At 41.6% G+C, this 72,089-nt stretch overlaps 1 protein-coding gene and 1 long non-coding RNA gene across 2 annotated transcripts; one reads left to right on the top strand and one right to left on the bottom strand.

The window, feature by feature from the left end:
* Positions 1 to 6,252: 6,252 nt before the first annotated feature.
* Positions 6,253 to 16,380, bottom strand: MAD2L1 (mitotic arrest deficient 2 like 1). The gene is made up of 5 exons (XM_021008357.2): positions 16,185 to 16,380; positions 14,374 to 14,520; positions 10,163 to 10,283; positions 8,568 to 8,671; positions 6,253 to 7,201 (listed from the first exon to the last, which is right to left on the bottom strand). Exons 1-5 carry the CDS (start codon positions 16,255 to 16,257, stop codon positions 7,029 to 7,031), a joined length of 618 nt encoding a protein of 205 aa, XP_020864016.1. The 5' UTR covers positions 16,258 to 16,380; the 3' UTR covers positions 6,253 to 7,028.
* Positions 16,381 to 16,639: 259 nt separating this feature from the next.
* On the top strand, positions 16,640 to 50,206 carry LOC144455139 (uncharacterized). The gene is made up of 3 exons (XR_013483817.1): positions 16,640 to 17,661; positions 25,781 to 25,880; positions 48,650 to 50,206. It is a non-coding gene; the product is annotated as an uncharacterized LOC144455139 (long non-coding RNA).
* Positions 50,207 to 72,089: the final 21,883 nt, after the last annotated feature.

The following is a 72,089-nucleotide window of genomic DNA, read 5'->3' on the forward strand; positions in this document are numbered from 1 at the left end:
TTTAAATAGAAGAGAGGTATTTAAGAAATTCTTGAGGAAAAAAAAAAGAAACACCAAGAAGTAAACAAATAATTCTATTTGCAACCCAATCAACAGAAACATAAAAAAAGGTAAATGAGAACAGTAAGAAAATACTAAGTAATGATAGCAATAGTCCCATGTTTATCAGCTATTTTTAAAAAGATATTTATATTTTGGGGAAAAGAATGAACAAAGAAGGATCATTAACCAACAGATTTATTTATTTATAAATTTATAAAGTGTCAGGCTGGTGCTGGAGAAAGGGAAGGGAAACAAAGTAAAACAAAACAAAACACTATAATCCTGGTTCTCAAGAAACTCACAGGACCTAGTAGGGGGAAATCACGTGTAAAGAATGACATATACACGAGCTCCATACAGTGCCAATGGAAAGTAAACCCCAAGGGAAGGCAATAGCAGAGGATGTTAATGGGCAAGGCCTCAAGAAGAAGGTGGGATTTGAGTGAGATTCGAAGGAAGCCTGGGAGGGGGTGAAGCTATGGTAAGTAAGAGTTTTCTAGGCATGAGGAATGCCAGTGAGAAGGCATGGAGCTGAAGGATAGAGTGTTGGGGGCAAAACCACAAGAAGGCTGGTGGTGCTGGGTTGTACGGTACTTGAAGAAGAGAAAGGTATAAGAAGACTGGAGGTTATGAGGACCTTAAACACTAAACACAGGGTTTCATATTTTATCCTGTAGGTAATTGGGAGCCACTAAATTTTACGGATTGGGGATAAGGCATGGGGGCAAAAAGGACCTAAAAGGCCAAAGATTTAAAGGGACCTTAAAGAATCAGTAAAAGTTGACTTAAGACTCTACAAAATTAAAGCCCCTGAATACAAAGAAATTCATCAATCTCTTGTGGAAGGGATTACCTGAGAGGGAAGCTGTGCAAGTAGAGAGGAGATAAATGACTGAGGGGATGGACCCCTACCAAGGTCACAGGTGAACAAGGAGGACTTAATACTTCACTTTCTCAACAACAATCAGAGCTTTGGAAGATTGCATCTCTCTTGACAGCCTCCTACTCCACTGAAAGGAGTATATGAGTTCCCCAAGACAGGCAGAACTCAGAGTGGAAGTGGTAGGGGACAGAGAACCAGAGACTGAATAATTCAGTTTTAGGAATAGAGAATGAACATAGTATTGAGTAAGGCCTCATGACTTGGGATACAAAATGACTCTCATCATACAACACTGCTTCCATCCCACATTACTTCCTTAATGAATTAATATTTTTAAGAGCAAGACACAGCAAGAAAAAGAATCGGGGATCGGGTAATACCCAAAATTTTTTTTTTAAATGGAACAGGAAGATTTCCCTGCATGAGGGCCACAAAAAGGAATCAAGAAGCAGCTAGGGAGAATATAGCGCATGAGTCACAAAATAAAATTCAGAAGAGTTTGAAAGGAATGAGAAGTTCAAGCAAAGGGTGCCCTGGAAGAAAAGCATTGACATAAGGAAGTTACTTACACTAACAGGTGGAGAGGCAGATAGGACGGGGAGATTCTGAACCACTCACATAAAAAGTAAAGAGAACCAGAAAAACCATAGACACAATGATTACAACAATATAAATGAGGGAAAACAATTAAAAACAAACAAACAAACAAACCCTGAACTCTGTGTAATTAAAATGACCAACCTTGGCTCCAAAGAATTAAGAAAATACACCTCCCTCCCTTCTTTGCAGAGGTGGTAGACTTTGGGTAAGGAAATACTGCATATAATGTCAAACACATACAATGTATTGTTAATTTTCTTCTCCCTCTAAACCCATTGTCCTTTTATTTCTTTTAAAATGTCTTTATTATGAACTTAAACATCAATAAATGTTAATATTTTAATATTAAAAACCCAAAAGAATTGTACATGAAACTGTGAGTTTTTATCACATGTGTATCTTATCACACGCATATTATCTTTGTCTCCTGAACTTTCTTATGCTCTCTTCTGTGAATTTTTAAATTCCTTTATTTTCAAAAAATCATTATCACTGCCCACTCTTCACCTCTCCACAACTCTCCCTACCACCCTCCAAACAGAAGCTCTCCTTTGTAGCAAATAGAGTCAAGCAAAACAAATTCACATACTGGCAACACTGTACTGAAGTAGGAAGCATGTTACATTATGTCTGTCCAAGTTATTACTGGTTACTGTATTGATGGGTCTTATTAAGTCTTTCAGGGTTGGTTTCCTTTACATCATTGTAATCATTGTAAAAGTCTCTCTCCTGGTTCTGCCCACTTCATCTGTATCAATTCCTACAAGGCTTCTCAGGTTTTCTGGAATCTATCCTCAGTCACCTCTTGTTGCAAAATAATATTCCACAGCATTCGTATACAATAATTTGTTCAGTCATTCCACTAGCTTATGGGCAAACAGCTATTTTGTTTCTAATTCTTTGCTATAATAAAAAGTGCTGATATAAGTATTTTTGTACTTACAGGCCCTTTTCCTCTGCCTTTCACCTCTTTTGGGTATGTGTATGTATGCATATATGCATGGAACCTCAAAGATGCTTTAATCTGCATTTCTCTGAATATACATCTCCCTATATATATATGGAACCTTAGAGTTATTTTAATTTCCATGTGTCTTATTAGTGATTTGGAAGTTTTTTCTTTACATTGTTGATGGCTTGCCTTTCTTCTTTTGAAAACTACCTGTTCATACACTTTAGCTATTTATCTATTGGGGAATGGCTCTTGGTCTTAAGCATTCATACCAGTTCCTTGGATATTAGACATTTAACAGTAAAATATGCTGCAAAATTTTTCCCAGTTTTTTTTTCTGTATTTCCTTCTAATACTAATTTGTTTGTGCAAAAGCTTTTCAATTGTATGTAATCATGTGTCTTTTTTTCCTACAATCTTTTCTCGGCAATCATCTCTATCTCGTTTAATCCAAAACAGCATTCCTAGTATTCACTCTTATCTAGTTGGATTCTCAGAGCAAGTTTCAGTTCTGATGATCACTTTCTTTCTTTCCTCCAGTGCCTAGGCAATGGAGATTGACTTGTTTGTGGCAAATTTTCAGTTTGTAATTTAGCTACAGTTTGAGACTTTAATTCCTTTTCATTTACAATGTCCTCTGGCCATTTATTTATTGAAGAACTATATGTAAATATATGTTGCTGGGCATATATTTAAGAATTCTACCCCAGCCAAAAATTGTAACAGTTAAGGAATCTCATTCTGTAAGGGTTTTTTTTTTTAATTGTGTGACCTTTCATATTCGGGTTGCATATACATGTTAAACCATGACTGATTCCATTTTGGACAATTAACTTACTGAAGTTCAGTCTGTCTTGGCTTCTCTGCAATTCCCAACCAGGGTTCCTAGATCTGCCCTCTTAGTCAAATGCCTTTCTAACAAGACAGTCCTTTAAATGTAGAAGGCAACAATACTAAAGCTTAAATCAAAGTACTACTTGGCTGCCCTGACGATTTTGTTGTGAAGAAAGCACTTTGTAAACCTTAAAGCTCTACAGTTTGTCCACATCAGGACCAACCCCTCAGTCCCCTCAGTGCACTCCCAAGCCCCCACAAGCCACGTCCTCCTCCTTTTGCCATCAAGACTCTTTGGTGAACCAGTTCAGCTCTACGCTGTCCTCCTCCCAAGTCCCTAGGTTCCTCATTTTCACATCACCAATGGCATCCTGCCAACCCTCAGGCTCTTCATCCGCTCCCTCTACTGCTACATACAGCCTGCTAAGGTGGTGGAAATTACACAGATCTTCAACCTCTCCCAATCAGCTGCTTCTCTACTGCCTATACACATGTCCATGTCACCCCCATCCTCAAAAAAACCTTCCAAAGCCTTGATCACCCCATCTGTCTTCGTGGCTAAACTCCTTGAGGTCATTCACAATGGGTGCTTCCACATCCTCTCCTCACTCTCTTCTAAACTCTCTACCTGGTTTCCAACCTCACATTTAACCGATACTACTCTCTCTGAAATCACTAGTGATCTCTTAATTGACAAATCTAGTGTTCTTTTCTCAATTCTTATCCATCCTGACTTTTCTGCAGCCTCTGACACTGTCAATCACCCTCTCATCTCTAGGTTTTCTGGACACCACTGGCTCTCCAACTGTTCTTTCTCAGCTTCCTTGGCTGGATCTTCATCTAGGTCACGGTCCTGGGCCGCCTTCTCTTCTCCCTTTATACTACTTCACTTGGTGCAGGGCCATCTCCATATCTTGCCATTGGACCAAGATGGTTCCCGAGGAGAGTGAGGCTGGTGACTTTGCACAGACCTCCCTCACTTAAATCCAATTCATTTGCATGTCATGGCATCCCCTCCTGGAAGTCAGGCTCCTCTTTGAGAACAAAGTCTGCCATGGATTTAATCGACATCTCTTACCCTGATGATTCTCAGATCTACGTATCCAGCCTAACCTCCAGACTTGCACCAATGAGACAAACTGAGCTGGAGACATCCCAAACTCATAATGCCCAAAATTAGACTCATTTCCCCCCCCCCAACACTCCTCATTTCTGAACGTTCAATCAATGCATATTCATTAAGTACCTCTTTTGTGTCAGGCACATACTACTGCCGAGGGCACCACCATCCTTTCAGTCCCCCAGGCTTGTAACCTAGTGGTCATCCTTGCCTTCTCACTGTCTCTCACCCCTCACATCCAAGCTGTTGCCAAAGCCAGGTGATTGCACCTTTGCTGCACCTCTTGAATGTGCCCCCTTCTCTCCTCTGACACTGTCACCGGTCTGGTGCAGGCGATTATCATCCCAAGCCTGGACTACTGCAGTAGCTGCTGGCATGTCTGCCTGCCTCATCTCTCCCCACTCTAATTCATCCTCCATTCAGCCCCCAAAATGATCCTCCTATAGCACAGGACGGACACCTCCTCACCCCAGGGGCTCCCTATCACTCTCGGATTAAATACAGAATTCTCTGGTACTCAAAGCCCTTCATCACTGAACACCCCCTCCTTCCTTACTCCTTCCCAAATACTTTGATCCAGCAGCTCTGGCCTCCAGACTGTTTCATGAACGAGACACCATCTCTTGGCTCCGGGCATCTTTTCTGTCTGTCCTGTGCCTGGAACGCTCTCCTCTCTGCCCCTTGGCTACCCTGGCTTCCTTCAAGTCCCAGCTAAAAGCCTACCTTCCTCATAAAGCCTTTCCCAATCCCTCTTCCTTCTCCTTCCTCTGATTCTGTTGGTCATTTCCCATTTATCCTGTATATAGGTTAATTATACAGTCGCTTGCACATTGTCTCCGCCATCAGTCTGTGCTCTTGTTGAGGGCAGGGGCTATCTTTGGCCCTTCTTCATATCCCTGGGGCTTAGCACAGTGCCCGGACCACAGGAGCTTAATAAGTGCTTACCGGCTAATTTTATTAAATGCTGAATTATGGTAAGGAGGAAAGGGGATGATCCAGGACTTGAGGAATAAAGGGAAGGCTTTTTAGGAACGTGTCTAGAACTAGACTGAAGTGTAGGTGGGGTTTGTACAGGTAAAAGAGAAGGCATTCTGTGGAACAGGAGTAAAAATGAGAATGGCCTATCTATAATGCCAAGAGATTGCTCTGACTAGAGGGAAGAGTGAGAAACGTTAGCCATAAAGTTAAGCTGCAGCCAAGAGCACAGCAAATAATGTAACTTGACAAGTGTAAGAATTAATCACTCATTTACCCCCTTTTATGCAAAAAAAAATTCATATCAAAGTAGATATTTACTTTCTAGTAAACTCATTGCTCATAGGATTGCAGATTTAAACTTGAAAGGGCCATTAAACCAATTTAATTCTCTCATTTAACAGATGAGAAACTGAGGCCCTGAGAAGTTATGTTACTTGTCCACGGTCACACAAGTACTAAACGTGACAGCATTTGAATCCAGGCCCTCTGACTTCAGAGCTGCCACCTACTGGTTAAAAGATAAGGAAGGAATACTAATCAAAGGAGACAAAGAAAAAGTATCCAAATTGACCTTAATGGGGCCAACCACAAACCTGAAGAGTTTAAAGCCAGAAAGCACCTTTGCAATTATCTAATTCAGCCCTTTCCCGGGCCCTTAAAATGGGGAAAATGAGATGCAGGGGATTTATGTGAGGTGACCAAGTAGTAAGTGGCAGAAACATCATCTTCTGACTCCAAATCTAATGTTCTGTCCACTACTTCAGTCTTGGGATACCTGGTCAAGTTTAAGAGCTTACGTGTTTAGGATATAAAATGTAGCTATCAGTAATAACTGACACAAACTTAAGCCACAAAATTAACTTTATTTCACCATTTACAGTCATTTAAGGCTTGATTATCACAAAACATATAAAAAGACTTTTAAAAATCAGTTTTGTTCTCTGGAGTAGAAGAGTAGAAAAATCTAGAGCATTGTCAGCACAACTTATACAAATATTGGTAATAAAAGTATTTCAAATTCTGGAAGCTTTTCAAAGAAGTGCGTGATATTCTGGGACAAAATGAATTAGTCATTGTCAGAACTGATGGATGCATATTATCATTATCTTTTTAGCTACTCCCAGGAACAAAATAAAAATCTAAAAACAAAGAATTCTAATACTTAGACCTCTTTTGGTACATTCATCCCCTCCTTACTAAAAATTTTACTCAAGTTATGAATAAAACATTTGATTTTAAGTAAGTGTCACCTTTAGACAAAAGATTGAAAAGAGTGCCTACTACTTACAGAGGCTGAACAGTATGTATTAGCACCCACTACTGAACATCTTCTTCTGTCTACTGAGCAATGTTGCACAGTGTTTCTGTTCTGATCTATGTCAGCCAAAACCACAATAAAATTAGGGGAAAGCACTAAAATCCTCTCTAATCCATGATGTCGGCCCTCAGGTAGGTCAAGTATGTACAGACAGTGGAATAATTGTGCCCAGTACAACAGAGTATTAGTTTTCCCACTTAAAGTTTAACCAATGAAATAAAATGCATCAACTCTATTTAAATTATCTTATGGGAAATCTGATTTGAGAATCACAAGAACATTATTTTCCTCCCTTTGCCCCTCATTCGTTGACAGGAATTTTGTAGGCCACCATGCTATTTACTTTGTGGATAGTAGTAGTAAAGGAACGAAGGCGGACCTCTTCAGAATTGGCAATAAACTGTGGCCCAGACTCTTCCCATTTTTCAGGGACTACAAGTTCTTTGTCTGTGTAAATGAGTAGATCGAATGCACCTGAATCGGGGAAAATAATGGAATTTGTGATAAGTTATTTCCAGTAGACACCAGGCTTTCATTCTTTTGCCATTAAGGAAGCATTGGGTTTGTAAGACATGTTTCAGCAAGATTTAGACAGAGCAATGTACATTCTCTTCCAACACTGATATTAGATATGGTCTTAAAAACTGCTGGTCACCAAAATACTATTGAGTACTTTCATGAGAAATTCAAACTTCCTATCATCACAGTTCACAGAGCAAGCAAAGTTTGAAAACAGGCAAATGCTTCTTTCAACTCTTCAGTGAAACAGCTAAGTGGGGATTCATTCTAGTTTGTTAACACACAACTTGGGTCAAGAGGGATCTCCAACCTGCTTCTTAAACCTAATACTGATAATGTTAGAGAGGCAACACTACCCTTGATTGCAAACCTGTAACAAGTAGCTAGATAGACTCTGCAGAGAACACAACCCCAGCTAGGTCTTATGGGGCTTATCAGCACAAACAGATTAAAACAGAAAACACAAATTATTGTTTTAATAATAAAGCAAGATTTAGAAAAACTTCTAAAAAGAGGTATTTTCTGCATTTCAGTACAAATGAAGAAACTGTTCCAGTTGTAAACAGAGTAAACTTTAAACTGGTCAGCAGAGAACAATGATATATAATGAAATTTCTTCAAAACAAAAAACACAACCCCAAATCAATAGACCACGAGATAGACAAGTTAGGTTACTAGGACCACAGCATTTAAAGCTATAAGACACTTGAAAAAAAATCTATTCTAATTGGATAACTTTAAGAAACTGAGGCCTTGAGAGGTTGAGTGATTTGACCAAGGCTATCACAGGTCAAGGAAGGATCTGAACCCAGACCTAGGAGTTTTGGTCCCAAATCTTAAATTCGTTATACTTTAGTATATCTCCAAATTTGTTTGTATTTGGTCCCTCTACTCACATTCTTCCATCCTGGTTCTGTGACAAAAGCATGGTAGCACCTTTAGTTCAATAAATGTGTCAACTAAAATGCTTTCACTGATATGGAGGAAAAAGTGATTTGAACATTTGTGGAACTCAGTACCTGTTTAATTAACAAAGTCCTTTTCTTGTTTGCGAATTGGGAGGCCTTGGTTTCAATACCTGGTCTCATCACTAACTAGTTCTAAGACTCAACCAAGTCCTCTCATAAGTGGGAATCCATCCGCTACGCTAACAGGCTTCACAGTCACTGGTCAAATAATTACATGACCACAAGGCTGTAAAATTCCCCAAATCACATTCAAGGGATTATTCCAGTCTGGCAGAAGGTTCCAAAGGGTAGGAACCAATCCCAGAATTATTCAAATGTGGTCGGAGCCAACAAAGTTCATATTAAATACTTACAAGCTGCTTCCAACAATGGCAGAAATGTCACGGTGGCTGTAATTTGTCGGATCACTGAACGAATTTCATCTTGGATAGATTTCACAGATTTCTCTCTTGGTGCACTACAAAGGAAGCAAAATATATTAGTTCATGATGTTGACTGAATGAAACCTAGAAAAGACCTTCTAAGATCATTATAAAATCATTTAAACATCTGGTAGGAATAAAAGGGTACGCTGGAATAGAAGAACGAAGAGGCTAAGTCTTAATAGTTACTCCTGACAAAAACCCAGCCCATTTCCAAAAAAAGCCATGAGATCACACCCCTACTCGTTCAAGCTGTACAGTTAAGAGACTCATAACTTGCCATGTCGGAGCAATTTCTTAAATAATATTTTGTATAACCCAACCAATGACTATTATGTACAAGTTAATGTGCTGGGTTCTAGGGATACAAGAATGAAAAATGAAGGAGGTAATAACTTGACTTTGATTTTATTAAAACAATGGAGTAATGGATAGAGGTCCAGGCCTGGAGGCAGGAAGACTTATCTTCCTCAGTTCAAATCAAGCCTCACATACTTCCAAGCTGTGTAACCCTGGGCAAGTCATTTCACCCTGTTTGCCTCAGTTTCCTCATCTGTAAAATGAGCTGGAGAAGGAAGTACCAAACCACTCCAGTATCTCTGCCAAGAAAACCCCAAATGGAGTCATGAAGAGCTGGACACAACTGAAAAAAATGACTAAACAAAAAGTAAAGTCATTACCTCCTGAAATGTAAGGGGGTTAGTAGTCTTCATGACCACCTCCCCAAATCCAGTACCTTTATTCACTTCTATTTTCCACACTTGGTCACACACTTCCATTTCTGCTTGTGGCATGAGCCTGATTTCTGTTTTTAGATTTGCACTTATGATATCATCAGGTTAGAAAACTAGCAGCTGTCCTTGGAATTCTGTCTCAGACAGTAAGTGGCCTGAGGTACTCAGTGGTAAGTGCTGGGCCCAGAGTCACAGAGGGTAGGCCCCCTATCCATTACACTACTTCATCTCTATTTGCAAAAAATATGTTCAGATTTTATTTCCTCAAAATGATGCGTACAATTGCCTACATAACAATAATTATTAAAATTAAGAAATTAACCTTAATACTTTTCAGAAAGTACAACTAAATTAAAAAGTCATTAAAGGAGTATCTGTCATTTAGCTGCAAGACTAGCATAACGCAGCCCAACAGGCTTAAGGATGCGTGGCTCGAATCCCTGCTACTTGGGGAGACTGAGGCTGCTGGATTGCTGGAGTCTGGGAGTTCTGTGCTGCAGGAGGGCTGAAGCCCACTGAGGTTGCACAGTAAGTATGGCACAGGTATGGGAAGCTCCTGGCAGCTGGGGGCCAACAGGCCCAGGGCTTACCTGCACGGAGCAGTACTGGGATCTACTGTACTTCTAGCTTGGGCAAAAGAAGGAGAGCCAGCCTCAAAAAAAGAGCCCAGCACAAAAGTGATTAATAAGTGCTCTGTTACTGCCCATGTAGGTTCTCCATTACAGAACTGGCATTGAAAATGTTTACTGGGAAAAACTGAATTGAAGTAAAAATAACTAAGTGGACACTCACCTGTCTTCTTTTGCAGTCTTGTCACACTCAATGTCAAACTGCCATCGTTCGAGGACTTCGCCGCTCTCGATATCGGAAATCACCACCACCAACTTCTGAACTGAGCAGCCGCACAGCCAGTCTGCAACATGAGAAACCCAGTGTCTGCTGCCAACAGAAGTGACGGCAATCAAACTGTCACCGGGGGAGTGGGAGGGCATGGGGAGAAAATGACCCAAGGGAGGGCAAAGGTTAATACTGAAATGCACAACTGGAAAAAAGGGCTGGGGCCAAGATCTACAGGGTAACAACAAAAACTGAAAAGGGAGCTGAAAACAGGCACCTCAAAAGTGGTAACTCCCACAGGAATACAGATTAAAGAAGGACTAAGTACAGAAGCCCTGAATCAGAGAATAAAAGTCTAAAATAAGCAGAAAGGGAAGGTAAGCAAGGAAGAGCATTTTATATACCTAAAAAGGACAACGGAAAAGGGAGGAGCGGTTATTAATCCGTATGCCACCATTAACCATTTGTCATCCAAAGTCACAAAGGAGTAAACAGCACCGGCAGGATTCCAAACCAGGTCTTCAGGTTTTAAATCCAAAGTCTTCCTTTGCACTCTTCTTGACTCTATGGTCTGGCTGCCAACCTTATCCCTCCATGGAAATTCCTCTCTCCAAAGTGCTAATGATCTCCTATTTGCCAAATCCACTGGCCTGTTCTCAATCCTCAGCCTTCTTGACCTCATTCTCTCTGGTCGGTGACACTGGTGATCACCCTCTTCTCTCTAAGATTTTGGGATCCTGCTTCTTCCCTGCCTGACTGCTCTCATGGATCTTCTGTCAGGTTACACTTGATAACTGTGCACCTCCCCCCCCCACCCCCGGGGCCCAGTCCCACCCCCCTCTCTTCTCACTCTACTTCTTACAACTATTTGACCTGGTGATCTCATCAAATCCCAGGGCTTCAATGATCATACTATGCAGATGATTCTCAAATCTCTTTATCCAGCCCCAAATTTCTCTCATGACCTCCAGTCTCACATCTCTAAACCCCTATTGAACATCCAGATTCAGATGTCTCCAGACATCTTAAACTCAACCTGTTCAAAACTGAACTCATTCTCTTCCACCCAAAGCATCACCTCCCTCTTCCTATGTACCTGATACTCTGAAGGGCATCCCCTCATCACAGTCACTGAGGCTCAAAACCAAGGTGTCACCCCAATTTCTTATTCTCTCATCCCCATATCCATTCAGTTACCATGTCCTGTGGATTCTACCTTCATATTTCTTGTGCACATGCCCCTTTCTCCTCTAACCCTGCCCCTGCCCGGGTGCAGGCCCTCATCACCTCATGCCTGGATTACGGTGACAGTCTTCCTGCCTTGAGTCTTTCCCTGGTTTAGCTTGACCTCCAGAGCTCTCAAAATTGAATAAACTCTAGCGGCTCCCTATTAATAACAGGATCAAATGAAAAATCCTCTGTATGCTGGTTAAAACCCTTTATGACCTGGCTGGCCCCTTCCTACCTCTGCAATGTTCTTCCATTAGACTACTCTGTGACACAGTGCCCCTGGCCTCCCGCTGGTCACCACCAAGACCCTCCATTCTCTCTGGCAGGCCCAATGCCTGGGACAGTCTCCCTCCTCACCTCTGCTTCCTGGCTTCTTTGAAGTCCCAGCTAAAATGCCCACCTTCTACAAGAAACCTGTCCCAACCCCCTCTTTAAAGACAGTGCCTGCCTCTGTTACTGATCTGCAGCTCATCCTGAACAGATCCTGTTTGTGCACTGCTGTCCCCACCACTGTGAGCTCCTTGACAGCAGGCACCTATGCCTTTCCATGTGTCCCTAGGGCTTGGCAGAGTGCCTGGCACAGAAAGCAGACACTCAGTCAATGCTTGTTGACTTGACTCTTCCAACTACTTCCTTTTAAAAAAGGGGAGTGGAAAAGTGCAGGGGTATGGGCTAACCTTCTTCAGGCTTACTGAAAAAACTCCTATTTCTGAAACACTAACAGGCAAGTTTAAAGAAAAGCATTGTAGCCAAGTCTCTTCCATCGATCTGGCCACCTATCTGCAGCCCCCTAACCAAAGACTCAACGCTCCCCTCCAAAACTGGGGTCCTAGACGGATATGCACTCTGGGCCCTGCTCTCCTGACATGGCCTCTCCGAAACACTCCCCACATCTCCAGTGCTGGAAGCAAGATCTAATCTCCTCTGCCGCTGTTTCAGAAGGGAGCGTATCCATCCACTCTAGGACCACCCCCTTAATCCCTAATGGTCCTAACAGCTGGCATTCATAAAGTGCTTTCATAAGTTCACCAATTAGATCTCTGTGAATGGATTGCTTTATCTTCACTTTACAGATGAAGAAACTTAGGCTGACAGAAACTAAATGACATGCCCAGGGTCACTTGTCTGAGGCACTATTCAGCATAGGTCTTCTTGTCTCCTGGTCCAAGCTATTTATTGTGCTGCCTAATCGCCCCAATGCTCGTTACAGTTCTGTCAGCTTTAAACATGTTCCCTCCGGCCCACTTCCTTATGACTGTCGAAGGCACCCCCATCCTCCCAGTGCCTCGGGCTCACAACCCAGGGGTCATCCTGGATCCTCATGCTCTCTCAAACCCCTCCCATCCAAGCTGAGGCCAAGGCCTGCCTATTCTCCCTATAGCACCTCTCAGATGCATCCCCTTTTCTCCTCTCACTGCACACCTGGATCATTGCAATAGCTGCTGGAGAAGCGGGGCGGGGAGAGTCTGCCTGCCTCAAGTCAATTTCCACTCCAATCCATAAATCCATATCCATAGGTCTTTCTAAAGCATAGCTCTAACCAAGACATCCCACTACCCCTGCTCAGTACACGCCAGCAGCTCCCTAGCACTTTCAGGATCAAAAATAAAATCTTGTTTCTGCTCCTGTCCTCCTTCTTTCAGTCTTGTTATACCTGATCCCTCCCTCCCCCTAGCATGTACTCTACTATCCAGTGATAATGGTCTCCTCCCTATTCCCCAAGACACTCCCATATCTCCTGATTCCAGGACTGTCAGTGGCCATCTGCCATGCACAGAATTCTTTCCCTCCTCCTCACCACTCTCTGGCTTCCTTTGAGTCCAGATTAAAAATCCCACTTTCTACAGAAAGCCTTTCCCAATCCCCCTTAATTCCAGTAACTTTTCTCTGTTGCTTATTTCCAATTTATCCTGCCTACTGAAAAGAAATCAGCTCTTTTTGATTACTTTATTTTTAGTTTGATTATAGGATTAGAGCTCTTCTTTAGGAAGAGCTAGCCTTAAGCTAAGCCAGCCCAACATAGATAGTCTCTTAAGTCTAGGTTACTTACAGATGTAGTGAACAGACAGACTGAGAAGAGGTTATAATTTAGTAGCAGATAATTTAGAAGAAAATATACTAAGATTATAAAGTTTTTCAAAGGTTGACCAAGGGGAGGCCAAGCTCCCCTTTCTGGTAGCTGGAGAAAGTTTAGCCAGAGGTCAAGTGAAGTCCCCTTTTCTTTTTCTTAGCTAGAGTCTAAGTTGAGTAGTGAACTGTGCTAAGGAAGAGAGTGTGTTTGTGTGACTGCTAACCACTGACCACAAGTTCCTCTTTCCTCATACACTTTCTGGTTACAAAAGGTACCACCTGGAGGAAAAGACATCTGGCATAGGATTAAGAAAGTCTGGGAGAAGCTAACTGGTCAGGTGACTTGCCTTGTCTGAATGAATTATGTTCAAAACAAGTTTCTGTAATTTTTCAAATTCCTCTTTTTTGTTATAAAAACTACCTCTGTTAATCACTCCTTGTCTCTGACTCTGAGGAGTCAGGTAACCTGGTTTAATACACAAATGCTAGCTTTGCAGATTAAATCGTAGATGGCTCGGTAACTTTGTCCTCAGTTTCCTTTTATTTCAGTAATCAATTTTAACACTACAGCTTGTTTCTACATAGCTGCTGAGCTACACACTACGGGCCCTTTGAGAACAGGGATTGTCTTATTTTATCTGGCTCCCCAGTGCTTAGCACAGTGTAGCCCTGGAGCATAGCAGACACTTAATAAATATTTCTCGACTGACTAGACACATGATTTCTTTTTGACATCAAAATCTATTTCAAACGGTAAAGCCTTGCAGTAAAGAATCTTGATTTTTGGACTAAGAGCCTAGATTCTCCTTCATTTGGTTCAGCAAGGACTGGAAAACAGGCAAAATCATTCATTTCAATTCAAATACCTTTTAGTTGGTCCACCACATTATTCAAATATTTTATGAGATCCGGATCCGTTGTCACAAGCAAAGTCAGTCCATATTTTTGCACTCGAGTAAAGGTTTCAGACGGGTATATACCACGCTGATATAAGATACTGTTGATGCCAAATGCTGAAAGTAAAAAGAATATTAATGTATTTGTTTCTAAAGGTCACAAAATGCTTCAACTTAAGTCCCATTTAGTAGGAAAGAAGTGAAACCCACAGCTAAAAATAAAGTTTTATACTAAATGCAATTATATACCCACCTGTCCTACTTTAATTTTTCCCTGTAGAAAACATTTGTTTTTATGGTCAGTACACATCTATGGCAAAAATAATCCTCTTGAGACATGGCTATGAAAATGCAAATTTTCTCATGGTTATATTTCAGTATAATGCTGAAATAGTCAATGTATGAAAACAGAAGCAGCAAATACTTATTATTACCATTCATATATAAAACCTGGCTTTTACTGATTTGAAGTTCACTAAAGACAAACGATATCAACCTTCTATGAGAAGACTTTCCAAGCTTCGCCAGGCTGGGCTTTAAAGCTCATCCCTACGCTGGTACCAGAGGCTTCCCAGCCTGGTCAAAAGGGGATAGGTTCTGCATCTTGTGGAAAAATCAGTTCTATGAGAGGAGGTAACTGGATGGGGCTTTGGCAGAGGGTGAAAGTATCAAGTTTCTGGCAGGGATGCTCAGTAGCACTGATGAAATCAAAGCTCTCCACTGTGTTTTCAGCATTACTCACAGTACAAGCCACCACTTATCAGGCCTAGCTCCCCTTTCCTCCGAGTGCTAGCTAAATGAATAGAGAGACAGATGGACAGATAGACAGACAGATAGATAGATGGCTGGATAGACAGTTGGATATAGATAGATGGATGGATGGATGGATGGATAGATGGATAGATGATAGACAGACATTTAGACAGAGAGACAGACAGATGGATACAGATAGATGGACAGATGGATAGATAAATGGAGAGAGATAGATAAACATAGGTGGCTGGCTGGATATATAGTTGGATGGGTAGACAGATCGACAGATGGACAGATAGAGGTATGGATAGACAGATAGATGGATGGATAGATAGACATATAGACAGACAGATAGATGGATAGACAATCAGACAGAGATAGACATATAGATGGATCGATAGACAGATGGATAAATAGACAGACTGAGAGACAGAGAGTCAGACAGGTAGATGGATGGATAGATAGACAGACAGACAGATAGATGGATGGATAGGTAGATGGATGAATGGATGAATGGATGGATAGATAGGTAAAGACCAGCCTAGCCACAGCTGCGAAAGCCTCTTCCCCCAACATCTCAGACGAGCCATTCTCCACAATCAGACAGCACGGCAACCGTCAGTGTCCGTCTGCCCACGAGCATCAGGAGGGCGGCTCCGCTCTCGGCTCCTAAGTCACTCTCTGCGCCTCAGTTTCCCGTGTGTAACGGGCCGGGGGGCTGAACAGAGCGCTGGGCCTGGAGCGAGGAGGACCCGAGTTAAAGCCGGCCTCCGACACTTACTGGCTGTGTGAGCCTGCCTGCCTCAGTTTCCTCGTCTGTAAAACGAGCTCTCCAGCTCCGCCCGGAGAGCCCCACGTGAGGTCACCAAGGGTCGAACCCGACCGAAATGACCGGACAGCGACGGGAGCGGGGGCCTGCAGGCCTCGGGCCCGGGCTCCCGGCTGGGCAGGCGAGACCCTGCGGCCACTTAACAGAGGGGGACACTGAGGCAGCGCGGGCTCGGCGCGGGGGGAAGGTCGGCACTCACAGAAGAACTCGGCCACGATGTCGGCGCTGCCGCGCAGGGTGATGCCCTGGTCCCGGGTGAGCTGCCGCTCCATGGTCACGGTCACAGTCACGGACGCGGCTCAGCGGCGCGAGTACGAGCTCCCTCACAACAGCCCCGCCGCCACGTTCAAAAACAGCCGCGCCGGGAGCGTCACCGCGCGCGCCTCGGCCGGGGCGGGGCTCAGGCTCGACGCACGCGCACTCTTGTCCGCCGCCGGCAGGCCGCTCCGCGCAAGCGCAGCTGGGGCCGGGCGCTCGCCTCCCTCCACGGCCCCCACCCTCGCGCAGGCGCGACGAGGCACGGTGCCGCTTCCCGCCCCTCTTTCAACCTCCTGCGTCCTGTTGTGGGCGGAAGGACGCCTCCGTCCCTCGGCGCAGGCGCGGCCTCTCCCCACGTGCTGCACCCCGCCCTGCGTAATACGTCGCGCAGGCGCAGTCCCTCTGGCAGCGTGGGCTGGAGTGGACTCACAGAAAGTAAGTGTCGGCCAGTTACCCGCCCGAGGCGCAGATGAGGAACCTGAGGCCGCGAGACTGTGAGCGCCTCGGCCTGCATGAAAGTCTGGGGCGCGTGTCCTTTGGCAACCACAAAGGCAAAGGATTGTTGTTCGAAGGGTGGGACCCCCCCCCCCCACGCAGGACAAGACTCACCCGGGATGAGAAGCGGGAGTGGGCTACGACCCTCACTGCCTCCGGGCATTTGTTCAGTCCCGTCCGACTCTCCGTGACTCCGTTTGGGGCTTTCTTGGCAAAGACGCTGGAGCGGGTCGCCATTTCCTTCTCCAGCCCATTTGACAGATGAGGAAACTGAGGCAAGCAGGGTCGAGTGACTTGCCCGCGGTCACACAGCTAGTCCGCGTCTGAGGCTGGCTTTGAGCTCCGGAGGATGCGTCTTCTCTTGTGGCGCCACCTAGCGGCTCACGCAGGGGCTCCGCTGGCGTTGTCCGCCTTGATGGGGAGAGGCCTTGCCCCGCTTTGTGCAGTCTTGACGGTGACGGGGACCAGTAGGCTTAGACCGTTTCCGCGGGCCTCTGTGACCCCATTGCTTAGGCGGCTCCTTAGCTCCAGTTGCGTGACTGGCCCTCGACCTTTTCCAAGCGGAGTAAACATCTCACAGGAATTCGAGCAAGAGGGACCTTGGAGATCGTCCTCCCCAAGCTCATGATTTTCTACAGGAGGAAACAGCCGCAGAAAGTTTAAATGATTTGCCCAGAGACGCTCTTGGAGTAAGTAGACGGCTGAGGCAGAATTTGAATTCAGGACCGCTGAGCCCAAATCATTTCTCCTTCGAACATACCAGCTGATTATTAAAGCCGATCGAACACTATTGTTGTTCATCCTACATTCTTGAGAGACAGGAGGGTGACGCCTTGACTTGCCAGTGAATTGAGTTTAAGGGAGGCAGAGCTTTTTGCACAGTCCTTGGCCCGGCTCTCCCATTTGAATATAGAATGTTGAAGGTAAAGGAGGTAGCGTGTGTCTGAATTGGGACCAGCGCTCAGGCTTTGCTGATCTCTATGTGTACCAGACATTGCCATTTTAATTTTTACTTCCCACAAAACTTGCTCAATATAAGAAAAAAACATTTCTCTTGTAGACTGTCTCATGTTTTGTGTGCTCACACACCCACACAAATACAAATATATGGAGATGTTGTGATTAATGGAATCCACATTCATTTAAAAGCATTGGACAGCTAGTGTTGGAGTTCGTTAGGAAGATTTGAGTTAGAATCCTGACTAGAATGTTGACCAGCTGTGTGACTGGGGACAGGTCACTCAGCCTCAGTTTCCTCATTTGTAAAATGGGGGAGTATTAATAGCACCTATTTCCCTGCGTTGTTGTGGGGATGTGAAGCTCTCTGCAAACCTTTAGAGCTTTGTAAGTGCTGGCTATTTATAAGTACTTCGTCATGTAAAATGTCTCCGAAAGGGACCTCAGCAGCTAGTCGCAAAATTATAGAGCCTGAAAGTTGGAGGGCCCATCAGAAGTCATCTGATTCCATTCCTACCTAGATGGGAATGTCCTCCACGAGTCCAAAGAATAGCCACCCAGCTTTTGCTTGAAGTCTTCTTTACATGGAAAATCCACCATTTCCTGAAGCATTTCACCTTCGGACAGCTGTCGTTTCCAATAAGTTTTGTTAAGTCATTTTTCAGTCATGACTGACTCTTCATGACCCCATTTGGCATCTTGTTAGCAAAGATACTGGAGTGGTTTGCTATTTCGTTTTCCAGCTGTGAGAAACGGAGGCAAACAGGGTTAATTGACTTGTCCAGGGTCACACAGCTAGTGAGTGTCTGAGGCTGGATTAGAACTTAGAAAGATGAGTCTTCCTGACTTCCAGGCCTCTTCCCACTGTGCCACTCAGTTTTATATGAAGCCAAAACCTGCCTCTCTATTAACTTTTTACCTGTCAGTCCTAGACAGCTTGATGGCATAGTGGGCCTAGATTTAGGAAGATCTGAATTCAAGTCCAACCTCAGATGCTTACTCTCTGTGTGACCGTGGGTAAATGACTTTACCCTGTTTGCCTCAGTTTCTTCAGCTGTAAAATGGGGATGATAATGGTACCTACCTCCCAGGATTGTTATGAGGGTCAAATGAGCTAATATTTGTAAAGCTCTTAGCACAGCGCCTGACACGTGAGAGGTGTGATGTCAACACAAGCTACTCTTAGCAGTGCTTTTGCCTCTTCGAAACAAATATAATAATATAGATAATAATATAACACTTTAAAACATAAAAATATAGATAATAATAGCACTTGAAGATTTGCAAAACACTTTACGTTTGTGAGTTCATTTGTCTTACCAACAACCCTGGGAGGTAGATGCTATTATTTTAATACTCCTTTCACAGATGAGGAAACTGAGGCTGAGGGAGATTGAGTGACTTCCCCCAGGTAACACAGTGAGGAGATATCTGAGGTTGGAATTAAACTCAAGTCTTCCTGACTCCAGGTCTATGGCACTATCCAGTGACGTGCAGTCGCCTCTCTATAGTAGCTCTTATAAGGAATGTACTTTTAAATGCTTGTGTGTCGTCCCTCCCTTCCCCTGCACCTCCCCACCCCGCCATCTTTTCTGAGCTCAGGGACTAGTGGAGGAGACAATATACAAGCAGCTGTCTGCAGATAAGATATATGTGTGGTAAATGGGAGGCAATCTCAGAGGAAATGAAGTCACTTTAAGGAGGCCCAGGAAAGGCTTCCTGTAAAGGCACGAAGATGAGGAGGGCCAGCCCTCCAGGCATGGGGGGACAGCCAGAGAGAATGCCCCTGAGCCCAGAGCTGGCATGTCTTGTTCATGGAATAGCCAGGAGGCCAATATCACCAGATCCGAGAGTACCAGGAAGAAACCGGAGGGGGCAGCTTCCCCCGCGCTTTGTCTCCATTCAGAATCTGAGACCTTTCTGACACCATTCAGATATGGCAGCAACAATCTTCACTATCCTTTCTTTTCTTTGAGACCTGGGCAAGGTGTCCCCGGCCCAAATGGACAAAGTGTCCTAAAGTCTCTAGAAGTACGTGTCTTCAATTCTCCAAATCTCTATGGGAGCAACTGGGTGGAATTTCTCAAATCACCCTAGTTTACCAGACTCACATAGGATGGAGCAGGAGGAGGAAATGCCCCAGGAAGCCAGTGAGCATAAAAAAGGCGATTTGGTAGGGATTAAGTAAAATGAAGTAACTTTAAAAAAAAGCAACATATGCTGTAAATATAAAAGTGCTTTCAACATACCAAATTAATTGCCAGAGCCAGAAAATTGACTTTTAGAGCAGTGGACCTGGAGTCAGGAGAACCTGAATTCCAGTTCCACTTCAGACATTTATTATCTGTGTGACCCTTGGTAAGTCACTTAACTTTTCTTTGCCTCAGTTTCCTTATCTGTAAAATGGAGATAATAATAACATACCTCCCAGATTTACTTTGAGGATTGAATGAGATAGAGTACATAGTGCTTTGTGAACCTTGAAGTGCTTTATAAATCCCCATAATTAATATTTTATTATATCATATATTGTACAATTTTTGTATTTATTGTTTTAATGAATAATATTAATATGTGTTTTTGAGGCCATAGGGGTTAAGTGACTTGCCTAGGGTCACACAACTAGTGAGTGTCTGAGGCTAGATTTGAACTCAGGTCCTCTTGACTCCATGGCCAGCGTTATATGCACTATGCCATCTCGTTGCCCTGAATAATACTGTTAATGACGATAATAGCAACTACTCCAGCACCTGTATTTTACAAATGTCCAGAGAGGTTAGGTAATTTGTTCCAGCTTGCTCAGCAGATGATTGTAAAAGCTAGGACTGGACCTTCCTTCTGACTACTCGTGTTCAGTCATTTCAGTTGTGTCCTACTCTCTACAACCCCATTTGAGGGTTTCTTCGCAAAGGTACTAGAGTGGTTTGCCATTTTCTTCTCCAGCCTATTTTACAGATGAGGGAACTGAGGCAAACAGGGTTAAATGACTTGCCTAGGGTCACACAAGTAGTCAGTGTCTGAAGTCAGATGTGAACTTGGGAAGATGAGTCTGACTCTAGACCTGGCTCTCTATCCCATTGCAGCACTACCTAGCCTCGTGCATATTTCAGTGCTGTTTGAAAATACTGAAGGACTCTTTCATTCTTGAAGTTTTCTCTTGAAAAAGAACTGATTTTAAATAGAATTTTACTTCTGTGGACAAGGTGGACCCTAATAAGGGGGTTTAACAGAAATTTTTCTGGAAATTAAACCAATTGGCCAGAAGATGGCAATGTTTAGCTATGAAACAGGCATCTTTAAAAATCCTAAGAATTTGGTAACTAGGTTCTCAGAAGTAGGAAGGACTTTGGAGGTTATCACTCCTTTCTTCTCCTTCACAATCCTCCCCTCCCTCTCTGTATTACAGAAAAGGAAGTAGTCAGGAGCTCCTAACAACCCAGTGTTCATTCTATTATTTCCAGTTTTAAAAACATGTTCATCTTAGACGGTTCTGCTAACTTCTAATAGTGATGAAAAACAGACCTGGGAAGTTATGAATTCATATAGATGAACATTTTTGAGTAGAATGATTTTTAATGTTCCTCTCCCCCCTCTCCCACTGGCATCCTCAAACACCTTGCTTCGTCTAATAAATAGAGCTGTGTTCTTCAATGTCGTGGGTTGCTTTCATCGAAAATGGCATTGTCTGGCCCTCCATCTTGTGATCTACTTAACTCTGTGCAGTGAGATGGGATTTGAATTGAGTCTTGAAGAGCAGATACTGTCTGTCACTTGGCTTGGGTCATAGATTTTGAGTTAGGGGGTCCTTAATAGCCATCCAATCCAACTACCTCATCTTACATATGAGGAATTGAGGCCCAGAGAGGAAGAGGGATTTGTCCAGAGGCACGTAGATAGTGTCAAGGATGGAATTCAAACACTCTGGCATTCAAAACACCATGTGGTATTCTCTATGAAATCCCTAGTCATTTGGTCATCCTCACCTAAAAAAAGGAACGTGGAAGAAAAACACATGGTGCCCAATAGGAGTTTGGATGGGCAGCTGCCTGAGTTAATCGATCAGAATACGTGTGTGTAGGTCCCTCCTTGCACGACTTGGAAAGGCGAGACTTTTCCTTACTGGGAGGGACACAGCTCATCAGCTCCACTCAGTTTCACCCTAGTGGTGATTTTATGGACCGACATTGACTTGAGGGGAGTGTCATGGAGTTGAAAGAAGTTTCCTTACCCTGCCTCAGATCAAACAGGAGACTGAACTTGGAAGTGGGAGCTCACAGACACAATCTAATGAAATAGACAAACTGGGTTTAAGGACCTCTCAGTCTGGTTTGAATAACAAAAGAGCTCACACCCCTCAGATTAAAATCCTAAAGGAGCTGATAAGATCCTTCCTTGGCTTGGCTTCCCAATTTGTCCCTTTTCTCCCTTCATGGCCTTCTTACATTTCAGGCCCTTCAGACGCTTCAGCTGCAGTCACCTCCTATGAACGTGATGCTTCCTTGAACAGGCTTCTACTCTGGCTGCCGCCCCACCTCGTGGTCTGTGGTTTCCAGGGCTGTCTTCAAGAACCAGCTCAAATCTCACTAGGCCAGGAGACCTTTCCTCATCTCGGCAACTGCTAGTGCCCTCTCCTCTAAGGCTACCTTCTGTCTAATCTGTATATGTCTTATATGGGCCTAGTTATTTACGTCTTGTCTTCCCCATTAGAATGTGGGCTTCTTCAAGGCAGGGACCATTCTTGTCCTTCTTTGTCTCTTTAGAACTTAGCACAGTGCCTAGCTCATAGTAAGTGCTCAATGTTGGCAGATTGGCTGGATCTTGTTTAAAATCTTGCCTCTGCCACTTATCACCTGTGTGGCCCTGGACAATTCGTTTAACCTCTTTGGGCCTTAATCTCCTCATATTTCATACTAGATGGCTTTTGGGGTCTCTTTCTGCTCTAGGCCTCCTTCACCCAAGGCTCCATCATGAACATTCATCTTCTCTTTCGTGATCTTATCACTTCCCACAGATCCAGTTATCTTTCACGGCTAATAATTCCCAGATCTACATGTCCAGCCCTCATATTTCTTCTGGGATGCAGTCCAGCATTTCCAGCTGCCTGCATCCATCTCCACCTGGATGGATTGTGGGCATCTCAAATGCAACGTGTCCGAAAGAAAATCCATTATCTTTCCTCCACAAACAACTCCTTTTCCAAACTCCCCTATTTCTATGAAGAGCACCGCCAGGTTGTTAGACCATGAGCCATCCCAGATTCTTTATTCTCATTCACCTCTCCCCGCCCCATCCCCTCAGTTGCCAAGTCTTGATTCCATTTCCTTGACATCTCTCCCATCCATTTTGTGCTCTCTCATTCATACCATAATTACCCTGGTCCAGGCCCTTATCTCCTCTTGTGTTGAGTTGGCCCCCCCAATTGTTATTCCTGATTCTAGTCTCCCTCCTCTTTGATCTGTCCTCTATAAAGCCACCCAATTCAAATTCCAAGAGTGCAGGTCTGATCACATCACTTGCTTTCATAAGAAGCCTCATTGCCTCCTTGGTGCCTTTAGGACAAACTATGAACTCCTCTCTTTAGGATTTAAAGGCCTCATGGTCTGGCTGCAGTCTCTTTTTCCAGCCTGATAACACATCCTTCCCCTTCACACGTTTATCTCTCTTGCTTGAATAACAAATAGGACATCAGAGTTCAGGTTGAGGGCCAGGATTTCAATGGATGACCATCTTGTGTATAGTGATTGTACATCTATGCTTCCTCTTGATCTGCAAGGAAACATAATACGGCAGATGGAGTATTGCCTTGGGGACTCAGGAGACCTGGGTTTGAATTCTACCTCTGACACTTTGACGTGTGTGTGTGTGTGTGTGTGTGTGTGTGTGTGTGTGTATATAAGTGTGTGTGCGCTCAAAAACCTCTGAGTGAGTCATTTAACCAGAGACTCAATTTCCCTTTCTGTAAAATGATGTGATGATGTTTGGACTACGGTTGTGTAAAAAGTATTAGAAGTTTCTATAATTTCATCAGTTTAGGGGCAATCCCAGTGAGGGAATCCCCCTGACTCAGCTAGTAACAAGTCTAAGACGGGAGGCCTAGAGAGTTGTCTGAGACTCATAAAGATTAAATGTCTTTCCCAGAGTCACAGGGCTAGTAAATAGAAGGTAAGAGGCACCAGAACCTTCATCTAGTTCATCCCCGGGTCTCCTCCACCCCCTATAGCATCCACTCATTGAAGAAGCATTTATTAAATATTTACTATGTCCTGGGCATTGCCAGATGCTGGGAACCAAGACAAAAACCAAAATGTGTCCCTACCTCCAGAACTTCTCTTCTCCCAGAAAGCTGTTGGAAAACAAGGGCTCTTCTTTAGTGGTATAGGCAATTTTAATAATTCACTCAAGAATAATATTTCAATGAGAGTTAGTATATTTACATTTTTATCTACTTAAGAACATCAACAAGCTATGAGTATCCTTATGGCCACTTTAAACTGTGTGGCATCAAAACTGAGTGTAGTGGAGAGGGAGCCAGGCTCAGACTCAAGTCTGACACATATGGGCTCCCCCTTCTCCCCCTCCTTCCCCTCTTCCTCCTCCCTCTTCCCCCTCCTCTTCCTCCTCCTCATTTCCCCCTTCCCCTCCCATCTCATGAGAGTTAAGCCGTAGATGGCTTCCTGTTGATCATTTCTGGTTCATGATGGAATTGGCTTCCTCCAAGGACTAGTGCCCATCAGTGCTTATAAAAATGGTTAAGAGTAGGGATAAAAGAAATTTTGCAGTAGATAAGTCTTTAAAGATCATACTTCCTTGTCCATTGATGTTTGGCCTTCTTTCTCCTCTGGTTTCATAAAACATGTATGGAAGCACTGTTTGCTAATTTAATTTGAGAGTCAGATGATCTGAATTTTGATCCCGAATCTGCCACAACTTACCCCTGAGTAATCAGGGTAAGTCTTTTAACCACTTTTGTTCTCTGCTTTCCCAACTGCAAATTAAAAAGCGTAAACTCAATTATTTCTAATGTCCTTTTCAGCTATAGGAAAAAAGACTAATTCATTTTATAGCTCCGTATTGGCAAGGAGACTGATGGGAAGGGTGTTTTTACCCCTAGCAGGAACAAGTGAAGGATCATGGGAGGCAAAAAATGAGTGGGACAGAGGATGCTTGAGAACCTAAAGAGAAGAGGGGATGTGGACATGCAGCTTACTGATTGCAAGTGAAGGGTGCTGTTGACCTTGCTGCTAGCTAGCATTTTTACTAGTTAGCATGAATAGCACTTTAAGGTTAGAACCCCAAGCCATTAGAATCTTCTCTGAATCACTGACCAGCTTAAGGAATGATTTTCTTAATCACAATTAATGCCTGTGCTTGCCTCACCACTCTAGGGCCCTGGTAAATAATCTACTTTCCATTTCATCTCTGCCTGGAGAAGTGGCCTACTTACCTTTGGGAGTCTCCTGCTCCCTTTAAACCTTGTTTATTTGTTATCTGTACTTTTATAATGGAGTTCATCTTCAGATAAAGAAAAGATGATTTTGATGGATATTCTGAAGGAATGTTGTCATAAAAATGTGGACCTTGCGGTGAGGTGGGAGGGTGGGGAGGCCAAGAAGGGAGGACTGAAGAGAACTTGGGAGGCCAATTACCTTAGGGTAAGTCTTTGTTAAGCTTTCTCTTGATTTGTTAGGAAATTTTAAGAGAAAGCATGGTAAAGTGGAACACTTGTTGCCTCAGTGGTCAAAGCACATAAGTGCAAGTGCTACTTCTTATGCTTACCTACCTATGTGATCTTGAACAAGCTGATTTTGTTTCTTCATCTCTAAAGTAGTTGGCCTTTGATGTCCCTTCCAGCTCCTTATGGGATTCTCCAATTTAGTGCAATTCATGAGCAAGTCTAGCCATCACCGGTGATGTCACTGGTTCTCTTTACAAATGAAGGCAGAACAATAACAGGCAGTGGGAAGGAGGTAACGAACTAGCGTATAGGGTTTTTCTTTGCTTTTCAAAATGATTTTTTTGGGGGAACTGTATCTTTTCTGGCAGAGTACCAATGGCACACTAGTCTCGTTTTCTTCTTTCCACCAGCTCTGAGGCCTCTTTGGCATGTTAATGACAAGAAAGAGACGACATTGGTCAGAGAGCCAGAGGTGATACAACTTAAGACCCCCCCACACACACTTAAAAGGTGAGTAATTGTGCATCATACCTCAGTTTCCTTCTTGCATTCTGACCTCTTTCCTCTGCCTGGTGTCTGATGAGATGGGAGCTTTTGCTTTATGTTTTCCAGAATCAGTTCACAACAACTACTTGTCCGCCATTTCCAAACTGCTCCAGAACTATGGCCCTGCTTGCCAACTCTAGTTCCATTTTATGTGTTATCCTTTTCAGTTAGAGCATAAGCTTGTTGAGGGCAATCACTGTCTCGCTTGCGTGTTTCCATATTTTCAGTACTAAGAATAGCATGTAGCATTAAAAAAACGCTTAATAAATGCTTCATTCATTCACTAACTGTTTTCATGCTGTAAACTAAAGCTCCTCATTCCGCCCCCCACACAGGCTTGGAGCTGGTAGGTTCAGTGATACATTTCCAATAAGCAAACCTGGTTGGCCCACCAAGAGAGAGCTTCTAATTTTATTCTAGGGACTGGAATCTTTTTTCTATCAGATCCAGATTTAGGATTTCAATGGAATAGGGAACTCTAGGGAGAAAATTCCATTGACCAGTGTTGGGGGGTAACTGGTGGTCTGCAACTCAGGGCAAATACACTGCCCATGGACACACAGCCAATATGTGCCAGAGGGAGGGCTTGACTGGAAGACCAAGGAAGACCCAGGTCCTCCTGGCTCAAGGACCAGCTATCAGTCCACTACTCTGCATTGCTTTTCCATCTCTAGGGTGACTATTAAGCTTTATAATCTTACCTTACATACCTTATTTGAAAAATAGATGCACATATTTGTGTTGAGCAAAAGTTGTTACTGAAAGTCCATGAGCTTTCAAATACTCATTAAATCTGCCTCATGCCTTCCTCTCCACTCCACTTTTATCTCATTGAAAGTTGTGGCTGTAATAGTAGGTGAGATTCACCCACTCCAGTGCCTTATTCTATACTTGTTAAGAGATCCCTAGGACTTCTGATTTCAAAGGGGAATGAGTTGGAACCCCAAATGACTTCATGAAGAAGTATACCTAATACTGTGGCCCCATTTTTATAAAATGGTGCTATCAGAAATCTAAGCATTCTGTTCAATCTGTTGTACATACAAATCTACTTTATTGTGAAAGAGATAAAATTAAAACTGTGCAACCCATTGCCTGGATTATAATTATTTTAAGATTATCTTGTGGACATAGGATTTTTTGTAGAAATTGCTTATTTATGATTTATGGTTCTTAATTCTAAGGGCTTAAGAATTAAGTGTAAACAATTCCTTTTTTAAAAAACCAGTCTTTAATGTGGAAATATATTTCCATGATTGCATATGAGTAACCTGTATCAGATTGCTTACCATCTTGGGGAGGAGGGAGAGAAGGAAAGGAGGCAGAAAAATTTGGAACTCAAAATCTCATAACAATTAATGTTGAAAACTATCTCTATGTGTAATTGAGAAAAAAATAAAATAACTACTTATTAAAAAAACAGTTTCTGTAGTTCTTAAGAGCTTCTTAATCTTTACTTATCAAACCCTGTATATAATGATAATGTTAGAGGAATTCAAACTATAGCTTTTAGTTAATCAATTGTGACCTACAAAGGTCAGCAGAAATGCCCAATTGAACTGGTAATGGTCCAGTTACATAAGAATGGTCCACTTTTAACTGGAATATATCGTATGTTAAAATAAAGGTTGCTTTGTCCGAAGTTAATGTGGCAACTTCTAGAGGGAAATATTTCCCTCTGGCTCTTTCTCACATGAAAATACTTATCTTATGTAATGAATTCCATTGGCTAATAGTGAATAATATATTTTTAGTCATCTTTCTAGAATTCTCATTTTTAGGGATTCACAAAAAGATTATCAAATAGGTAGTTTTGAATCTTATGCATATATTCATGTTAGACATGTTTAATGTATTACATGTATTCCCCAAGAAAGTCCTCAGTTTCTAGGCTATGCATATGTAGATATGGACATATGTGAATACATGAACATACATTGCCAAGCCCAGAAGGGATGGTTCCCCTGTCTGTGCATCCTGACTACTCAGTGGATTTCAAATTAGCATAAAATCTAAAACAGCACAGGGCCCTTCCAGAATGCGCCAGAAATGGAATGAGCCAAGCTCCTATTAAGTTTTAGTAAACCATGGTTGCTACTAAAAACAGAAACAGGTAAATGAAATGTGTGAAACACTTTTGTAGCTGTATATTAACTGTAAGCAATCTAGTTTACATTCACCATATTTCATTATTTGCGTGATTTTAGTGAGTTGTTTCTGGATGCATTACTTGAGGGGATCTCATTTTCCTCTCTACTATTTGAATAGAGATGGTGAAGTCAGCTGTTTGCAATCCATACAAAAATAAGAACACTCCAGCAATTTGGGCAGATGGAAAAAAAAATCTTCAAAATTATAGGATGCAAAAAACCACCAATAAAAGCCATAATGTGGGGATTTTCTGCAGATACTTGACATTATTTACAACACTGTATAGCACTCTTTCCCAACAGCTGAGTAGAGAGAGACTCTGGATAGTGTCTTGAGGGAGGACAGAGACTTGACCTGTGACTTCACTGCTGAAGAGCTCCCAAAGGAAGAGATCCCCCATACCAATTCGGGTTAAAACTTCTCTGAAACTCACAGAGTTGACTAGACCTTTGAGAGGTTGTTTATATTGTTTGTCTTGTTTTGAAGAGGACTCAAAGATGGCACAATGGTGATGTCCTGACTGTGCCTGACTTGGATTTAAGTGAGGCAGAGCTGCACTCATTTAGCCTCGATCCCTCTTCCAGAGCCGTTGAAGTCCAGTGGCAAGACAAAAGTCAAGATGACTGGCAATGACCCAGGATGCCGTTGATGACCTTGGCCTTTCTAAATTAAGGTCCTTTCTCAGGCCTCAGTTTGCCTCAGGCAGTGTCCATTCAGTGACCAAGAGCTAGGTAAGGACTGAGGTAGAAAATGATCTATACTGAGAGGTTAAATGACTGCCCAAGTTGACACAGCCAGTTTGTGTCAAAAGTGGGACTTGAACCTGTGTCTTCCTGACTCCAAGGATGGCCCTACACACCCAACCATGTTTCTTCTGAACAAAAGGAGACCTACTGTGTTTATATTAGGTTGTATAGTGGATAGAGTGTTGGAACTGGGGTCAGAAATTTAATCTTGAATTTGAAATCTGTTTCAGGTGACTAAAGTGATGTTTTATTTAGGAAGTTTAATCTAAAATTGGTGGGCAAGTTGGAATAGAGGGTGTGGAAGACTGAAGGTCTGAAGTCAAGACATTGTGAGGCTCAGTTAGGGGAGAATCTTCATCTGTGAAGGTGGGAGTATGTGTGGGGTGGGCAGGGAAGAGGACGATAAAAGGACATTCCTACCCTGACTGGGAATGGGTCTGGAGAATCGGTGAAAATGCTCAAACAGATAGGCTGAAGAAGGGAGCTAACTGCCCTAGGCCCTAGGCTTCTCCACCTGTTGGGAGTTTGGGCAGCAAATTTCACAAAACTGAGACAAGCAACAACCTGGCTGTACTAAGAGAAGTAGAAGATAAGCTAACCAGCATTAATGACAAGGCTTTAAAGGAATGGGGGAGGGCTCAGGGGAGGAAGAAAAGTGAGTTCTCTGCAGTAGGCTCTAAGAGCCACGTGCTGAACTCATTTAAATATTCGTCACTTGTTAATTTTATCTATTTTTTTTTAATCTGTTGTTTCCTTTCCCTAACATTTCCCATCCCCTACCTATCATGTTTTCCCTAGTGCAATAAATAATGGTAGTGACTAGATCTGTGATCTCCTGGGTGGAAGGAACTTGTGGGTGAGGAAATTTCATTTGCCAAAGCTGGCTGTCACCTCCCTTATGACTCATGTTCATAGTTGAATATGGAAGTGCAATTTCCATGAGAATACAGGTCCTTTGTGACATTTTATACAGATGACCTGAGACTTAGATGTTGGTGATGAAGGTCTAGTATCAGGGGCAGAGGACCTGCAGCCTCGAGGCCACACGTGGCTGCCTAGGGCCTTGGGTTCAGCCTGTTGACTGAGTCCACATGTTTTTGAACAAATCCCTTTGGGGATTTGTTCTGTGAAGCTTGGATTCATAAAAAGAGATTTAAGAGGGGGGCAGGTTACCCTGTCTTTTCCCTCATTTTATATCCCCGGGCTTAGCCCAGCGCCTGGCCCTGCTCGTCTGCGCCATTTGCTTGTGAACCCCTTGAGAGCAGCTTTATGTAGCCCCAGCACTTCACACAGTGTCTGGCAAATAGTAGGTGTTTAATAAAATTGATAAAGTTTGAATAAATTTAAATCAATAATTATAAATTAATAAAATAGTGATTCTGACAAAAGACACATACACCCAATAGTGACAATAGTAAGTACTTCATGATGTGTATTGATGAGGCAGCAAACAGATGATAAAATTGGATTGGGGGATAAATTATGGCTGAGGAGTTCAGAGAAAGCTTCCTGGAGGAAGTAACATTTGAATCAGGAAGTGCACCAGGTAAAGAGTAGGAAGGAGCTTATTCCAGGCCAAAACCATGAGAATGTATTTGGAGAATTGGAGAGTTTTTGCTTCTCTGGTCTATGCTTGGCTAATCTAATGTCACTGAGGCGATTGGTAAGAAGCAACAGGTTTTGGCTGGTGCTAAAAGGCACCATTTTATTCTGCAATCCGAAGAAACTATTCCTACTTTTGATGCATGATGTCTCAGGGCAACCCCAGCGTTCTTTGGAATTTTCTTGCCATTGAGATAAATAATTGTTTTACAACATACACTTAAATGAATTTTTAATTGAGTTACTTTTTGTACTCCTTAAAATGAAGGTTTGATGATAAAATCTGATCTGTGATTAACTATCCTCTCTGGAAACTGCCAACACACTTTTACTTTAGCATCACACTCATTTAGATCAAATGTTCTTCTGTGGAAGCACCTTAGATGCTTATCTGGTCCAACCCCCTTTGGCAGAGGAAGAAACTGGGCTCAGTGAGGTTAAGGGATTTGGCGAAGGTCACATTGGTAAGAAAGTCAACATTCTGACTCCAGTGCCCTTGCACCTTTAATCATTCCTCACTGCTGGAACAGATCAGTAAATCTCAGCCACAGGGGAGGCTGAGACTGGCAGATCTCTTGAGCTCTGTATTTAAGTAAGCCAATTCGGCTGCTTCAGGAAGGGCAAACTGGCCCAAAGCTCTTGTGTACAATCAGACTGTGGACTAGCTCCTATACTTCTTGCCAGGGCCAGACAGGAAGTTGTTCAGTCATTTCAGTTGTATCTGACTTTCCATGACCCCATCTGGGGTTTTCTTGGCAAAGATACTGAAGTGGTTTGCCGTGTCTTTCTCCAGTTCATTTTACAGATGAGGAAACTGAGGCAAGCAGGGTTAAATGACTTGCCAGGGTCACATAGCCAGTAAGTATCTGAGGCCCAGTTTGAACTCACTCTATCCTTCTCGATGATTTCTAGATGTGGAGACCTAGTCTTAAAACAAAAACAAAATCAGTGTTTATCTTCCATGACTTTGTGGAACCTAGATTTTCTAGAGCAATCAGAACAACCTGGTATTTCTCTGAAAAGGACCTTTAAGAGGGTGGAAAGATGGACATTGAAGGAAAAAAGCACATTAAGTTTATAGCATTCATACCTTCTATCATTTGGCTCTGCTAACATGTCCTTCAAAAATTCATAATCAAGCACTTTCAGAATAACTTAAGATGTTCTAGACTTATTTAAAAAAAATAAGATTTAGCATTGTCCGTATTCAGATGGGACAGTCACAGGGATGTGCTGTTGTTATGTTGTTTGTCCTTCATTCTCGAAGAGGACCGTGAATCAGCAAGGAAATGCTGTGACTTGCAAGTGACTTGGATTTAAGTGAGGCAGGGCTGTGCACAGTCACCATCCTCATTTTCTCCTCCAGCGCCATTTGGGTCCCGGGCCTGTTGTAGATCAGGACCACTTGAGATGGCCCAGGATGCAGTGGGAGGCCTTGGTCTTTTTGAGCTAAGGTCTTTCTCAGGTCTCAGTTTGTCTGAGGCAATGCCCATTCAGTGATTAAGGCTAGGCAAAAATGAGGCAAAGAATGGCCTCTCTTTTACTAAGTTAAAAGAAAAAAAAAAAGAAAACCAATCTGGGAGGGGAAGATCCTCAGGATTGCTGGGACAGACAGCAACCTGTGAGTAACAGTAGCAGCTGCTCCGCTGGGAACTCAGCTGACCAGTTCCAGTTGGGCAACACAACTTCTTCCTTCCTTCCAGGGGTGTGCTAGCAAATGTTTAACAACTGACTTTCTAAAGAAAAAAGTGGCTACAAAGCACATTCTTTTTTTTTTTTTTAACATTTTCTCCAACTTTTTCTTAAGTCTAGGTTATCAACAATGCAGAAAATTAAGTCCTGTTCTGTATCATTTGCTAATTAGTAAGATATTAAATGCTCACAACTGAAAATTTAACAATAGACTCTCCTGCAGTCTGTTCCATCTGGCTCCAACATGCCTCTGGTCATCAAAGGTTATGAACATTTATTTAACAGGGAAAAATTCAAAGGATTCTGGGGTCTAATATCTTTACAAAGTGTCCCAATCAAGAGCCTCCCCTGTTGCATTTGGCTACCACAACCCAACTTCCATGCGGACCAAGTGAAGCACGTGATTTTCAGAACTTTCCAGGACTTTGCATCTCTGCTAGCTCTTTTTCCCGAGGCATAAGCAAAGCATCCAGTGACTTACAGTCTCAAGATCTGACTCAGTATAATGATAAATCCTCAGCTACAGCCTTTCTTCTCCAATGCTTCTGCTCAGAGGCTGCTTCCTTTTCCTCCAATAAAAGAGGACAACCCCAAAATCGCTTTCTCAGAGATGTTCAAGAAAGGGTAAAAAATAAGCAGAGAAAAGTAACTCTTCTTTTGGAAAATAGAATCCGGATGCTCTGCTAAAATCACCTTTTTTCTCTGGGTTAAAAACGTCACCATTTGTTACCTTGTTTGTGATCCCTGACTGCCCAGGGAGGTTGAAGTTCCTATGATTTATGGTCTATATAAAAGCATAAAGTTTTGCTTAAGCCTCTGAGTGAACATTTTTTTTTCCCTAAGCATGACAGATGAGGTGAAGACAAAAGATGGGGACACAATAACAGGGGTAGGTCAGGAATCTGTGTCTGTGTGGACGGAGGGGGCAGTTCTCTTGGGCGGTGCGATTTCCATGAGAATCTGGGGTCTTTGTCACGTTTTTGGATGGATGACCTGAGTCTGAGATATTGGTGAATAGCATTAACAAAGGTCTGGTTAGCCCCAGCCATGAGGTGAAGTCTGTGTTCAGAAAACACTGCCACCTCAAAGGCTGGAGTTACATTGAAATGGATACAACCTCGAGATGGCCAGGAAGCTTTCTTTGTGTGAAACAAGTGGCTTTCTTTCCCCCATCTCCCTTCCCCGTCAGAGGGAGGCATGCATATTAACACACCTAAAGGAGAGAAAGCAGCTCCATGGCTGTGGGGACTTGCTTAATCTCTCTGTCTCCTCTTTCTTGTCTCTAAAATAGGAGTATTGGCTCAGTTGCGTATTATGGGGTGATGTTTGGCCGTTGCCAAGCATGGAAATGCTCACTACCTTGTTACAGAGTAGAATGTGGGTTGGCCCATGCACTACATCTGGGTCTTTTAATATCACCCCCTTTGCCACCATTAGAAGCAGAATTTATCACCGTTTTGCTTTGTTTGCTTTAGTTAAATTTTTGTAAAAACCAGTGAGAGTCCAGGATAAGTCCTCCCCCTCTTTTTTTCTGCCCCATTTTTCTATAAGCCATGCTGTCCAGAGCAGAGGACCATATCTAATCTCCCAATTAGGTCAGGCCCTGGAATAATCAATCTCCCTAACAGCAGATGCCTTGTTTTAAGCCAATGAATGCTTGGTCTCCAAAGCAGTTTTGTACTGAAGGCAAAGCGCAGTGGGCAAATGGGGTGAGAACACTTCCAAGCCAGAGAAAATGCTTCTGGAGACTGTCTTTTTGCCTGGACTGGATGGACTAAAACTGATGAAAGAAGTATCCACACCAAAGTGAAAGTTGTAATCAGTTTGTCTAGCCTGTCATAACATCTGTACCAACCCACGTACAGATTGTAAGTCCTAAACCTTGTTGGAACATGACTTAAAGTGTGATTTTAAGATGGATGAGGAATAGTGTATAATTTTCCTTTTCAATAAATGTTGTGCATCTTTAGCTTGTGTAATGTGCTTTTTGAAATTTGTTAACATTGAATTTTAGTGGTAATGGTACCATAACAATATTATGCTGAGTTTAAAAAAATTGTTTTTGCTCTTTTAACGTCATCATGGGATCCATAGATCCCTCTTTTGACTCAGTGGAAATACTTTGATTGATGCTATTTAGTAAGGAAATGATTGAGTACCATAGCCTGCAAGACAACCATTTATATTCTAATAATAAGAGCCTAAACCTAGAAATTGAGTTTATTTAATTACAGCAATAAGTAGATATTTACTTTCCCTATGAATCAGAGATTTCAAAAGTGAGTCACATTAAACCATAAAACTCTCCTTAGGAATTTATTCCCTGGCTCCCTACAGTGTCCTTTGAGCATATAAAATAAATAAAGAATCCAGGAGGCCACAGAAGAATGGGTTTATTTCCTTTCTGGATTCCCAAAACAATGAAAAACAGTCCATTGGAACCTTTGCAAGGTAGCCAAGAAAAACAAGAGAAGAAAAGACTTGCTAGGTCATTTGAATGCCATTCCTTTATTTTCTGGGTCATGCTAGACCTAGGAGAAAAATGTCCTAATAGCTTTCTGTGTAAAAGTCAGGTCTGCCAGGATTTTTGTGTTGCAAATTACTTCAATCTCATCAAATCTATTGAAGGTTCATTCTGGGTCCTGTCTTCTCTCTGCAGTGATGGTATCATCCATTCCATTTGATTAGACCTTGCAGAAAACATTAAAAACAGACAGCTTGTCATGTGAGAAGCTTGGCACTAATCATTTGCCAACTTTTCACCAAACCCTGAAATCCAATTACATTAAGTTTATGGGGTTATCTTATTTTTCTAGGTAATTTTCTAAAATTCAACCTGGTGAGCAAAGGGAAACAATGTGATATCCAGTCTAGAAATCTTTCTGGCAGTTTTTTAAGGCCACAGACTCTTCTTTTTTATTGATTGATTTTTAGACAGTTGGGGTTAAGTGACTTGCCCAGGGTCACACAGCTAGTAAGTGTCAAGTGTTTGGTCTGAATTTGAACTCAGGTCCTCCTGACTTCAGGGCCAGTGCTGTATCCGCTGCTCCACCTAGCTGCCTGGACAGACTCTTCTTAATAATAAAATCCAAAACTATGTTAAGGAATTGACTAAAATGACCGTAGTCTTTGACTCAGAGATCCCACTGCTAGGCACCTATCCCACATAGGTCAATGATAAAAAGAAAGGACTCATATCCATCCCAATATTAATAATCGCCTCCTTTTTGTAGTAATAGAGAACTGGAAACTAAATAGAGAGCTATCAAGTAGGGGCTGGTTAAACAAATTATGGCACATGAATATAATGGAATATTATTCACTGTAAAAAGCAATGAGTGAGTACAGAGTAGCACAAGAAAACTTATATGAACGGATGGAAAATGGAGTAAACAGAACCAGGGAAACAACATGTGTGGTGACTACAATGATGTACAAGTGATGAACAACAAAAGTTCCCAAACGGAATGCTGTGAAATTCCAATGACCAAGCTTAACCCCAAAGAAGAGAGATGAGCAGGTACTGCCTTCCCTTCTGTGCAGAGTTGAGAGATTGTGGGTGGGGAATACTATAAATGTTGCTAGAATTTTTTGATGTTTGGGTTGATTTTACCGAGCTATGCCACCTCCCCTCCCTTTCTTTCTTTCTTTATTTAGTTGGTAGGGGTTAGCTCTCTGGCGGTGGGTTGAAGGAAAGCTACATTGGTAAATGAAGGTGATATAGGGACTCAAGGAATCAACACAATTTCAAAAGGAAAAAGATAGAATAAAAAGACACAAATGACATAAAAAATGAGAGACAGCTGGAGGCAGCTCAGTGGCACAGCCACTCAGCCTGGAGCCTGGAAGACCCCAGTTCAAGTGCTGCCTCAGATACATATTCAATGTGTGACTGTAGGCAAGTTAACCTTTGTCTGACTTAGTTTCTCAACTGCAAAATAGGGATAGTAATAGCACCTACCTCCCAGGGCTGCTGTAAAGATCAAATAAAATACTATTTGTAAAGTTCTTAGCTCAGTACCTGGTACAAAGTATGTGCTTAATGAATACTTCCTTTCTTCTACTTGGGTTTATCCTGACTGATTTGTGATAGTATTTTCGTTAAAACTAGTGGAGTGCCTTAAGACTGTTAAGGTCATTGTCAAATTGAGGGGTGGAAGTAGAAGCCCCCCCAGCTTGAGGTCCAGATAGATCTACTTCTTGGGTATGCTTTGGGTCTTCAATTTAATTCACTTTAATAAAAGGACGTCCTTTTCATTTTAATAAGAGAATATCCTTTATTTTGGGGGAGAATTAATCAATCAACAAAGATCTGTTGTCTGCTATGTGTCAGGCACAAGGCTAGGTACAGAAGATACAGAGATACAAAATGAAATAGTCCCTTCCCTTAAGATTTCCTTTAAAGAGATGGAGACTCCCTAGGTTCTCTTCCTTTCTTATCATACAAAAATAATTGAAATTCCCATGTCTATTGTACTTTAGGATTAAAAAGAACTTTGAGTTTCCTGTAAAAATTCTGGGAATAGAGAGTAGACATATTATTATTCCTATTTTACAGATGGAGAAACTGAGGCTAAGAGAGATTAAATGATTTTGGAAGGATCATGCAATGAAGAGATAGCAGAGTGTGAACTTGGATCTGGATAATCTGAGGCCAAATTCAGTTTTCTGCCCTAGGAAGAAGTAGAGTTCAGATTTTCCATAGTGTTCCTTAATCAGTTATCTCTCATTCTGAAGTCTTTTAGCATAGAAACTCAGCTGCCACTTTGAGTCCGCCTGGACGAAGCCATTTTGAACCCTTACAGATTTGGGCAGGGTTCATTGTCTCAGCAAAATGGCGCCGGGTTCAGCATGCTGTTCTTGCCTGGGCAGTCACTCAAGACCTCAGGTCCAAAAGAAACACCCACAGATCTCATCACCATGTTTTTTGGAAGTCCTTTCGTAGCTGTAAATGGTGAAGTGCATATTTCACTAAGAGCATTCCAGGAATGCTGAAGTTTAGTCAGTTCAGTGAGAGCCTCTGAGGTATTCAGAAAAAGATGAAGTATTAATGGGTAATTGGTTATCAAAATTACCCAGCCAAGCAAGCAGAAGTGTTTTCCTGTACTGTGTAGAGGTGATGGGTTCTCCACTTCCTCAGGCCATGATAACCAAGCTCCTCAGAACTACTTGAACTATTGCTAAGTTTCTGGAAATACAACAACAAAATAATGGGCCTAGAATATGGTTGCCTTTGTCTCTTAATCTCATCATCTGTCCTTTCTGTTCTAAATATAACCCAGGTGCCTCAAGGACATCGGAGAAATCGATGGTGGGATTGGATGTTCTGAAGGCAGAAAAGAACTTCTTGGGTTACAATCCCTAGAATGAATATGGGGATTGGTGTGGGGAATGGGGAGAGCAAGATGACAATAATGTGAGTGATAAGAATTCTGGGGCTTTTGATGTTGATTTAGGAGAGGGATGGAGGGAATTCTGGAGAAAGAGTCAACATGGACATTAAAACTTAGATGTTAAAATGGTGGCAGAAGAACCAAGGCTTATTTACACCCCACCTCCCCCACCCCCTGACAGTTGTGGCTAAGCTATATCCAATAAACTGAGAAAAAAAATGGTGAAGTGCTTCAATCTCCTCCTGCCTTCTGCCTCCATATCTACCTGAAATGGTACACATTTATTCCAGAGTTCTTCTATCCTTTAAGCCTGTTTATAATTCCTGATTTCATTCATGTCTTTGAAAGCATCTTACCTTTGACATAAAACTATGATCTGTCATAACTGGCTTGTGATGCCTGTCTATATGATCATTGTGCATAGTGGGAATTGCAATGGAGCAAGCTGGTAGACACAGCTTGATATGCGGAAGACTAATTGAGATCCGACTCTGCCTTTCCTCCCTGCCCTGACCTGTTTTTCTGGCCCCGCGTGAAAACACTTCTAGCTGTTTTGGGTGTTCAGCCTCTCATTTGTGTCCCTATTTGTTGCTTTTGGAACGTCTGGCCAATCATCAAAAAAGTTTCTAAGTAACCCAGGGTAAATTTGTCTGTGTGTGTGTGTGTGTCTGTGTGTGTCTGTGTGTGTCTGTGTGTGTCTGTGTGTCTGTGCGTAGCTAGCTATTTATAGCTATTTATGTCTTGGATACTAAACCCTTCTATGATTTTTTCCCCACTCAATTGCTTTTCTTCTTATCCTAGGTGTATTAATTTTGTTTGTGCAGAAGCATTTCAAATGTAATCAAAGGGATGTCTTTGATTTGGGGGCGTGGTAGGTAAAATTTTGGCGCAGCAGGAGATAATTAGTGATAGTGATTTAAAAGGGAAAAAAAATGAAAAACACACAGAAGGGAGAAGCAGGAAGTTCATAAAGGTTTTCAGAAGGATAAGAAGGAAAGTGTTGGTATTACTAAATTACATTTACTTCAAAAAATTCCTAGGGAAGCAAAGTTGAGTTTCTTATCTTTTCAGTTTTTTTGTTTGTTGAACTTTTTGTACTTGTTCGTTTTTGCTTGAGGACAGCTAGGTGATTCAGTAGATAGAGCTCTGGGCCTAGAGTCAAGAAGACCTGAGTTCAAATCTGACCTCAGATACTTACTAGCTGTGTGACCCTGGGCAAGTCACTTCACCGTGTTTGCCTTAGTTTCCTCATCTATAAAATGAGCTGGGGAAGGAAATGGCAAACTCTTCCAGGATCTCTGCCAAGAAAATCCTCAGTGGGTCCATGAAGAGTCAGATAGGGCAAAAATGACTGAAGAACAACAACAATTTTTGCTAAGTTTTTAAAGAAAAATTAAAAATAGAAACTAGTAGACCTTTTCAGAGATTGAATGGCCTCTTATAGGTTGTGGACTCCCTCTCCCTAAATGTCTTGGATCACGACTTTGGTGACCTTTGGCCATATAGGTTGTAGTGTACATTCTTTTTATAGGTGCAGGTTCAACTAAATAGCTTCCCAGGCCCCTTCCAACATTGCAGTTCTCTCAGTCTGGTACCTTCCTTGATATCATTGAAACATATTGTTCAGTTCTCTTGTGGGATTCTTTGTGAAAGACTTCAAAATAGAGGTCATCCTGGACAGAATGGAGGAGAGTATTTAGATAAATGCAACTCATCACAAAAGTTGAATCAAATTTCCTGTCCATATGACTTTAATTGTATCTTTTCTCAGTTGTTTTTTAAGCCAGAGAACCAGAAAAAGACTTAACTTTCCCAATGTTCCTAAAAATGACTCCTGGCAGCTTATATCTGGGAGCCTGAGTTAGCTGGAAGTAGATCTTTCCCCCTTTGTTATACGATTGCTTTTGATTTTTTGCACTTGATTTTTTGTTTTCATCTTCTGTCCACATAATGATTCAAATATTATGGCATATGCCACAGGGAAGAGAATGAGTTTAAGCTTCTAGGAGAATATTTGAATTTAAATACAATTTAACTCACGAGAAAATTGAGTTGATTTGCATTTCTTTCCAACTGACTGTGACATTTACAGTGATTTTTAGTGTAGGATTCATGGGGAAAGAAGATGCATTAACATTAGTGCGTGTCAGAACATTAAGAGCAGGAAATCACTATGGTGAATTTGGCTTCGTTGTGCATACATAAGATTCTTTTGAGCTATGAATGCGTTCTGCATGGATGTGTGACTGCCCTGCTGTGAGATATTTACAAAAACATTTACATTATGTCTCAGTTTTAAAGATGCTACTGTAATTATTCTGCCTTTCTCTGTCACGTGGGGGACTCCTGCCGCTGTTGCTGTCTTGATTAGTTTCCAGGAAAGCTTAGGGACAGCAGGCTGATTGCGTCAGTCAGCTGGAGCACTCTCTGAAGGTTCATACTTTCATTAACCTTCAGGGAATTTCCAGAGGTGGGGACCACTCTGAGCTTGAGTTCCTGCTCAAACAAAATTTGATTGAAATATTTTCCTCACCCCCACTTCATGTTATCTTTTGTTTGGGGGGAGGGGCAGGATGGAATGGAGTGGAAGGGATATCCACACGTGTAATTTCATTAGGAACTCTCCCAAGAAAGGACTGATCTGTTTACTGCTGAAAATGAGTTAGTTGATTGGCTGAGAATCTTATACTAAATCCCAGGCTAATGGACTTTGAACACTTGAGTTTTAATTTTGACTCAGTTCTTAACTAGCTCTGTGACTTTGGGCAAGTGGTATCATCTCTCTGAGGTTTATTTTCCTCATGAATGTTTGGTTAAATGATGATGATGATGGTAATCACCATTATAATGACTGACATTCATAGAGCATTCCAGAGTTTATAAGGAGCGTTTATGCACATTATCTCACTGGAGCCTTACAACAGTCCCGGTACTACAGATATCATTCCTATTTTACAGATGAGGAAATCAAGGCTCAGAGTGTCTAAGTTCCTTTGCCCATGATGTTAGTGTCTGAGGGGGGACTTAATCTAATTCCGGTCTTCTATTGACAAAGTCAGGTCCCTCCCTGCCAGCTTCTTATTCTGTGGCAATACAGATGTGCAGACAGAAGCTCCAGGAAATCAGTGGGACAAGATCATTGTGTGTGAACCTAGGCAAGTCACAACCTGCAGTAAAGTCCCCCTTTCACATCTCCGTAATGCTTCTGTAGAGGAGATACAGGGGAAGCATCCCAAGCAGCCTCCTCAGGCCAAGGAAAGCAGAAGCATCATGGCTTACGTATTGGGGGTGGGGGGATATAGCCTAGAGAGGAAGCAAATGGTCTGAGGATATTGCAAAAAAAAAAAAAGGGGGTGGGTTTTGACAGTCTGTGGCTAATTGATTCTCCCCCTCCCTCATTTATTATTTGTTTTTAACATTCTTTTCTTTAAATTTTGAGTTCCAGACTCTCTCCCTCTACCCCCCCCCACTGAGAAGGCAAACAACGTATCAATTATACACATGAAATCATGCAAAACATATTTCCATATTAGCCATATAGTAAAACAAAGCAAATATATATGTGTATATATATGTATTTGTGTGTGGTGTGTGTGTGTGTATGTGTGTGTGTGTGTGTGTGTACTTCAATTTGCACTCAGGGTTCATCAGTTCTCACTCTGGAGGTGGATGACGTTTTTCATCATGAGTCCTTTGGAATTTTCTGGGATCATTGTATTAATCAGAGTAGCCAAGTCTTTCGAAGTTGGTCAACAGGCCATTCTAGAACATTATGGGACCAGGCTGTTGGTTCAGATTTGCCATATCCCAGCTTCACCTCTGCATCAATAAAAGTAGGGCATTCGCTAGCTATAGTATCCTACTTTTATCTGTGCAAGGATTCTTAACTTGGATTCTATAAACGCCCATTGGGACTGGGGACAGATAACTAGTGAATCTGTGAACTTTGATGGGAAAAAATACATCTTTGTTGATCTTTTTTTTTGTCATACATCCTCTATATTATATTTTAAGCATTTAAACAGACTGTTTTGGAAAGGGGCCCATAGACTTTTATACACAGCCAAAGGATGCCTTGCCAGAACACCGTGAACTATGTTCTGCTAGCTACTATACCTCATCACAGTAAGTGCTATTACTAATGATGAAGAAAGTGGGATGGAAGGAAATCATAACTGAATGTGAACTCACTCATGAAACAGAAGTGGATGGCAGAATGTATTAGAAACGAGGATTCAACAATATGTTGTTTACAAGAGACACACTTGAAACAGAAAGACACACAGAGAGATAAAATAAAGGACTAGAGTAGAATCTATTATGCCCCAGCTGAACCAAAAAAAGACAAAGGTAGCAATCATGGTCTCAGACAAAGCAAAATTTAAAAAAAAAGACATAATTTAAAAAGATAACCAGGGAAACTAAATTTCACTAAAAAGGTACCATAGATAATGAAGTAATATCAAAAGTTTGTATAGCAAATTTCTGTGATAAAGGCCTCATTTCTCAACCATATACTGAGTATAGAACTGAGTCATTATCAAAATAAGGCATTTGCCAATTAATAAATGGTCAAAGGATCTGAATAGACAGTTTTCAAAAGAAAGATCTTAACATCACTGATAACCATGATGATCTAGTTGAACTAAACTACTGAGCCAGACATCCTGGAGAATGAAGTCAAGTGAGCCTTAAAAAACATTGCTAAGAATAATGCTAGTGGTGGTGATAGAATTCCAGTTGAGCTATTGAAAATCCTAAAAGATGATGCTGTTAAAGTGCTTCACTCAGTGTGCCAGCAAATTTGGAAAACTCCACAGTGGAAACTGGATTGGAAAAGATCAGTTTATGTCCCAATTCTAAAGAAGGGCAATTCCAAAGAATGTTCAGATTACCAAACAATTGTGCTCATTTCACATGCTACCAAGGTTGTGCTCAAGATTCTGCTAGCTGGGCTTCAGCAATATGTGAGCTGAGAATTACCAGAAGAGCAGACCGGTTTTTGAAGAGGGAGAGGAACTGGAGACCAAATTGCCAATATTTGCTGGATTGTGAAGAAAGCAGAAAAGTGCCAGAAAAAGATCTACTCTGCTTTGTTGACTCCACTAAAGCCTTTGGTGGATCACAACCAAATGTTGCAGGTCCTCAAAAAGACAGGGATATAAGATCATCTTACTTATCTCCCGAGGAACCTGTGTGAGGACCAAGAAGCAACAATTGGAACCAAACATGGAAAAACTGATTGGGCTAAGATTGGGAAAGGAGTACAATAAGATTGTATATTGTTACTTTTTAAAAAAAATTAACTTACATGTAGAGAATACCATGTGAAATGCCAGGCTAGATGAGTCCAAAGCTAGAATTAAAGTTGTCAGGAGAAATATCATCAATCTCAGATATGCAGATGATACCACTCCAATGGCAGAAAGTGAAGATGAAATAAGAAGCCTCTTCATGAGGGTGAAAGAAGCTAGTTTGAAGCTTAACCTCAAAATAACTAAGATCTTGGCAATTTGTCCCATCACTTCCTGGAAAATAGAGGAAGAAGAGGGGAGGCTGTGTCAGATTTTAGAGTTATTTGAAATGAACTGGAGTTAGTTCTTTGGAAAAAGGATTAGTGACTCTGTATGATGATGTAGTGCTAACATTGTCATACGAGTAGAAGAAACAGGTCTCCCTTCAGAACTCCAATATTTTCAAAGGGTATTAAGGCAGTTAAATAAGAAAAACAGAAGTCTGAAGAGTGGATTATTTCTCTTCTGAGGGCTTTAAGAGGAAAAAGAAAGGAAAGTGAAAGAAGGAATACATTGGTGTAGAAAGGAAGAAGAAGGTGAGGAAACTTAGTATTTCTCATAATTGAGTTGCATGAGAAGAAGACTGTAGCCTCACTCTTATTTGAAAAGGTCAAAGAAAATTGAACACACCCACAAAATTTGATGTAGAGATATATCAATCTCAATAGGGAAACCAGTGGGCAATGGGTGGGAGGATTTAAATGGAAGGTTAACACCAGAGAGAGAATATACACAAGCAAAATAAACTTATTGATCCTGAAGAGGAGATTAAAAGTGAAACAGCAAAGAAAAAGCAAAGACCTATATATAATCCAAGGTGTATGTGTGTGGGGGGTGACCTTGGATTGATTCATTGTGGGAATGGCTGAACAAATTGTGGCACATAAATGTAATAGTATATTATAGGCAGCTAGGTGGCTCAGTGGAGAGAGAATTGGACCTGAAGAAAGGATAACCTGAATTCAAATACAGTCTCAGACACTTCCTAGCTGTGTGACCCTGGGCAAGTCACTTGATCGCTGACTGCCTCAGTTTCTCCATCTGTAAAATGGGGATAATAATGATATCTATCTTCCAGGTTTATTATAAGGGTCAAATTGAAATAATATTTGTCAAGTGTTTTGCAAACCTTAAAATGTTATATCAATGGTATGATGATGATGGTGGTGGTGATGGTGATGATGACAGCAGTAATGATGATGATGATGATGACACCAAAAGAAATGAAGAAAGAGACAATTGCAGAGAATCCTGGGTAGTATAAACTGATGAAGAGTGAAGTGAATAGGACCAGGAAAACAGTTTCTACAAGGACAGAAATATTGTAACAAAAAATAACTTTGAAAGACTTGAGAATTTGATCAACGCAACGACCAACCACATGTCCAGAGGATCTATGATGAAACATGTTATCAGCCTCCTGATAGGGAGATGGTGTACAGAGATGCCGAAATATTTGTGCATATGGACATTGTGTGGAATAGTTCTACTTAGATATGTTTATTTGTTAAAAGGTTTTTTCTTTCTCTCAGTTTTTAATTGGGGGAGTATAGAGAGGAGGGGAAAAAGCAATAATGATTCAAAAAAAGGGCCATTGAAACATTAAAAAAAAAGAATAGAAAAGAACAGAAGGAAATTCAGGAAGGAAACACAAACAGGACAGTTTTAGAATAATGTGGAAATGGTATGTGTGATTTATGAAATGGCAATTTACTCACATAAAATTATCCTCTTGTGTCCTTCTGTGTGTATGGAAATGCTCCTTCTTGATGTTTAAGTTCAGAATTAAAAAAAAAATGATTAGAGACTGCTGGGGAGGGGCCAGGATGGTGTTGCCTGAGGACCAGCCTGGCTTAGCATCAGACTTAGGCTCATCACACAGGATTGTCTGCTAGGGTTCTAATCTTAAGGATTTGGAGTTGGAATCAAGCCTTGAGTTCATCGAGCCCAACTCCTTAATTTTACAATTGATGCCCAGAGAGATGAAGGAATTTACCCTAGGTCACACTGGTAGGAAAAGGGCCAAGTCAGAGTTTTACGCTAGCTATTCTGACTCCAAAGGCACCACTCCTACTGGGTGATGAATTCTTGGACACTCATTCATCTCAAGAGAAACTATGGCATAAATGCAAATCCCTGCTTAAAGCAAGTAATTATTTATAGCAAAGAAAATAATACAATTGGTCACTTTTGGTACACAGTTAGCTTAAAATTAGGGTTTTCTTAAAATGGTACACACTTGCACCCCTCCTTACTCCTCTACTCCACCTACCCCACCTACCCCAGGTGGGTACTTATATAACTGTTAAACAAAAAAAATTTATGAAACCTGGTTTTTTTGAAACCCATTCTTAATATAGTAATACTTATTGGCAACTAGGTGGTCCAGTTGATAAAGAGCTAGAGCTGGAGCAGGGAGGACCTGAGTTCAAATCCTGTTTCACACAGGTACTAGCTGTGTTACCCTTGGCAAGTCACTTAATCTCTGTTTGCCTCAGTTTCCTCATCTGTAAAGTGGGGATAATGGAACCTACTTCCTGGGTTGTGAAGCTCAAATGAGATAACAACTGTAAAGTGCCTAGCATAGCGTCTGGCACATAATAAGTACATCATCGTCATCATCATCATCATCATCATCATTATTAATCTTCCCATTTGGAGAGCCCCAGGCTTTCTTACAGCTAATGCTAAACTAGAATTTAAGGAGGATAAACTCGGTGTAACAAATGTGCTTTAAACACAGTTACCAGTATGTTTGAACAGAGTACTAATGATTATTGCAGAGGCTGTACAAGATCACAGGATCATAGGTTTGCAGCTGGAAGGGAGTCATCTCATTCAACTCCATTTTATAGATGAAGAAACTGAGACCTAGCTAGTCAAGTGATGTGTTCAGTGTCATGCAGGTAATATGTGGAAGAATGGGGATTTAAACCCAATGTATGTGTTTAGTCAAACCCGATATCCCTTCTCAATTTTAGATGCTGGGGCAGCAAGGTGTCGAAATGGATAGAGTTCCCAGCCTGAAGTCAGGAAGATTCATCTTCCTGAATTCAAATCTGGCCTCAGACACTTATTAGCTATGTGGCCCTGGGCAAGTCACTTCACCCTGTTTGCCTCAGTTTCCTCATCTGTAAAATGAGCTGGAGAAGGAAATGGCAAACCACTCCAGTATGTTTGCCAAGAAAATCCCAAATGGGGTCATGAAGAATTGGAGAAGACTGAAACAACTGAACAATAAAAACAACAAATTTTAAAACTAAAAACTGAATTTATTAAAAAAAAAACTAAAACAAGACATTAAGCCAAAGATGAATATCTTCTGTTTGGAGATGGGTTTATCACATCTGAGTTAGGAGGAAGTAGGAGTATATTCAAGACTCTTATTATAGAAATGGCTTATGCATTACTAACATTGATGAGGCATGGTCAGCTCCCCTTCCCCACCTCCCAGAGACAGACACATTTATTTCTCTTTGGGATCCTGACACAGAGAACTGATTCTTGTTTTAGGCGAAGGAGCTCCCCTTCAAATCTGTGATTCTTCACTTCTCTGACCTGACTCCTTTGTGTTGGGACTTAGAATGAGGGAAGTCTAGAGGAAGGGGAAGAAACATAGATTTGGGCATAGCTGGGGTTGACAATGAGGTGCTAGAGCTGCCAGGTGGGCAGTGCCCCGACAATGCCAGTCCCAGGTCTGATGAGCATCTTGCTACTTTTTTCCATATGTAAAATCCTTCCTGTTGCTGATTTCAATTAAGTGTTCTTTACAAAATCTTCATTAGCATAAAATTAACACTTTTCCCCATAGAGGTGACAGTTTTATGGAGACATTTCCTTGTCTGTTCTCACGCAATTAAAAAAAAATCCATTGGGCATTCATTTACACCTCTGGAAGCAGCAATAGTCTGGGCTGTGATTCCGGTTTCATTTGCACACCTACTGATCTTGCCATCACTAATTAAAGATTGAATTTAAGGTAATATAAACATTGCTCTTTAGCTGTACTTAAAAGCAATTGTGTGTTTTTTTTTTAAAGGAGGAACATTAACTCCATAGGTCCCTGAAGAAAGACAAGCTTCTTGGTATTCTTTGTTTTAGGCTCTAGAGAGGGGTTTCTGTATTTTTTTGCCCTGTAATAATCAAGTATTAGCTGGGAGTGTATAGGGAAAAGAGCCAGTTCTCAAATATCGAGGGATGGAAACTATATTGAAAGGCAGTGTTGTTTAGTGGAAAACCTGGGCATGGATCCTGTCTCAGACACTGACTAGCTTTGTGACCCTGAGCAACCCATTTAACGTCTCTAATCCTTGGTTTCCCCATGTGCAAAATGGGGATAGTAGCAACAGGACTGTGTTCCACAGGGTTTTGTGAAGCTCAAATGAGATAATGTATGTAAAGTGCTCTGTAAATTTTTCAAGCATTATATAAATTCCAGCGATCAGTATTACTTTGTTAATAATTCAGTTCAGCATGAAAAATACTCCCCTACATGTTGTAGAGGCATTTCTTTATTATGCCCTAGAGTACACTCATTTATTTAACAAGGATTTCTTGATTATGAATGCATACTTGTGTTAGCCTTTGTAAGGGGAAGTATTTAGGAGACAGAAAGCACAGTGATAAGGGATAGAAAAGCACTGGGCTGAGTCATTGTTGTCAGCACTCTGGACAGGGGTGATGAGGGAGGCTGTGATCCGTGGTCTGTATCATCTTTGAAAGCGCCAATTGGATAACACCATACCCTGGCTATAGGCATGAAAGACTGTCCATGCCCTGGGGGATTTAAAGAGGACGAAGAGGGATTGTTGTGGGCTGGTCGCTATTAGGGAAGTGAGTAGCTGTACCAGTTCTCTTCCAAACTAGTTTCACTTAACATATTTGAACCTCAGTTTCTTCGTCTGTAAAATAAAGGGATCAAGCTACTGTTTTCTACATCTGGCTTCTGTGGGAAAAGAGGTGGGGAAAAAAGAGAAAGACTTTGAGACAGAAGTCATTTAGGTGACTTGGAGAGCTTTAAACTTGTGAAATAGCTGAAAGACAATGTGGGAAGGAGAAATTCAGTAAAACTTGGGAGAAAATGAGGACAGTTTGGAGAAGAACAATCTCCAGGCCCGGATAATTCATCCAGATTCTACTTTCAAGTTGAAAGAGGAGCACAATCAAGGAAAATCATGGAAGACTTACAAATGGACTGGGAGGATTAGGGAGGAGAGCCTCCAGGAGGAGAAGGTGGTTGACCAGCCACGCCAAAACAAAACAAACAAACAAGTACAACAATTGGAAAGTAAAGCAGGTTACTAGAGTGAATTTGTAGGTGGGAGCCCTTGATGAAACAAAGAGGATGATTGTATAGGCCTGAGGGTGTGTGTGTGTGTGTGTGTGTGTGTGTGTGTGTGTGTGTGTGTGCGCGCGCGCGCGCGCGCGCGCGCTGGGGGAGGGAAGGAGGATGGGAATTAAGGAAAGGAAGTTGAATGGGGTTGTCAAGTTAATAAGAGATGATATTAGTCTGTATGAGTACAAACAGGTTCTTACCCTGGGGTAAATGGACTTAAATTTCTTCTTTTTGATAATTATTTTTCAATATCATTGGTCTCCTTTATGAGCTTATGTATTTTATTTTTATTTCTTTAAAAACATCATTCTGAGAAGGGGTCTATAGGTTTAATCAGACTACCAAAGGTGTTCAGGAGACCAAAAAAAAGTCAATAACCCTTGATTTTAAATATAAACACAAATAAATAGTTGTTTTTTTTTAAGATTAAAAATCTTAACCAGGATAGGATAATAGGGAAAATCATTTAGTGACTTGGATGGAGTAAATAATGTTTGTTTGTTTGTTTGTTTTTCTGCAGCAGATGAATGGCCATGACCTGTGTTCCAAGGGGAGGCTGATTTCCCTCCTGGAGAACATATTGTCCACACTCCAAACTGTTAGAGAGAATGATGACCCCTAAAGGAATCAGAAGTGAAGCTTCAGGGGAGGAAAAATGGGACCTGAGGTGGAGGGAAGATGACCTTTGTCAGGGTGATGGAGAACAAAAGAGTATATTGATTTTAAAATAAGATTTGAGACTCTAGCTGAAGAGAAGGGAGCTGGATACTATAAGGAGGCTGGCCACTGAAGTCCCTTTCACGTCTCAAAGTTGGTGATTCTGTGATCTTGTGTCTTGATAACCTCTGAAATTTCTTAAGTCTATGATTTTAGGTGAGATATTTTTCAGTGGGAAGAACATTACATTTAGCCACAGGGATGAATTGCAAACCAGAATTTTCAATCTTTAGCTATGTTACTTCTAGTATGAATTTGGGCAGGTCACTTCACCTCTTGGTCCCTCTGTTTCTTCATCTGTAAAAGGTTAGAGTTGGGCTAGATGGCTTCTGATATCCTTTCTAGCCCTAGATCATTGATTGCTACCCCCTTACACACACACACACACACACACACACACACACACACACGGATTAGGAAGGCTTCAAAACTAAACTCAAGTGAAAGTGATAATATAGCTTTTAACTCACACCTACTGTAAAGGGTATTGAAAACATAGAGACTGGAATTTGAGGAGAGAGGCCATTGAACATGGGTCAGACAGAATCATATCATTTGGAGAACTAAAGGGAAGGTGGAGTATGGAGAGGAAGAATGGAAATCATCCATCCATCCATCCATCTATCTATCTATCTATCTATCTATCTATCTATCTATCTATCTATCTATCTATCTAGCTATCTATCTAGCTATCTATCTAGCTATCTATCTAGCTATCTATCTAGCTATCTTTCTATCTGTCTGTCTATGTCAAAACATCAGTAATGAAGATTATTCAATCAAAGAGGTTGGGGATGGGGTAGAGAGGTTTTTTTTTTTAATTTTTATTCTAAGCCAAATTTTTATCTTATCTATAATGGGTTGTTAAAAATAAAAACAAAAGGAAGACATTAGTTAAAGAAGAACCCCAGATTTGTGCAGAGTATGTGTATACAGGATAAAAGATTGGATTGCTATAAACTAAGACAAGATTTTTTAGGTTTGGAGTAGGCAGGATAATGGGGGTGTGACTTTGCAAAATAAGATTATGTTATAACCAAAACAACAGAAGGAGAAAGGACTATAGCAAAAAGATGGGGAAGAAACCCAGCTTAAGAAATATAAATTTGAATGCTGATGAAAAGAATTCATTAATAAAAAAGAAGCAAATCAGAGTGGATTATATTTGTTGATGTAAAATATGTATATATATATATGTTTTATAATAATATAATTATATAAAATATCATTAAAATATAGGAACTCACACTCCTTCAGAGTCTATCACCAGATATTGGGTGATCTTCTCTGATGCCATCCAAATGTAATGAAACAAGTGTGTTACTATGGGGCCAACATTAAAGTGGGATATTAATACTCATTCTTTCTCTGTGTCTTGCTGACTGCAGTGTGTTCTCACTTTAAATGGTTTCTGTTCTTAGAGATGGACCATCGCCACCTGGTTATATTTAAACTCTCTCAAGGTCCTAGCAGTAAACTTTGGGAAGAAATGTACTTCCTCTACTTACCACTTTTGCTCTTGAGACCCCATCTCGTGTATTTTCTATCCATACAACTATACCTTCACAAAGTAACTCATCCACACAATTCTTGATATTTACACAGCCAGTCATCACAATAATGACATTGTTTGGATTATAAACACAACAATTTACTTAATAGTAAGGCAATATGTTATGATAGATACTATGTTAAAGCAAATGCATAAATAGCAAAATACGTGAATATACATATACACACACACACACACACACACACCCAGATCATCCTCTCCCACTACTATACTCAAAAGCTGCAGTGAAGAGAGGGGACCTCCTTATAGGAACCTGGCAGAGAAACACATGAGGGAGTTGGAAAGTCATGTGCTTAGGATAACTCACAGCTCTGGACTGCAGGTTTCAATGTTATTGGTCCATTCAGGAACATCTGCACCACATGAAATTGCTTATCTAGTCACTGCTTGACTATTAATCTTCACTAGTCCTTAGCTGGAGAAAATATCTTCTGAAACATAAATCTTCCTGAGCCCTTTCAATTACCCAGCACCCTTTAAAGAGTATTTAGAAAGTGTTAGCTTTTAATATGGATAGTCATTCTCTTTAATCCAGAGAACTACTAAGCTTATCAGACTGGCTATCTCTGGTCCAGCCAATCATTCAGTCACCTGCCTGGATGCCACACTGTCCAATCAAAATGGAGTTCACCCCAATTCAGATTCACTCTTTAAGCCAGTTCACCAGGGTACAACAGGGCAAAGTCTCCCTTTTCCTTCTCAAGCCAGAGGGGGCAGCAGAGAGCAACAAGCCCTTAAGAAAGGCTTCACCTTTCTTCACCTCTAGTTGGCACTGAAGGGCAACAGCTATCATTGAAGCTCTTGACCAATGAAATTAGTTTTCTCCAACCAATCAGGAATTACTCAGCTGAAGCCTTCTCTTAGCTGACTGCTTCTCACTGCCACAGCTCAGAAAGCTCAGATTTCCAACCCCGCTAGTAGTGTCTTCAACTCCTCTCCCCAGGTTCCTCTTATCCAACTGCTACTGTTGTACTTCTTACCATTTCAATACCTTAAATGAGAACTTCCTGACTCTCAGTGGCTTATCTTTACTTAAAAAGTCACAACTCTCCAATACTCAGTATCATTTATCCTCTTGCACAAAGAGAATGCATCAATCAATAAGCATTAATTCAGTACCTACTGTGTGCCAGGTACTGTGCTAAGCACTGGGGATGCAAAAAGAGGCAAAAGACAGTCCCTGCCTTCAAGGAGTTTTCAATACAATGGGGGAGATAATATGCAAACAAATACATATAAAGCAAGCTATATACAGGAGAAATAGGAAATAAATGATAGAGGGAAGGCACTAGAATTAAGAAAGGTTGGAATAAACAAGAGTATAGGCTATCAATCACAAAACAAAATTCAGAATAGTTTGAAAGAAATACTGAGGAGGAAGAAGCAAATGAACCTTCTTGGGAAAGGGAATGATAGCAAAAGCAAGTCATTTAAAATAATAGATTGAGGGGTAGGCAGGGAGGGAGTGAAGATTTGGAATGATTGAATTAACCCTATGGGGAAAGAAAAGCTTCAAAAGGAGAGAAATAGATAAATGAATTCAAAAAGATGAGTTTGTAATAAGTAAATCAAAATTGAAATAGGAAAAGTAAACAGAAGTAAGGGAGGGAAGAGTATTATAATAGACTAGCTTTGAGGACGGGCAAGCAAAACTAGTTTTAGGGCCAAATTACTACCTTAAAAGAGTAAGAATTAAAAATCAGTTGAAAGAAATAAGTGGAGAAAAAGAAGAGCCTAGAAATCATAACCTAGTCAGTCCACTAACAAGACACTCCATCTCTGTATTCTGGTCATTCTCTCTGGCTGTCCCACATTCTTGGAATTCTGTGCTCTGCTCTGCTTACTTACCTTTTTGTCTTCTTTTAAGTCTCAAATAAAATCCCACATTCTACGAGAAGCCTTCCCCACCCCATCTTAATTCTAGTACTTTCATACTTTAATAATTTTCTTTTTACATAATATATAGCTTTCTATGTATGTATTTATTTGATGTCTCCCTAGTAGATTGTAAGCTCCTTGAGGCAAGGACGGTCTTTTGCACCTTTTTGTAGCCCCAGTGCTTGGCACATAATAGGTGCTTAATAAGTTTTTATTGATTGATTGATTAACTCAGACATCTACTGGCTATGTGACCCTGGGCAAGCCATTTAACTTCTGTCTGCCTCATTTCTTCAATTGTAAAATGAGAATTATAATAGAACCTGCGCACAGGGTTGTTGTTAGGATCAAATGAAATAGCATGTGTAAAGTGCTTAGCACTGTCTGCCAGGCAGACAGTGGGTGCTTAATAAACCCTTGTTTTCTTCATTCTTTGGTGCCTCTTCCAGACTGCTGATAAATAAACAAGCAAATGAACTAAGGAATGAATGCACAAATAAATAAACAAACAAAATATAAACAAAGAAACAAATAAATAAAGGGTAGCAGTGAAGTTTTTCATTGGCTTAAATACTGATACGGTACCAAAGCTACTTGTAGATGGTTTTTTCTAGTGACAGGTATACATAATAAATGCAGAAATATGGGCTTTGTGATTTGGCAGCAGTGATTTTGCCTTTGTCACTTGTCTTTGTTCTGGTTAGAATTTAATTGTATTCTAAGCAAGAGAGGATATTGGGAACTTCTAATCCTAAATTGGATAGTTCTCTGGAACAAAGGCCTATAATGTTAGCTCCAAACAGAGGCGTTAAAAAAAAACAAAACAAAACACCTTCATCTTAATTAGGTGAACTCTGACTGGCTTTTGTTAACCCTTAACTGTCAGTCTAGGATTGAAAGAGCTGTGAGCTTTCCATTATCAAGGATGGGTTTCTAGTCATCATACCCTAGTAGTCTGGAGCTCAGATGGCTGCTGTGTATGTGTCTTGAAGAGATGTGGCCCCAAACCTGGAATGAGGACCCACTATCCAACGGAGACCATGAAAGCAGCAGTCACATCCCCTTCAGAGAAGAGCAAAGAAGCCCCGGAGACAGCAAGAAGCAGGAGACAACAAGAAGCAGGAGACAACAAGAAGCAGGAGACATCCGAAAAGCAGCACCTAATGAGGGAGCAGCAGAGATACAGTGCGATTGATGCTTAGGTATGCAGACATCAGAAAGCATTGTCCAGCAGGGAACACACACAGAAAGAGGAGCCTGATGACATCAATAGGAAAAAATGGCATCCCTGAAGCCTTAGAAGTTCAAGTAGCCTCACTGGGCATGTGTCCCAGCCACATGTGTGTTCCCAATACATTTTTTGGGGCAGGGAAATAGGGAGAGGAAAAGAATATCCTACTGTGGTTTTCCTTGTTATGTTTTTTCATTCCATAGTTTTGGTTTGAACCACTTGTGTCCTTTGACTGACCAGTGAAAATTTATCCCTTGGTGGGGTTCAGGTCTTATGACTATGAGTGTATGATGTGGGAGAGAGTACCTTGAATCTGGGGTAACTTTTTGGAGGCCCCACAATTAAGGAAGGGGGTGACTGAATTATTGCATATAATAGTACTATATTAGTATACAGTGGTAAAAAGGGTCTTTTAAAGTAAGAGTGCAGAATTAGAGCTAAATACACTCATGGAGTCCATGGCATCCAGCCTCTTCATTTTACAGCGAGGACATGGAAGCCCATTTACATAACCATTATGTGTTAGGTAATGCCATATATTGGTAGTAAGTGCACCCCAAACACATTATATGCATTGTAATAATTAGGTGTCATTTGGGTATATGAGTAACCACTTCTCCCATTTCTCCTAAAACATCATACATAGAAGTGGCTTCTTTCTGCAATTGTGTTTGGAGACAGCTGACTCTCAGGTTCGCAGGTTCCGTGGGAGCCCTCACCTCACCAGGTGTTTCCACTTTGGGAATATCGGGCAAGCAAAGGAGTGCCTTTGTCTCAGGGCGCTGGTCCCTGCCCTTAGGTCTCCTGAGTCAAACCCGGATCTTTTCATTCCTAACACAATTCTCTTTCTATACCACTGTGCTGCCTCAGGGACAAGTTACTCAGTTTATCTAATTCCTTCTGCCTGCTTCCCAAAGATTTGTCTTTCTTAAAATTTCAATACAAAAATTAAATTTTATTGTATAATTAAATATTTTCATTTATTTATATATTTTAATACAAAATTATATTTTCTAGAGATACATGGACATACAGATTCATTTTCAATTATATGATTCACTCTTATGCCTAGGAGGCTAAACATGACCATTATGTATTGTATAAGGATTATCGAGATTTTACAACATAGAGAACACTAAAAAAAATCACAATTATTTAAAATTAGATTTTACACTAACACTTCAAGAGACCATTAAATAACATTTATTTTAATATAACACCTATAAACCTACCTGAGAAACTAATACTCATCCATCATGAATTTATTAGCATCAGCTCAATTTCAATGAATTCCAGATGGGTCCATTCAAATGCTGCCAGATTTATTTCAGATGCTTTCCACATATGGAATTGTCATCAGGGCCCACAACCTGAATGGGATTTTTTTGTTTGTTTATTTGTTTGTCTTCTGTTAATCATAAGAAAATTAAAAATGAGTGCTCATTTCAACTCTGAAAAGTTAAAATTCAAACACTGGGCCTCTGGGCAGAATATGTGTTCCAATTGGAGCTGATTTTCTTTTAAGGATGAACCTTAAAAACTGCACCCACTTTAATGAATGACAACCTGTTTGATTATCATGAAGTTTACTTGGAGAACTTTGGATGGATTCAGTGTTTTTAAGAGGAGACTAGCTGGAGCTAGGTTCCAAGACCAATACCATAGGATGAGGGCAATGGACGATTCCAGATGTCATGTAAACACATTTCTAAAGTCGTAGTTTTACAGATGAAGAAACTGACGCCCAGAGAAGAGAAGGCCCTAGCCCAAATTGCCTGAAGTCACATAGGTGGTAGAGTTGATTTTGGCCCAGGATTTCTTATAACAAATTATTCATGATGCCCTGAAGCACCTTGTAGGATTAATATGTTCACTCTCTGCTTACCTCTACCTCATAGAATCCCTGGGTACCTTTAAGGATAAGACCATTTTCACTTTCACTGTCTTGAAATTGTTTTATGTAGTTTTGTAGATAGTCTGTATTACATATCTGTGTAAACATGTCACATCCTTTCTACTTAGGGAGCAAGGATTGTCTTATTTTTCTCTTAAAAAACTTTTTTATCTTGTGTTTGATTTATGGAAAAAATAATCATTTCCATAACCTAGTATGATAAAAAATAAGATTGCAATGAAACTGCAGCTGTATTACCTACAACTTATTATTCCTTTTAAATATATAATATATAATATCATGTAAATTTCTTTTTTTCACTTTATTCCTTAGAAATAGCTACCTTTAGACACAAATGTGTATGTGTATGTAAAATCATTCTATCCATACTTCATTTTATCAGTTCTTTCTCTGGATGCAGATAGTTTTCTTCATATGTTCTTTATTGCTAATTTGGTATTTATAATAGACAAAATGACCTAGTTCCTCAAAGGTGTTCTTAAAACAAAATTGCTGTTACTGTTTACAACATTCTCTTGGCTCTGCTCATGTCTCTCTTTATTATTTTGTGCAAGTCTACCCATGTTTTTCTAAGATCATACAGCTCATTACTTCTTAAAGCTTGGTAGTATTCTGTCATAATCATATACCACAACTTGTTCAGCCATTCCCCAATTGTTGGGCATCCCCATAATTTCCAATTCTTTGCCACCACAAAGAAAGCTGCTATAAACATTTTAAAACATATAGGTTCTTTTCCATTTTTTTCCCTAATCATCTTTGGAAATAGACTTTGGAAATAGTCTGTTGCTGAGTCAAAAGGTATATGTAGTTTAATAACTCTTTGGGTGTAATTCTCATTTTTGTCTTTCAAGCCTCAGTGTCTAGCTCACAAAAGTAGGTGATTACTTGAATTGAATAGATTTCTTTTTTTAATCCTGAGAATTTGGGAATTGTTTGTTCAGAAAATACCTGGTTGTCCTGACACCCCTAAGGCCTCTAATACTGTATACCATGAAGGGCTTCCATTAGCTTGAAAACTGTGTAGTCATGTAAATTCTTTATTTGTGATTTAACATAGAGATCCCATAGAGTTTTGAGAAGGAGGACAGTCCCATGGGACAGCCACTGGAGAACTGTGCGTAGGCTGAAGCTGTTAGATTCTGTGCAAATTTTGGATGGTGACGGTTGCACGTTGCAGGCCACGTGAAAGAGGTGAGCATCTTTGGGTCTCTTCAGTCACACTCTCCCCGCCCTTTTACAAGCTACTCTGATTCTGAGAGAGAAGGACAGGACTGGCTCTTTGAACAGTCATTTGAAGGCAGTGAAACTTCTGGGACAGACTTTCACTTTAGGAATTTTGTTGTCGGTGGTGTTAAAGGGGTGATATGAGTCCTAGTCAGAAGGAGACTCCTTGGGGTCAGAATAAAAAGATGGAGAACTATTTTCCAAGGAGACTTTTTATAGCATACTTAAAAGTCTCACACTGGGCCAAAAGTGCACTACTATTTCTTCATATTAAAGAAAGACAAGCACCTTTGAGAAGATGGAAGTTTACTCAGACGGAGGATTATAGCACTCCCCAAATCCATACTCAAGATGATAGCACTAATGGATTTTCTCCCTTAAAAACATAACAGACATCACCAACGTGACTGAACACTCAATATTTTTCAGTGTTATGCCATTAATGTATTTAGAAGTTATTATTATTTTAAAAGTCTCCTTTCATCTTCGTTTCAGAAATGGAAACTAGAGAGCTTGGCCCAGATGAGTTGCAAACTACTTCAGCACAGCATCATGTATATTTCATTTATCTGGTGTTGTCAAGGAGACAGCTACTCCTCACAACTGGATTTTTTCTCATAAGCTGATACTTGCACCTTTATGCACCCAAACTTTCTTTATAATTTTACTGTTTTTGATGGATCTGCTTATAAAATGTAGGGTGTTCTCCTACATCTTGTTCTACAAAACCATTGAACTGTCGTGATCTTTTTAGCTGGTATATGGTGACTAGAAGCCTCTCCCTGGTAAGGGCAGGCTTTCAGCTCTTCAGTCATAACCAGACCCAGCTGAATACCCCTAGGCTTAGATAAAGCTTTTCTTTCTTTGCCCTGTATTTGGAGCTTTATCTTGTATTTATTTGAATGAATGGAAAAAAAATAATTAAGTGCTTACTACATTCCAAGTGCTATGCTAAGTGCTGGGGATATAAATAAATAATTCAAGCAGTCCCTGCTCTCCCAAGAAATTTACATTAGAATGCAGGAGACGTTGCATCTGGGAAGGTATAGCTAGAGAACTGATAACAAGATTTAGTCTTGCGGTGCCACTGCAGGGCAGATGGTGAAGCTAGGTGGGCTGCCATCTTCTAGGAAGAATTGTAGTAGGGGTGGAGATGGAGGTGGTGAAGGGCTCCCATGCTTCAATTTCATATCCCATCCAGCCATCTGCCTTCTCTGCCAGCTATCACTGACCTTCTCTTCACTTGGATCAGCACTGTCTACACTTTACTTGAGATATGGACCTCCACATCTGGGTCTTTGAGAATTCAAGTCCTGGTCAGGGCAAGTCAATCTACTGGTCTTTTGAGCTCTGCCCTAAGTCCCAACCCAGTTGATTTATTGACTGTGTATATGAATTAGCTCACTCAGCCCTTGACTGACCCTAGACACCAGACCTGCTTCAACTGATCCACCCCCCACCTTGTTCGTGGTCCCTCCATTCTCTATATTTCAAAGCACTTTGATCTCTCCTCTCAAATCCATGTTTGTTCTTTCTATCCAACATGAGGCCACATGTTCTTCCCAGATAGATGCTCTCTCTGTCCTTGGCTGGCTCAGGTACTTTGTTTATATCCACATCACATCCAGCCTGTGTTACAGTTCTTTCTGTGTTCTGTCTTCATTTTATTTTCTCCTATTGGGATTCAAACTCCTTGAGAACAAAGGCTATGTCTTGTTCAATTATGATTGTTTTGGCTCCTGGCTTTATAATGAACTCCAGTGCCATATATATGAAAAGTTTCAACAGTACATCCTATAGATGAGAGATAGGGTTGTATTTCAGCTGCAATAGATTCTCATAAGGAAGTAAAAGGGGGGGGTGCCTTATTTGTAGCATGACCATGCCTTGCAAAAAATGGTGTTCCCCACTAGGAAGTGCTATGAGAAGTAGCCCTAGGCTCTTGTAGCATGATAATCTGTGATGTATTAATATTATTATCTCTATATTACAGAAGAGGAAACTGAGGTGGGAGAAGTTAAGTTACTTGCCCAGGGTCACATAGTTAGGAAGTATCTGAGGAAAGATTTGAACTCAGATCTTCCTGACCCCAAATCTAATACTCAGACCTCTACCTCCTGGCTTCCCTGAAATCTCAGCTAAAATCTTACTTTGTGCAAGAAGCTTTTCTTGGTCTTCCTTAATGTTATTTAAAAAATAATAGGAATCTATTCTCTATCCCTCCCATACCCCACCCCATTGAGGGAAAAAAAAAACAAATGAAAAAGGATATAAAAAAGAAAAACAAATGTACCAAATATTCCTAGTTAAGGAATACAAATTTGCTCATTGACCAAATTAAAAAAATGTATATCTTGTTATGCTCCCCAAATCCATCAGTCAGGTGGTAGTTGGCATATTTTATTATTAGTCCTTGGGAATCATAGATAGTCACTGTATTTCTCATAGTGTTTATAGCTTTCAAATTCGTTTTTACAGTGTTGTTGCTACTGTATAAATTGTTTTCTTGGTTCTGCTCATTTAGTTGTTCATTAGCTTATAAAAGTCTTCAAAATCATTCATTTTTATGATGTTGATGTCATATAAATTGTTGTGATTATTTCAGTTCTTTCTGCATCAGTTCATATGTATTTCCATGTCTCTGTGAAATCATCTATTTCTTCTTATAGCACAATCGGATTCCATGCCATTCATATTACACGACTTGCTCAGTCCTTCTTCAGTTGATTCCTTAATAATGGTAGTGCCTTCCCTCTGAGATTATCTCCAGTCCATCCTGTGTGCCTCTTGTTTGAGCAGAGTTGTTTGCCTGTTGTCCCTCCCATTAGAACGGGAGCTTTGGGAGAGTAGGGACTGTTTTCGCTTTTCTTTTTATCCCCCCAGTGCTTAGCCTAGTGCCTGCCATGTCATAGGTACTTATTGAATTACACTGAGTTTTCATTACTTGCCCAGCCCGTCTGTTTTCTTATTCTATATGTCTTCACTTTGTGTTGTGTGCCACTTATCCCATGAGAATCCTTGGCAGTTTATGCAGCACTTGTATCTATGAGCATCTTTCTGTTGCTCTTTGGGGGAGCCTTAATTTTGAGTCCAAGATCATGGATGCCGTGGTCAAATGAGATATCTGTCGAACACACAGTACGGTGCTTGTCACACAGTAGGTGCTATATAAATGCTTATTCTGTTCCCTTCACCCCGTACTTCTGAGCCCTACAGCACCACTGGGAGAATAATGGCATCAAAGAAATGGGCTTTGAAAGCAGAGCAGTCATGGATTGATGAAAACATAATACAGCGTTCCCAATGTGATATAGCCCAGTCTTCCTCTTCCCTTGGGGGCTCATGCTGCACAATTGGTGGTATGACTGAGAGTTAGGGAGCTCTACAATCTCTGAAGAATTGAAGTTGAAGATCCCTCCAAAAGTGGGCTGCGTGGAGGAAATATGGGAGCAAAACTGAAGATGGGACAGCCACATTGAAGGAAAACTGATAGACAAGCTACATGTTCCAGTGGTGTCATCATGGGGCCGAGATCCAATGCGCTGAAGGCCCCAGTGTGTAGGGCGACCCTGCCCCTACCCTGTGCATACTAACAAGGAGCCATGGGCGAATCCTGCAGAATGGGTAGGTATCGATGAGTTGTAGAAGGATTACCCCGACTGAGGAGATCATACAGTTAGGGGAGTATTAGGAGGCAGAGACTGAACATACCTAGGAGATAATGTATAACTCTTATTTAACAGATAAAGAAATGAGATTAGGAAAGATGAGGTAAGGTGTCCAAAGTTGCATGGATAGCCAGGATTCAAACTAAGATCCTCTGGTGGGCTCTGACTTTTAGACTTTTTCTTCTAGACCGCATTGACTATCTATTTACTCATTTTTCTACCCTTATTTCCTAATAAGTTAAGTGGTAAAGTGGATAGAGTGCTGGGCCTGGATTCAGGGACTCCTTCAGTTCAAATCTAGTCTCAGACACTTAATAGCTGGCTGACTCTAGGCAAGTCACTAAACCCTGTTTGCCTCAGTTTCCTCATCTGTAAAATGAGCTAGAGAAAAAAATGGCAAACCACTGCAGAGTCTTTTCCAAGAAAATTCCAAAAGGTGTCATGAAGAGCTGGACATGGCTGAAACATGACTAAACAACAAAACATTTCCTAATCTGGAGTTTTGGATTAAGGCTAGGCTCTGCCCCTTCCTGGAGGGAATGTAGGGCCTGTGCTTGGTCCTGATTTGTCTTCTCTGGGGTTTTGCTGCTGCTTCATCTGGGTACTAAGTGCTTTGTTCCTCACATATCTCAGGGGCAGTTCAGGAGAAGACCTGCAGATTTTAAGCACTCCTTAATGGCAAAGTCTGACCCTGGTCTAAGCAAACTCCTGATTCTGGTTTGATCTGCATGACAGAGCTGAATGCTTGTCCCTGACTGGACATTAAGTCCAACCTGTGCGCCACCCCATCAGCTAGCTGGAAGGCTCTTCATGTGTAGAGGGAGAGAGCTGTGGGCTCCCCTTGCTCTGAGCTCCTTGCCCTGGTCACTTACCTGCAAGAATGAGCAGTGTTGCTGGTTGATGTAAAGCTGACTCTGTCATTGGGGAGAATGGTTAGCAGTACATAGAGAAAGTGACCTACTTTGGTGCATGGGGCAAGGCAAAGAGCTGGAATGTGGCCTGGACTGAAGAAGGCCTTCAGCTAGGCTTTGTATCCAGGCGAGGAGTGGTGCTGGATGCAGCTTGGACCGGTCCTGTGCAAGGACAGAGGACAAAGCAAGTATTAGGTAATGGCAGGGGAATGGGGTCACAACTTCAGCCCACTGATCCAGAATTGTTTCTCGTTTATCCTGTGCATAGCTTATTTGTACATAGCTGTTCACATGCTGTCATCCCCGTTATACAATGAACCCTTGCAAGCAGGGGCTGTTTTTTTGTCTTTCTATCCCCATTACTTAGCACAATACCTGGCACATAGTAGGTGCTTAATAAATGTTCGTTAGTATTTACTGAATGTATGAATGAATGATTTTTATTCCTAAACTCTGGATCACTAGTCTCTTAATTTTATTTTTTGGTGATACAGTTGGGGTTAAGTAACTTTCCCAGAGTCACACAGCTAGTGAATGTTATGTGTTTGAGGCTAGATTTCAACTCAGGTCCTCCTGACTCCAGGGCTAGTGCTCTATCCACTGTGCCACCTAGCTGCCCCAGCCTCTTAATTTTCACTCAAGCTATCATTTGTGATTATCCTTGCCTTTTTAATCACCCTAGAGGAATTTTATGGAAACCAGGGCCCTTGTACGTGTTTGAAGTAGGAAGAAAGAAAAAAAAAGGCAGGGAGGAGAATTACTCTTTGTCCTTTTAGAGACATTCTTCTGCCTGAATAATCACCTTATCCATTTAAAGACATCTTTTCCCCCTATAAATCTTAACTGTGGCTTTGTTCCAAGATTAGATAAAATCATGGTACTGGGCCCCATTGGTGAGAAATATTTCCTGATGAAGGTGAGAAAGTTGGTGCCCAGGATTTATAGGTCCTATCCTATTTTAAAAGTTGTCCTTTTTCCCCTGAAAGTTCTGTTCCTGGATTTATAAGATTACTCAGTTGGATTACCCATATAACTTTGACTCTTCATGGACCTCTTCTTTATTGATGTGGGTGTTCCCTCAACTGATGCAGCAAAAGGTAGCTTCCCAGAGCTGCCAGGGATCAAACAGGCCATGCCCGGGTGGGCAATCTGGTGCTGAGCCTTGAGATACCAGCCAGACTGATCCTTGGACGGCAATCGTGAAGCCTCCTCTCCCACGTCCTAATAGGATCCTGGCCTAATTTAGAAAATGAGATTTTTCAAACCCTCCTCCCTTTGAGGTTTTACCTGATCAGCATATAAACCTGTGTAGTGAGTAATGTACACCAACGTTAATGAGATTTCTGATATTATAATGAGGAAAAGAAACCTGTCTGACCTTTGAAATGCACAGTCCTATCAGACAAGAAGACCTACAATTTAGAAAAACGGATTTAATTGCATTAAACAAACCTGCCCTTCAATTGTTGAATTCATGGTCCAAAAAAAACTTGACTGTGCACAGATTCTTCTTGCTGCTTAAGCTTTGTACTATTTATTTCTCTGACACCTTTTAGAAATAAAGAAAGGCCCAACACTGAAACATTTCAAATTATAAGCCTTTTATGACCTACAAAAATTGAACCACTCTCTCAAATTGTGTGGACCCTGTGTAAAACAACTCCCCAGAATCCTCTTATCGACATTTTATGCAGCCAGAGTAAAAAGCTTTGAGAATTACAGCCAACAGCTGCTCCACTTCTTCACCTGTCCCCCACTTGTCAGGCTGCCTGTTGTGCTTAGCATAGTGCCTGTTAACATGGCATGTGTGGAGTGGATTTGATTTGATAGCATTCATGGGAATTGTACCTAGAAATTGAATCAGGGCAATCCCAGTTACTTGTTTGATGAAGTTGGAACTGAAATATGTTAGACAAATGAAACAGCATGGTGGCCTGCATGGGATAATATCTGTGTCCTTGTAGATGCAAAATATTTCAGTCATAGAATACCATGATCTCTAATAAATCATCACAACTTGCCTCACAGATCCAAATCCATCTCACGTAGGAGAGAGCTTGAAATGGACACCTGGGGACACCCACCTTTCAGGGATGCTGTAAATAGAACAGATCCCTTCTCTGGCTCGACCCCAAAGGCCCTTGGAAACACCTGTCCAAGTCCGTATTTTAGAAGTGGGAAAAGAGAAGAGTTGGGTTGGTTTGCTACGTAGGACGAATGTTGACCTGATTAAACTGTTAAGTGCAAGGAGCCTAAATACAGCATCACTCAACATGGTCCCCCAGTTCTCTAGAGCACTGGTGTCAGATTCAGAAGGGATCACTGGCCCACACATAAAGAAATCCTTGAATTTCTGTGGGCTGCATGTTGACTTAGAAAGCCACATATAAACATTATCTGTGTTTTATTGTATTTTTATTGATTTATTAACTATTTGTAAATTACATTTTAAAAATTGATGTTTAAAAATTGTGCTTTAGCCTGGTTCAAGCCATGCTTGGGGGTGTTGAGACCTGTGGGCTATGTATTGACACCTCTGTTGTAGATGAAAGTATGATGGAAAAGAAAATTATCATTTGTCATATTACTAACTTTGGTACACCAAAAATCACTGATTTTTATTGATTTGAGTATCTCACTTTCCCTCCTAAAGTAGGTTGTAAAATAAGAGGGGGGCAAGAGGAGAGAGAGAGAGACAGAGAGAGGCAGAGAGAGATACACATACACAGAGAAAATGAATATCATGTGCTTTAGTCTACTTAGCCTTGTGAACAGGTGTCTAGTAATCTGGAAGGAGGATTGCTTTGTAAAATAACTGCTTTACTTAAAACTGGAGTAGATGGAAAGATTCCTTTATAAAATGTGAAATTTGGATCTGTAAACATTTATGCAGCCCATTTCCCATCTCACTTCCAATTTCATGAAGTAAATGTAAGGTGCCCCCACATATAATGGCTCTCATGTGTAACACAGTGCACATGTGATGTGGGATCCAGGTGGAACAGCTTGTCTTGTAGGGTGTGTGTGTATGGGGAGAGTGGGTTGTATTTGGTGCTGGAAATCCCCCTAACACTAGATAAGCTAGCAGTAAAGCTAGAATTGGCAGAAAGTCCACAGCCTTATTCTCTCTCCCTCTGTCTCTGTCTATGTCTCTATCTCTCTGCCTCTTTCTCTGTCTTTCTCTCTCTGTCTCTCTGTGTCTGTGTCTCTTTGTCTCTGTCTCTCTGTGTCTGTGTCTGTCTGCCTCTTTGTCTTTCTGTCTCTCTGTCTCTTTCTCTGTCTTTCTCTCTGTGTCTCTCTGTCTCTGTCTGTCTGTCTCTCTGTCTCTCTCTCTCTTTCCTGTCTCTTGCATTGCAGTCTTCTGTCTCTCTCCTTCTCTGTCTGCCCTGTATGTATGGAATGCCTTGCACCTCCCGTTTCCTGCTGGGCACAGCACGTCCTTCGAGAGAAGGCTGCAAGAGACAAGGCCTGGTGTCTTCCATCCCCCTCAAAGTACTTTCTTCTGTACAGGGAGTCTGTTGCTTTCTGCTGCTGCCTTATAGCCAGCCTCCTCAGCTAAGAAGGCCTCCAACCCCACAACAGCTTGCTACCTTCCATCTCATGCTGGGTGCAGTGTGTCCCTTGAAGGAAGGCTGCCAGGAACTGGGCCGGGTATTTTCCATCTGTCCTAATGGCAATGACTGCCATCTGGGCCAGCCCAAGGCAACTCCCACCTCCTGCTTCCAGCCCAATCTTGCAATGGGGATGTGGAGAAACTCCAGTATAAGTAGGGGCAGACCATTGACTTCATGCTTTCCATCTACTGTTGGGCCTGTTCTTTATGAGGAAAGTTGGTGGGGAATGAGACGTCTCTCTCCTCTTGTACGGGCTCAATTTCCATCTCCAGCTGTGTCCTTTTCCTGCCTTTCCCTGCAGCCTTTGGAAGGAAGAGGAGTCATGAAGTAGGGCCTCCCATCTGACCACATTGTATTCTTCTCATCTCATATTGTTCTTGCCTCCATCTCAATCTCCAAGCTCAATCGGGAAGAGGAGTGGCACCCTGCATTCAATGATGAACATTCTCACACTTGGTCATACCTTCATATTCCAGTGATTTTGAACTCCTGTAGGTCGTCATCAAAACCATATTCCCTACCCCTAACACCTGATTCCTCATTTATAGCCCCTCAATTCTCTTACCTCACTGTCTCAGCCAAATACCACCCAGCTCTTATACTGTGCCCTCTGGAATGCCTCTTCCATAGACAATTGTCCCTTCATCTTAAATCTTTTCCTCTCCTACTTCTTTCATCAACTAGTTACTACTAAAATCTGGCTCCTCTCTGATGACATAACCTTCCTGATCACCCTTTACAATACTAGCTGCACTTTACTCATTCTCCACAGTTCAGCAGTTGAGGTGGGGGAGTTGGAATACTCCTTTCTCTCCATTGCCACTTCTGGGTCCTTCCCTTACCTCCATCACTCAGTAACCTCCCTTTCTCTGAGGTTCATGCTATTTATCTACCACCCAAAATGCTGGTGACTGTTGTCTACAGACCCCTAGATTGCTACCTTTCCTTCCTCAATGAATTCAGTACTTGAATTATAATGTTCTCCCCTCCCCTTCTGCCTTCATAGTAAGGGAATGAAAACATTCATTTTGACTCTCCCTCAAACACCCTAAATGCTCAGTTCCTTAGCCTACTCACTTTCTGTGATCTCTTCCTCCACCCTGCCTCAGCCACACAGAAAAATGATCAAACCTTTGGTCTTTCCATCACCCATATATGTGCTGCTTCTATGTTCAAGAATTCTGAAATCATCTTACCCAACCTATCCCTCTGCCTTCCCTCACCAAACCCTACTCTTTGTCTACACTTGACCTCCAACCCTTTGACCCATCAATTGTCTCCCAGGCCATCTCCTCTGCACTAGCCCCTCTTTCCTCTTTTTTCTATCTTGAAACATTGGTGAACCAATTCAACTCTACATTGCCCTCCTCTTTTCAATCTGCAGTCCCTTTATCATGTCACTGATGATGCCCAGCCAAACCTCGGCCTTGGATCATTCCTGTCTTCTGCCTTCACTCCTAAACAGGTGCTACTGAATGAAGACTGAGAAAATCACACAACCATCCTGACCAGGAAACGTAACTTCAACTGGGCCCTGACTGCTGCCAGGCAATCCTACTATGCCTCCCTTATCAATTTACTCTCCCACTCTCTTCAGCCACTATTCTGAACCTTTTCATCTCTCCTGAAACCTTCTGTGGCTTTCCCTACACCTACCCTCTCAGCTGAGAACCGTCTCTTGTATTTTACAGAAAAAATTGAGTCCAAACCACTCTAGTATCTCCTCCAACCCCCCCCCCCCATGGGGGTCACAAAGAGTCAGACATGACTGAAATGACTGAACAACAAGAAATCTCCCACTTTTGTGATCTTTCAAATATTACTCACAGCTTTTCAGCCAATTAAATCAACTAGCATTGTGTGTAAACATGTGTGCCTACTGTGTGCCAGACACTGCTGAGTGCTCAAAATGCAAAGCAGTTATAGCTGCCAGTTATTTAAGGACATTACTCTTTCCTCCCAACTTAGATAAAACAAGTGAAAGAAAACCTTTCATTGCCACTATCTTCAAGTCATTCTGAGATTTGGCATTCTGGATATTCTTTTTATAGGATCATGCCACACTCATATACATTCTCCATTACTGGCTTTTTGTTCTATTTTCAACATATTACTTTTCTGAGGCATAATTTGATTGGTGAGCTCCTTTAGTATCCTGAAGGGACACACATCTCTTCAAACAAATCATATTTTTCCTCCTCATTTGAATTGCTTCTCTTTGGAACTTCAGAATTTTATTTCTCAGCATCTTCCATCCCTCCTGCACTGATTTCACTTGTGTCAATTTAATCCATGGGATTCTAACTCTGTTTCTTCTGAACCCTTTAATCTACTTTCCCCCAAATCTATGGTACATGTTAGATTGTGCCTGTCTATGATCAGGTGAACTAAATTTGTCCCATAGCAGAATACTTTGGGCCTCCATATTGTTTCTGTGTACTATAACCTAAGTACCAAGCCCATTGGCATGGGGGTCTTTCCTCAGCACTGGTGAGCAATGCCTAATGCCTGTATGAAGGACAGGCAGAGGTGAGGAGAGCTTTAGTCTCTTCAGTACTCTTCATACTCTGAGTCATTTTAGGCCTTGCAGTTTCTTGGGGCACCTGGCTTCCAGCTTCCAGGTTCAAGAGAGAAGATGGACAATGCTGACCCCACTTCAGGTTGTTGAAGGAAAGCACTCTGGGAAACAACTGACGTGAGAGGAGCTGGCAGTCTCCATCTGTTCTCACGCCCAGTTTGCTACCCTAGAGACACTGGGGAACTTCCCCTAGGGTGAGATATAGGACTCTGTCTTGGGGGAGCTGAGTTACCTTGCTCCCAAGTGAGACCTGTATTGTCTGGTATACATTCTCCTGTGCTTGTCTTCTCGGATTTCGGGTTTTGTGTTGTTTTGTTTTTCTATTTGATTTGCATAGATGGCTTTCTGTGCTATTCACCATGTGGGTTCTTGTAACTGATATTTGGTGGGAAAGGGGTCAAGCCTTGGATATAAAGCTTGGGCTTCTGCTTCTCCCAATAAGGAATAAGAGATCAGAAATTAGCTTGAACCGGAAAATCATATCTCCTAAATTAATAATACTTAAGGGAGCAGATAGAAATAATTCTAGTTCAGTACCCTCTCTCTCTGACAGTGGAATAGCCAAGATTCTGTTGACCCTGACTTCTTGTTACCCCTCCTGACAGGAATTGAAATCTCTCTTGGAGAAGGGTAGGAGGAGAAGAGGCTAGAGATATCTTGTCTGCTTCCCTTTGAGACATACAATGACATCCTTATGCTACAGGGTGGGGAATAGCCCTTGCTACAGTGCTAAAGCTTCTCATGTTCACAATGAATAGCAATAGTCAAGAGTCCCAGTTTCTGTAACTGTTTCTTTTAGAACTCTGAGCAGACCTAAGCCCCCAAACAAGTGAGCCACCAAGGAATACAACAACTCACTACTCAACTGATCCATATGAAAGGGCAGTAACACCTTACATCTGAGTAACAGTGTCTGTCCCTAATGTATCTCACTTTCCCTGCGTGAGTGACCCCCGTCCTTCTCTGGCTAATTTATGTTACTGAAGGCTGTCACACCATTTCTTGATGATTTGTCATTGCCTGCTTCCTTTTGCCATTTTGTCTTTTCATAAAATCCTTTCCCACAAATTCTCTCCCTCTCAACATACCTGCTGCCTCAGCTCATCTTTGCCTTTCAAATTTCTTTAGGCAATAAAGGCTCATTTAAAAATAAATTGCCATTCTTTCAGTATCACCCTTTGGAGGTGAGTGATAGAACACTACAGCCTCTGAAGAACTGAACTGCCTAAGAGTGGTAGAGAGGCATAGAATGGACATGAGCTGGCTGAAATATACCATCAAAGAATCATGAAGGAAGAGTGGTATAAATGATATCATCAAGGAAACATATGATTGAAAAAGAAGCTGGGCTGGTAACAAGTTGAAAGTAAAGCATAACTTATAGGCAGCCTGTGCATTTAATTAAGGTGTTTATGATTTCAAGATGAACAAGAAAGTATCTCTAATACATTGAATAGGCCTCATAAAATGAAATCGAGAAGACATGAACAAGAGTCACATTGCCAGGGATACCTGCAATCCCTGCTACTGGGGATGCTAATGATAGTGGATCACTTGAATTTAGGAGTTCTGAATTGGAGTGGGCCAAAGCCAATAAGGTGTCTGAATTTAGTATGGCACCCATACGGTGAGCCCACCCAAGGAGGGGCCTAAGTCACAAAAACAATTGGGCAGAGCTTTCACACTGACCAGCAGCGGGATGGAGATTGCAAGTAGCTGCTACACTTCCATCCTGGATAGGATAGGGAGATCCAGTCACACATACACACACAGAAAAAGAGCCAGCCACGCAATGTTAGCCAGCACAGAGAGCTTGTGCTTTGTACTATTGGAGTCAGCACTTGGCATTCATGAGTTCACAGACTGTAGTACCTTAGGAATTCATGACAGTAGAATCGTCCACATCTTACACACGAGGAAAAGTGAGGCTAAGGGAGGTACCAGAACTGGGACTCGAACCCAAATGTCTCCATTCCCAGTCTAGCCTGTATTGTGCTGCTTCAGCTCCACAACTCACTCACTCCTCCCTTTCATTGATGTACTATTTGCAATTCCATGATTCAGTTTTTATTCAACGCCTTAGGAAAGATGAGATGACTTGGAACTTAGCTTGGTTTGTGGATTAATGAGTACTTGCAGAACCCTTTGTATTTAGAGTTTTAAATTGTGTTCTGCTTTACTTAGTTAGGCAGAAGACAGTAACTGTTTCTCTAATTCAGCAACACCCAGAGAAATGGTTCCTGTCATTTACTATGGTGTGTTACTGGGACTGCTTAGGTGAGAAATCTGTCAGGCTGTAATACTGTTTCCTTTGGAGTGTTTGGAGAGCCCTCAGGTGCTGTTGCAAAGGGAGACAAGATCTGTTCCTACTAAAACACATGCTTTATTGCTTTTGCCCAAGTAACAAACACAGAGAGAAATAATATAGAGAAAACAGTAAAAATCACACCTATGATGTGTAATATACCACCAACAGGAATGGCTTACCAGACAGGAAACTGCCCTAGAAGAGCATGCCCTTTGGCCTACCATCTTACCTTCTTCTGTTTGGGGACCTGCCACGGGGGAATTAAGCACCACAAGCCTCATAATCAAAATCTATAGTTCTGAAGTTGATGTATTTTTTCCACCATCCATAGAGTACTATACAAATCAACACCATGGGCCATAAAACTAGGAAATGAATGTTAGGATGGCAGCAGGCTAGATCCCAGATGGTAACATAACCTTGTATCATCTCCTATCACCCAACTTTTGAGTGAAAAATCAATGGAGAAAGAGTCAAAAAGAGAGATTTTAATGAAGAAAATATGTTCTTTCAAAGACCTTACAAATCATGAAACTAATTCCCTGGATCTGGGGTTTCTTCTGATCTAGTTGGTCCAGTGGAATGTGTAAAGCTAGGGTACTCTTTCAGCTACAAAGTGGGGAATGAGTTCCTTAATTTTTAGAATACCTGAACATCTTATTAGGGATTCTATGTATGCAGGGTATGTATCCCTAATTGGGAAAAAAGTGATTTGACCTCAAAGCAAAAAAGGAAAGAAAAGAAAAGTGTTACAAGGGAAGGAAGGAAAGAAGAGTGAATGCTGGAAATGAAGGATGAAGGAAAGGAAGGAAGGAACCCCATAAGATGGGAAACCAAGTACAATGTCAATTGGTTCCCTCAACATCATACAATATAATTGTCACACATGTAGAGAGCACTGCGTTGCAGTGGAGATGAGAAACTCAAACAGACTTTATTCCAGAGGTCACCAGCTGGTGATGTGCTTGAATGTGGAATTGTGAGACTGTGATTCTGGAAGCTTCTAAGTGAAAGAAGAAGTAAGAAGCTACTTGTGGGCATCAACTTCTCCTTTAAGAATGTTACATAATCATTGAAGTTTCCCCTTTCTGTTCGATTTTGTTCTTCGTCTCTTTACTCTACTCCCAGCACTGTATTGGTGCCTAGTTGGTATTTAGCACACATTTGTTGACCTACCTACTAAACAACCCTCTCTGATTCACTGGACCCAGCTCAGGTTCAATGATGAGCATGAGCCTGATTAAAAGTAGACAGATGGGTGGCACAGTGGATAGAATGCCAGGTGGGCACCACAGGTGCGTGAGCAACCCTGAAAAGAGCTCAGCAAACCCTCATACCAGATGTGCTAATCCTTCCTGAATACCTCATACATCCCAAGGAAGCCATCTAGAAGGGGAAGTGAGGGAGGAGAGCATTCCAGGCACATACAGTGAGTGCAAAAAGCATGGGGATTGGACATGGAGGTTTATATAAAAAGAAGAGCAAGTGTGATCAGTACAGCTGGATTGTAGAGTAGGTAGGGGTGGGGTGGGGTTAAAGTATAAGAAACTGGAAAGGTAGGAAGAGGCCAGGGAAAGAAGAGCTTTAAATGCTGAACGAGTTCACATTTGATCCTGGAGGTAATAGGGAACCATTGAAGTTTATTAAGTAGGCAGGGTGTGTGTGTGTGTGTGTGTGTGTGTGTGTGTGTGTGTGTGTGTGTGTGTGTGAGACAGAGAGAGAGAGAAATGGTCAGACCTATGCTTTAAGAAAGTCATTGTCAGTTGTGTTGAGCCTGATCGGAGATAGACCAATTAAAAGGCCATTGCAATAGCCTTGGCAAGAAGCGAGGAAGGTTTTCACATGTACATAGTGACTCTCCCACCATCGTGGGCCATGTAGGCACAGAGGGGGGCCCAGAAAACCCAGAGCAGGCCACAAGGGACTGAATCACAGGCAGCTGTGGTTGTTTCCAGACTTCTCAACCCACAAATGCCAAAGACGTTTTTGACCTTGGAAGGCCAGTGGGAAAGGTCGCTCAGATCTGGGTGAGAGGAGTGTGGTCCAGCCCTGGCCCTCGCACAGCCCCGGGGCAGCAATTGCTTCCTGAGCTCTAGGCTCACAGATGGTGGGGGGATTGAGTTGCTAATCAGAGGGGGATTGCAGGGATCTGTTTTCTGGCACTGAGGCAGGATTCTGTTGCTTTGCCTGTGCTTGGATCTGGGTCACAGTCCTGGGTAGTGGTCCTGGGGTGAGGAGGAGCACTGGCATAGCAGAACCTCCTCTCATTTCCAGGGCAGGAAAGAGTGCTTGTGGTCACTGACAGATCAGAGCACAGGCCAGAAGAGGAGTAAACACCTC

The sequence above is a fragment of the Phascolarctos cinereus genome, unplaced genomic scaffold, assembly GCF_003287225.1.
Source record: "Phascolarctos cinereus isolate Bilbo 61053 unplaced genomic scaffold, phaCin_HiC Scaffold_9;HRSCAF=440, whole genome shotgun sequence".
NCBI lineage: Eukaryota > Metazoa > Chordata > Mammalia > Diprotodontia > Phascolarctidae > Phascolarctos > Phascolarctos cinereus.

Bases quoted from the DNA above. Each gene is read 5' to 3' on its own strand.
- MAD2L1 (XM_021008357.2), bottom strand. From the start codon at position 16,257: ATGGAGCGGCAGCTCACCCGGGACCAGGGCATCACCCTGCGCGGCAGC. The intron at 14,521-16,184 runs GTGAGTGCCGAC...TTTTACTTTCAG, and splicing joins CATCGTGGCCGAGTTCTTCT to CATTTGGCATCAACAGTATC. The intron at 7,202-8,567 runs GTAAGTATTTAA...TCCCCGATTCAG, and splicing joins GCCATTGTTGGAAGCAGCTT to GTGCATTCGATCTACTCATT.